Here is a 61,055-nt window from a genome sequence, read left to right as displayed (position 1 = left end):
TTAAATTGCCAACTTATACACAGAAAAGCCTCACAAACAGCAGCTGGATAAATTGCTTAGTGATATGACTTGAGAGATAAACCACCGTTCTCTTCCAGCAAAGGTCTGGTATGTACCAGCACCTGACAGCGTAGGTTAGGTGAGACCTTATTGTAACACCCTACACAAGCAAGGCAGCACCAGTAGCAGTGCCTCCGTCACTACTTGTTGCATGTGTGTGTCATCCTTTATTTTTGCTCTTTTGTCACGTGATGGCCTGACTCTGGCGAAACACTGAGTCAGAACTAAGTCTTTCCATTATAATTGCTGCTAATCATTACCAATTATGGGCTTACATTTAGCTTCCTGCCCACTTTCAACAATAGGGCAAAGCAATTTGAAAGGGTCTCCGTCAGTTTATGCCTTGGGAGGGATCCAGACTGAATTGTGATCTAGTAAAATTGATCACAATGTGTCCTTCTCCGGGAATCCTGAACATCACAAATACTATCGAAGCTCCCACATACAGCTGCTTGCTCAGAGAGTCACGGAGCTGTACAGTACAGAAACAGTCCATTCGGCCCACCATGTCCATGCCAACCTTTATGCCCTTCTACACTAATCCCACCTGCCTGCCTCATCAGGCATCCATGACCAATGGGGACCATATCCTTCTGTGCTTTGCCTGTCTAAATGCCTCTTAAACCAGTACCTGCACTTGTATCGGATTCCACCATCTCCATTGGCAGCGTGTTCCAGATATCAACCACTCTCTGAGTGAAAAAACTTATCCCCTCAGATCCTATGAAAATTTCCTTAAACCTATACTCTCAAGTTTTTGATTTCTTTACCATGGGGAAAAGATGTTGATATTTCCTCTATCTGTGCCTTACATAATCTCATATACTTCTATTAGGTCAATCTTCAAAGTTCTTCACAAGTCAGACCTATCTAATCTCTCCCCATAACTAAAGTCCTCAGATCCAGGCACCATCTCTTCTGCACTGTCTCCAGCACATCCTTCCTCTAGTGTGGTGACCAGAACTGTGCAAGGTGTTCCATGTGTACCCCAAACAGTAGCGACCGCAATATAGTTATTCCTCAATGTTACAGATTAATGGAAACCTATTATGCTGTCTGACCAAGCAAGTACCCGAGTGGAACCAGGGCTCGGGAGAACACAGTGGCTCAGTGGTAGAGTAGCTGCCTTCCAGCTGTAAAGGTACTGACTGAACCACTGTCAACAGCAAACCTTGTGCTTGCACTGTCGAAGGGTTGTAGGAGACAAAAGAAAACAACCTTATGGATAGGACAGGTTTGGAGGGTTACGGACCATACGCAGGCAGGTGGGACTAGTGTAGCTGGGACATGTTGGCTAGTGTGGGCAAGTTGGGCTGAAGGGCCTGTTTCCGCACTGTATCACTCTATGACTATAACACCGGAGGAACTCAATGGGACGGGCAGCATCTCACCTGCTGAGTTCCTCCAGCAGTTTGTTCTTTGCTCAAGATCTTACCGTCTCTTTGCAGTCCCTTGTGTCTACTGTAGGGGTCAGAAGTTGGAATTAGATCAAGGGTCTTTAGATCAAGCATTCTGCCCCTCCCCAAGGCGGAGATGTGTGCAAGGAAGGCTCGCTTTATGTAGAGAAAGACGAGCAGGAAACGGGCATGTGTTGTTAATGACCTCAGCGCGGAATGGAATTAGCTATTAAGTTGCCCGTCGATCCTAGGGCCCAGCAGCCTGTATGGGTCGGTGGGACATTGAAGTGATACATCCCACAGAGCTTCCCTGTCAGTGTGCAGTGTGCTCACACTCAATCACCACATGAAGCTCCATCATTGAATACTGGCGAGAAGGGGCTTTACGCCGGCTGACGGGAAGCCCCTAATCACAGCTCCCTTGCTCAGATCAGTCATACAGCTCTTATACATAACAACTTCCTGACAGCAAAAGCCCACTGGAAATTTCTGTCTCGATATGAGGAAATAAGAGCGCTGATAAATGGGTTTTGGAGGGCACAGTAAAGCCCACCTCACGTCAGTCAGTTTTGATGGCTGCCAGCGTTGTCATCTCTCCATCACTAGACCTGGTCCAACCACATCACGAGGAAGGCATGGTATCATCTCTATTTTCCTTGGATAGAGTGCATGTGGAGAGGATGTTTCCACTAGTTGGAGAGTCTAGGACATAGAAACATAGAAACATAGAAATTAGGTGCAGGAGTAGGCCATTCGGCCCTTCGAGCCTGCACCGCCATTCAAAATGATCATGGCTGATCATCCAACTCAGTATCCCGTACCTGCCTTCTCTCCATACCCTCTGATCCCCTTAGCCACAAGGGCCACATCTAACTCCCTCTTAAATATAGCCAATGAACTGGGCTCGACTACCCTCTGCGGCAGGGAGTTCCAGAGATTCACCACTCTCTGTGTGAAAAAAGTTCTTCTCATCTCGGTTTTAAAGGATTTCCCCCTTATCCTTAAGCTGTGACCCCTTGTCCTGGACTTCCCCAACATCGGGAGCAAGGACCAGGGGCCATAGCCTCAGAATAAAAAGATGTACATTTAGAAAGGAGATGGAAGGAATTTCTTTAGTCAGAGAGTGGTGAATCTATGGAATTCTTTGTCACACAAGGCTGTGGAGGACATCAGTGGATATTTTAAGGCTGAGAGGAGGAGGCAGGTGAATGGGGTTGAGAGGGAAATATATATCAGCCATGATTGAATGGGGGAGTAGACATGATGTGCCAAATGGCTTAATTCTACTCCTAGAACTAATGAATTTATGAACTTATTGTCGAAAATATCCTGACTGGTTGCGTCATGGCCCAAGATACTTTCTGCCATGCATCTCTTTGGTAAGTGTATGGTCACATCAAATCTCTTTAAGCTTCCAAGAAAATAGAGATGACGATGTGCCTTGTTCATGATTACAGGATGTCTCTGCCCCAGGACGTCAACCGAGATGTTAACACCCAAGAACTTGAAACTGTTCTATTTTGCAGATCCATCACTGGCACGTAGTCTCCCAACTTCTCCTTAGCCTCCATCCTACATCTCCTGGTGGATTGATTGTATCTCTGACTGCCCCAAGGACATTGCCCCAATCGAGCCAGCTCTCAGAGTCAGACAGCGAGCTTCGGAAGGGTTCTGACTTGAAATGTCACCTGACTATTCCCTCCACAGATGCTGCCTGATAATCAGTCATGGGTTCGTCTTGCTGCTGAATCCTTGGGATTCAGACTCTCCGCACAGGTTTCTACAGTTATTCCAGGATCCTCGTCATCAGAATCAATACCTAGTGAGTTTTAATTTGTTTTTGCCATCAGTGAGTAGACAGTCAGTATTCAAAGCCAATCCGTTTCTTCGATCTGGATCTCAACCTTTGTGCACCGCTTGTGTCGGTGGGGAAAATTATATTGATCTTGCATGGGTGGTGCAGTGGCACAGCCGGTAGAGACTCAGGTTCAATCCTGACCTCGGGTATTGTATTGTATTGTATTGTATATCTTTATTGTTATTTTCCTGAGTACTCACATACCCAGAGGAAACAAAAAAACGTTACTCACCAACCAGTGTCCATTCAGTGTGCAGTAAAAAATAAATAGAAATAAAAATACATATATCATGAACAAGTTTAACACTACTCTCAACTAAACATCAACAGGCGTTCCGATCGGCAGCGGCACGACAGTGGCTCTGTCCAGGTTGGTGGTTGGTGCGCGATACTTTGGCAGGGGGCAAAGTCCGTTTAACAGTCTTATAGCCTGCGGGAAGAAGCTGAGGAGCATCCTGCTGGTTTTGCAGCTAATGCTCCTGTACCTCTTCCCAGATGGCAGGATGGAGAATATGTGATGCGATGGGTGGTAGGGGTCTTTGATGATGGAGATGGCTCTGTTGATACATCTCTTCCTGTATATGTCCAGCAAGAAAGGGAGTGGAGCACCAATAATCCTGCTGGCGGTCTTCACAATCCTGTCAAGTTGGTGCCGTTCGTACGCCTTGCAGCTCCCGAACCAGGAAGTGATGCCGTTGGTTAATGTGCTCTCGATTGTCCCCCTATAAAAAGTTCGTAGATGTGTAGTGGGGAGACCTGCTTTACGTAGTCTACGGAGAGGGTGTAGTCGCTCTAAATTTAGTTTACTGGAACAGGGGGAGCGTAAAACTCCGTACAGGGTGCTGTCTGTACGGAGTTTTACGCTCCCATGTTCCAGTTTCTTCCTACTGTGTGTATTGGGAAACTAATTGCTGTAAATGTCAACTTAGCAAAATCAAAACGGGAGTTGTTGGCGAAGTGGGAAGAATGAAACATGAGATAGAATAAATGGGTTGTTGTCTGGAGTGGACTCAGTGGGACAAAGGCTATGGGCCCTAGGAGACTATTTAGTTTAGTTTAGTTTAGGTTAGTTTAATTTAGGGATACAACAAGAAAACAGGCCCTTTGGCCCACCGAGTCCGCACCGACCAGTGATCACCTATGCACCAGTTCTATCCTAGAACAAGGGACAATTAACAGAAGCCAATTAACCTACAAACCAGCACATCTTTGGGGTGTGGGAGGAAACCAGAGCACCCAGAGAAAACCCACATGGTCACAGGGAGAAAGTACAAACTCCCTACAGACGGAACAAACCCGGGTCTCTGGTGCTGTAAGGCAGCAACTCTACTGCTGCGCCACTGTGCCACCCACAATGAAGTAAGGGACAAACCTATATACTCTCATCCCACTTGAAACCCCTTAACCCTAAATCTAACTTTAATCCTATTTACCAGCTTTTCCTCTCCATCTCTTGATCACTTGGACACCCTGGCTGTGTCTACCATGTACAATGTGTAGGAGGGAACTGCAGATGCTGCTTTAAACCGAAGATAGACACAAAATGCTGGAGAAGGGTCTTGACCCAAAACGTCACCCATTCCTTCTATCCACAGATGCTGCCCGTCCCGCTGTGTCTATCTACCATCTACAAGATGCACTGCAGCAGCTCATCAAAACTTCTCCATCACCACCCCCTTAAAGCTGGTCACAGAGTCGTAGAGAAATACAACATGGTAACGGGTTCTCTCCCCAAGTCTGCATCCTCTGTCAACCATTCATTTACACTAATCCAACGTTTTTACACAGAGTATGGTTGGTGCCCAGAACACACTGCCACGTGAAATGGTAAATGCAGACACAATAGTGATATTTAAGAAGCATTTAGAAGACACATGAATATGAGGGAACTGAGGGACCTGGACATTGTGCAGCCAGATGTAATTAGTTTAGATTGGCATTGGGGCAGCACGGACATCGTGGGCCAAAGGGCCTGTTCCTGTGCTGCAATGTTCCATGTTCTATATTTCCATTTTTTACTCTCCCCAGATTCTTCCCCTCACTTACACATTAGGGACAATTAACCCACCGAGCCTCACGTCAGGAAGTGGAGAAAGTGGAGCACTTTAAGATGGGAACTTGCAGAATCACAGGGAGACCCTGCAAACTCCGCACAGACAGCACCGGAGGTCAGAGTTGAACACAGGTCTTTGGCACTATGAGGCAGATGTGTCAATGTGGTCTCCATTCTCTATCACTTAGATTAAGGACAGAGTGGCTGGGTATATAACTACATTTTCCCCACTGTGACTTGGAGAGATATTTGTCCTTGTGAAAATGATGGCAAACCCAGCAAAGTACTCTGGAGTATCTTCACCTCCGGGGGGGGGGGTCAAGAAGGTCTTTGCTATCTGCATATTACCGTTTCCACTACCTCAGTGCTTCCTTATGTTTTTGTTTCGAGATACAGCACGGAAACTGTCCCCTTCTCAGCGTCATGACCTCGACCGTCCTCCGGTACCCACTACGGGCCCGTTCCCATCGGACTATCGGCACTCACGCGGGCCTGCCCTCGTCCGATCTCCGCAACTCTCCACTGGCCCGTCCTCGACCACCGGCACCCTCCTCGACCACCAGGATCTTCCTGTGTAAAGACTGGCTGCTTTGTTTAGCAAGTGATAGTCATTTACTTACATAATGTATTAAATATTTTTGAGCGCCTCAATTCTGATACAAGGGAGGTGTCTGCCACTTGCTTCACAAAGAATCACAAGAGAATTCCTTAGAAACAGTAATTGTTTAAGCAATAATTGATGAGCTTTCTTAAGAAACCAATATTGTATCATAGAAAAATGGCCACGTTTTTCCTGTGGTAATTCATTCACGTCCAAAGCAAATTTCGTCAGATTACTTGTGGGGTTTGGCAGCTGCCTGATCAGCAGAGGATTAGGGATTCATACTTCCCTTTTTTTGCTTCATCCCGTATCTTAAAACAATTCAGATTCTGACGTATCACTTCTGTGATGCTCTCTCAGTTCCACACCATTCCTATTCCAGGCATTTCTGTGTTTGACCTGCAGCTTGAATCTGATTCAATTATACTTTATTGTTGCATGTACCGAGATGCAGTGAAATGCTTTGTTTTGTATGCAACCCGGCAAAATCATATAGCACACCTCACATAGACAGTACACAAGTGTCGCCATGTTTCAGCGCCAACAAAGTTGCAACTGTTCACCGAACAATCCCATCTACTGCCTGCCACTGCATGTTGTAAGATGCATTTAGAGTATTGTGTTCAGTTCTGTGCACCATGTTAAAGGAAGATGTTGTCAAGCTGGAAAGGGTACACAGAAGATTTACAAGGATGTCGCCAGGACTCGAGGGTCTGAGCTATAAGGCGAGGTTGACCAGGCTGGGACTCTATTCCTTGGAGCGCAGGAGGATGAGGGGTGATCTTATAGAAGTGTACAAAATCATGAGAAGAATAGATTGGGTAGATGCACAGAGTCTCTTGCCCAGAGTAGGGGAATCGAGAACCAGAGGAAGTAAGTTTAAGGTGAAGGGGGAAAGATTTAATAGGAAAAATGTTCACACATAGGGTGGTGGGTATACGGAACGAGCTGCTGGAGGAGGTAGTTGAGGCAGGTACTATCACAACGTTTAAGAAACATTGAGATAGGTACATGGATAGGACTGGTTTAGAGGGATATGGGCCAAATGCAGGCAAGTAGGACTAGTGTAGATGGGACAGATAGGTCGGTGTGGGCAAGCTGGGACGAAAGGCCTGTTTTCACACTGAATGACTCTATGACATATATGCAGGCAAATATGGCAGACACAGATAGTGGATCTACACCGACATTTTCCTAAATAAATTCACACACTTTCAGATGCGTTCACCGCACAGTCACATAGTCACAGTCACATAGTTACAATCAAAGATAAACTCAAATAAGCAGTTGCATGCACCATAAAGAACAGAGCCACATACAGCACATCAGTAGCATCTGGAAACAGCAGCATGCAGGTGCAAGTGAAGTTACTATTTGAAGCACTGTGCTCCAGGCATTATGAGAGGAAACGAGAAGTCTTTGGAGAAAATGATACTTCATTTTAAAAGTCGGGCAAAGCACAGAATATTTTTTTTGGGGGGGGTGTAGTTTGATTGTGCAGGGATAGATAGAGGAAATGCAAATATTTTTAAATGTTTCTGCTGCTACAGCTTTGGGTCATGATAATAAATACCGGAACCAAATGTACAAATGGCAGCGGCTGCAGGGAGCAAGGATATGGAACATTCTAAGGTGAGGTACAAGTCGTGTTGAAGATCAAGACAGAAAGGAGAAGTTCTGCACAGTCCTCATCCAGTGCACAGTCGGAATATAACAATAAAGACATCACAGAGACACAAATTAAAAACAGGATTCAATCCAAAAACAGAAAATCAAAAACACAGTGTGAAGAGGGAGCAGCGGCAGCCAAAGCGCGCCAGCGTCCACTCTCTCTTCACGGCAGCCATCTTGGACACAGACCTACAAGACTACAAATAGACAAAAAAATCATCCCCCCACAGTGGATAGCACTGTGGAGGAAGGCATAATGTCCAGTCCCCACCCCATGTTCACCCCAAGGTCAGGCCTATTGAGGCCACCGCAATTGCCTCTACGGAGGCCCGATGTCCCTGGCCGTTCTCACCGGGTGGTCTTGCCCCGGCGTCGGGAGAGTCCTTTCGGCGGCTGGGCCACTTGGAACGGCCGCTTCTTGGTTGGAGCCCGCGGCTGCCGAAGCCGACAAGGCCGCGCCGGTTTGGAGCTCCCAGGCTCCCGATGACAAAGTCGGCGCCGCCTCTCCGCTCCGCAGACCCGCAGCCCGGAGTTGTTGCTCTCGGCGGTCCAGCTCGCCAGAGCTCCAGCGCGTCGCTCCAGCGCGGCGACCCAGGCAAGGGATCGCCCGCTCCGCTCCAGCGCTCCAATGCTGTGCCGCCGCCGAGGCCGAGGTGCTGGGCGGTTCCCGCCAGGAAACGGCGCTCCAAGCCCGCAGGTAGGCCACGAGGACGGATCGACGGGCAGCCCGGAGAAGAAGCTGCCTCACCGACCAGGTAGGGACCTAGAAATTAAGTTTACACCTACCCCCCATATTAAAAAGACCATATCCCCTACAAACAAAAAACAGGACTCACTAAAAACTATAAAAAAAACGGATTTAAAACGGACGGCTGCTGGCTAGCAGCCGTTCACCAAGATGGCTCCTCCTCCTGAAGAACATGCATACTCCACACAGACAGCACTTGGAGGTCTAGATCAAATCCAGGTCTCTAGCACTGTGAGGCAGTGGCTCTACTGTCTGTGTCATGGTGTGCCATCCTATTGAAGTAATCGGAGAAGCTTGGATGATGTTACAGCAGAAGTATCACTGGGAGGTAGTTAAACATTTCGATACATCCAGAATTATGAAAGATATTGGTAAATAACATGAGGAAGAGTCAGTAGGCTGACAGTGATGGGAGATATTGTAGAAAACAGAAAGGAGAGACAAGGGAATGTTTAGTTTAGAGATGTAGCATGGAAAAGGTCTTTTGGCCCATCGGATTTTCACTGACCTTCCATCACCCGTTCACACTAGTTCTATGTTATCCCACTTTCTCATCCACTCTCTACGCACTCTTGCAATTTACGGAGGCCAATTAACTTACAAATCCGCATGACTTTGGGACGTGGGGGGAACCGGAACACCCGGAGGAAACCCAAACATTTACACTCCCACACGGCAAACTCCACACAGACAGCATCCGAGGTCAGGATTGAACCCGGGCCTCTGGTGCTGTGGGGAAGCAACTCTACCAACAGCACCATTGTGCTGCCCTAGTTTTATACATGGCCAGTTGTTATAATCTGAAAGCATGAAGTAACTAACTCACAAGAGAATTTAATTTAGATGAGAAAACATATAATCTGCAGGAGCACGAGAAAGGAGCGGGAATATGAGAAAAGCTGAATAGCCTTTTCCACAAGTGAAGAAGTCTATTAGACCCATTATGGGGGCTTCTATAAAGGAGAAATATTCTGGTACCGTCTTATAAGCATGAAATACCACAGCAGTAGCTTCTCATATACCCAAAATAACAAGTGTTTTTTTTTAATTTACGCAGTGCTATTTACGACTTCTCTGTAAATGAAACCTAACATAATGGAAACGGTTACTGTTTTAACCCAACATAGACACCTGTTGGCGATGTGTGAATGATGTGCGTGGTGAGGACTGTGCAGAACTTCTCCTTTCTGTCTTGATCTTCAACACGACTTGTACCTCACCTTAGAATGTTCCATATCCTTGCTCCCTGCAGCCGCTGCCGTTTGTACATTTGGTTCCGGTATTTATTATCATGACCCAAAGCTGTAGCAGCAGAAACGTTTAAAAATATTTGCATTTCCTCTATCTATCCCTGCACAATCAAACTACACCCCCCCAAAAAAAATATTCTGTGCTTTGCCCGACTTTTAAAATGAAGTATCATTTTCTCCAAAGACTTCTCGTTTCCTCTCATAATGCCTGGAGCACAGTGCTTCAAATAGTAACTTCACTTGCACCTGCATGCTGCTGTTTCCAGATGCTACTGATGTGCTGTATGTGGCTCTGTTCTTTATGGTGCATGCAACTGCTTATTTGAGTTTATCTTTGATTGTAACTATGTGACTGTGACTATGTGACTGTGCGGTGAACGCATCTGAAAGTGTGTGAATTTATGTAGGAAAATGTCGGTGTAGATCCACTATCTGTGTCTGCCATATTTGCCTGCATATATGTCATAGAGTCATTCAGTGTGAAAACAGGCCTTTCGTCCCAGCTTGCCCACACCGACCTATCTGTCCCATCTACACCAGTCCCACTTGCCTGCATTTGGCCCATATCCCTCTAAACCAGTCCTATCCATGTACCTATCTCAATGTTTCTTAAACGTTGTGATAGTACCTGCCTCAACTACCTCCTCCAGCAGCTCGTTCCGTATACCCACCACCCTATGTGTGAACATTTTTCCTATTAAATCTTTCCCCCTTCACCTTAAACTTACATCCTCTGGTTCTCGATTCCCCTACTCTGGGCAAGAGACTCTGTGCATCTATCAATCTATTCGTCTCATGATTTTGTACACTTCTATAAGATCACCCCTCATCCTCCTGCGCTCCAAGGATATACTATGTAAGGTGTCCTTGAGATGTTTGAAAGGCGCCCATTAAATAAAATTTATTATTATTATTATTCCTGTGACCGTATGGATTTCAGAACAGCATCGGTAGGTTAATTGGCCACTGTGAATTGCTTCTGGTGAATATGTGGGTGGTTGAATCTGGGGACGCAGTCAGTCCCGACTTGAAATATCGCTTACCCTTCAAAGATGCTGCCTGACCCACTGAGTTCCTCCTGCACTTTGTGTTTTGCTCATGATTCCAGCATTTGCAATTCCTTGTACCACCTTTATCATGTTTTGTCACCCATTCCTTCTCTCCAGAGATACTGCCTGTCGCTGAGTTACACCAGCATTTGGTGTCTATCTTCAGTGTAAGACAGCATCAGCAGTTCCTTCCTACACAAGATAAGCTTGCCTGTCTGACTGTTCATCGGCCGAAACACTCATTCCTTCTATCAGAGGCACACAGGGTTTGGGGTGTGTACCAACTACAAAATACATTGCAGTTACTCCACATACCAAGCCTGAAACATCCGTCACCAGCCTGGCATCAGGAGCGTGGAATCTGCAATATTGCATTTGGAGTATCACTTCTTGGTTTTGGTCATTTCTAGCACAGCAGCATTACTATTTATGAAACATACTGCCAAATCTAGGTCGTGAAAAGGGAACTTGGCAGTTTCTGTAATGTTTATGAATGGTTGCCTGATCTTCGGACCAGCGCTGGCTCATTGCACTTTGGCTAATTTAACAGTGGTCCTATTTCCAACTCCATGACTTCCCAACCACCCATTTCCCCACCTCCTCACCCTGGCTTTGACTTGGTCCATTCCCTGCTGATCTTGTTGTTCAATTAAAACTGCCACAAGTCATTTTTGCACTTCCTTTTCGGAAACTACTCTCTTAATGGGTCGAGTAGTAGTAATTCTGTTTAGAAGAGGAAACAGCAAGTGGCACAGATACTTTGCACCAATGTTTATTCAGTTTAGTTTAGACACACAGTGCAGAAACAGGCCCTTCGGCCCACCGAGTCCACGCCGACCAGCAATCACCCCGTACACTAGCACTATCTAACACACTCGGGACAATTTACAATTTTACCAAAGCCAATCTACCTACAAACTACAAATCAACATACGTCTTTGGAGTGTGGGAGGAAACCAGAGCACCTAGAGAAAATTCACACGATCACAGGGAAAACATCCAAACTTGTACAGACAGTACCCCTAGTCAGAATTGAACCCAGGTCTCTGGTGCTGTATAATGCCCCTGTCCCACTTAGGAAACCTGAACGGAAACCTCTGGAGACTTTGCGCCCCACCCAAGGTTTCCGTGCGGTTCCCGGAGGTTTTTGTCAGTCTCCCTACCTGCTTCCACTACCTGCAACCTCCGGCAACCACCTGCAACCTCCGGGAACCGCATGGAAACCTTGGGTGGGGTGCAAAGTCTCCAGAGGTTTCCGTTCAGGTTTCCTAAGTGGGACAGGTAAGGCAGCAACTCTACCGCTGTACCACCCTTGGGTTGTATTGGGTGATGTACCACATTGAACACCGGGAGAAGTCGCTAGTTATAGGAACACACTTAGTGAAATATTTTACTTGTTCCCCCTATATTACCTAACATTGCAATTCATTCTAAAGGAAATTTAACACACGAGAACCATTTGAAACTGCACTGTGTTTCCAAATTAACCTAATGATAATCTTAGATATTCTCAAAGTACCATTCTGACAATCAATCTAATGATCTAGGATCCCCAAGGCAGATAAGGGCAACAGGTACAATTGAACACTTCCACCGCCAATTTCTTCTCCAAGTTATACGACCTTCATCATTTAATGGTCTAACCCCTGAAACTCATTCCCCAACACTTTTGTAGGAGTGGCTGCACCAGAGAATCTATTGCAGGTTGATCTGATGGCTCGCCACCACCTTCACAATGACATTTGGCAATGAATGTTGGCCCTGCCGGTGATGTGCATAGACCTAGGTCTTCTTGTACAAGGACCATGGATAGTTATCATGCCAGTGTGGCACACAATTTAGAAGACAAGTGGAATGTTTCTTTCAGGACAGTTGACCAATAAGATGAAGAAAGTCTTGTTACAACTCCACAGGTCTGCGGTGGCTTGAATGTGGTCACACATGTAATCCTGCACATGGGTTTGATCTCCTTATTAAAGAACCCCATCTGACTTTGAGATGGTGCAGCAAAAGTTCCCAGATTGATTCTTGGAATGAAGTAGTTGGCTGATGAGGAATGGTGGGAATAGGTTGGGCTTATTGGAATCAGAAGAGTGAGCTCATGCTAAGATGTATAGGTTCTGAGTTTATGTGACAGTGTAGATACTCAGAGGGCGCTTGCTCTGATGGGGCAGTCCAGAACGTAAAGACATTGTCTTAGGACAGTGAAAAATCTCACCAGGAGCTGTGGATGCTAAGTCTTTCTGCACATTCAGGACAGAGATAGATTGCTGAGTTACTTGAGAATCTAGGATTCTGTTGATCAGGAGGGAACCAGGAGTTGAGCCTTAAAGGCAGAGAAGACCTAAGAAACCAAATTGTCTACTGCTTCCCTTTTTTTGTGTTGGCTTATTCAGCCCTTCCATCCTTTCCCATAAATCTTGTGACTCTCATTGTTGGCCAATCTAATCAGAGAAATGCTGATTTCAGTATGTCCAGGCCTCTCAACTGGTGACATCAAGAGTCTAATATCTATAATTAAGCCAATAGTGTGATATCTTTAGTGTGGCATCTTGTTCAGCTGGAGTAAGTTACTGGAATATTTTTGTTTCGTTTCGTTTTTAGTTTAGAGATATAACGCTGAAACAGGCCCTTTGGCCCACCGAGTCCACCCCCAACCAGCAATCCCCGCACATTAATACTATCCTACACATACGAGTGACAATTTAAAATTTAACCAATTAACCTACAAACCTGTCTCTGGTGCTGTAAGGCAGCAACTCCGACATCTGAATATTATCTGAAGTGCAGCATTTGGAGTGTTACATCTTTGTCTGGTCATTCTCAGTGCATAGAGCTTGTGACAAATTAGAAATAACCTTAAGGGAACTTGGTCATCCGTGGAATGGGTGCCTCATCTTCCATGCTGACTCTTCGTACATGGGCTAATTTCACAATAGTTTCACTCCTCTCCTGCTGACTCACTCCCTGCCCCAGATTCCTCAACCTGCCTTGGTCCATTCCTCACTGAGCTTGCAATTAAAACAACTGTACATGATCTTTCCTCTTCCGTTCCTGGAACATTTCGCATATTGAGTTAGAGATGGGTAATAATAGTGTTTACCTGTACAGACACAAGGCTTTAGAATTTGTATTGGGTGATGTACCACATCTAACAAATGGTCATCTGGGGAAGTGGCGACTTTTAGATATACAATTAAATACTATATTTTACTTGTCCCCATATTTCATACGGGGTTGGACAGGCAGGAAGATTATTCCCGATGTTGGGGAAGTCCAGAACAAGAGGTCACAGTTTAAGGATAAGAGGGAAGTCTTTTAGGACCGAGATGAGGAAATCATTTTTTACACTGAGAGTAGTGAATCTGTAGAATTCTCTGCCACAGAAGGTAGTTGAGGCCAGTCCATTGCTATATTTAAGAGGGAGTTAGATGTGGCCCTTGTGGCTAAAGGGATCAGGGGGTATGGAGAGAAGGCAGGTATGGGATACTGAGTTGGATGATCAGCCATGATCATATTGAATGGCGGTGCAGGCTCGAAGGGCCGAATGGCCTCTACTCCTGCACCAATTTTCTATGTTTCTATACATCTACCATGGTAATTAATACTAAAAACATTACTTTATGCTTCCTTTAGAAATATAGTGCGGAAACTCTTGAGTCCGAGCCGACCAATGATCACACCGTACTCTAACTTACAAACGCTGGAGGCAATTTTACAAATTAACAAAGCCAATTAACCAACAACTCTGTACGTCTTTGGAGTGCGGGGAGGAAACTGCAGCGCATGGAGAAAACACATGCGGTCACAGGGAGAACGTACAAAATATGTTAAGACAGCACCCATAGTCAGGAATGAATCTGGGTCCCTGGCGCTCTAAGGCAGCAACCCTACCATTGTGCCACCCCAAAGGAAAGTTAACACATGAAAGCCATTGAAACTCCTCAGAATAAGACAGAGAATGGTACAAATAGCCAGTTGGGCAGGTAGCAGCTGAGGTGAGGTACTTCTCTATCTATATTTCTGAGTTACAGTGATAATAGTGTTTCTCGTTTGGATTTCAAAGTCCCAGAAATCTCCATTGGCGTTGGAAAGGTCACTTAGTCCCCAGGTGGCCCAACAGAAAAACGTCAACATTTCTCCAGAAATGTGCACGTGGAAAACTTCCCATGGAAAATCCCAAATGTTTTCCGTCTGTATGTGTCACAGAGTGCAGGGAGTGAGTGTTGCTCCCTCACATAACAGCGAGTGCTGCTTCTACAGAGATCCACCAGACTGCGGTTGATCCTGACCTTGAGAGTTTAGTTTAGTTTAGAGACACATTAGTGGAAACAGGCCCTCTGGCCCACTAAGTCCACGCTGACCAGCAATCCCCACACACTAACACTATCCTACACACGCGAGGGGCAATTTACAATTTTACCAAGCCAATCAGCCTACAAACCTGTACGTCTTTGGAGTGTTGTTTGTGTGGAGTTTGCATCTGCTCCCCATGACCTTGTGAGTTTCCCACTGGTGCTTCCACATCCTAAAGACATGCTGGTTGGTCAATTGGCCACTGTAACCTACCGCTGGTGTAAGTGAGTGGGAGGAGAATCAGTATATGAGAATCAATGGGCATGCGAATAGATTATTAGGAAAATAAATTAGCAAATAGGACTGATGGGAATGCTCCGAGAGCCAGCATAGACTCAAAGGGATGAATTGCCTCCTTCTTTCTTGCAAAATAGTTTTGAGTGAAAAAACATGTTCAGTGAAATTGCACCAACATATTATACACAAAGACCAATGCAAACGGATTAAAACTGAGATAGCAATGCCAGAGATTTAATTCTTCCCTCACATTTCCTCCTAACTCAACAAGGAATGTTCTTCTTCTTTTCGTGTCTTTGAAGCTGGTTGACTATATGACAGTTTCCCATTCCTTTACACAGTCCTTTGCGTTTTTATTGAACACTGCAAGATCCTTTGAGCTGCACTGGTTGGGTAGTAGGGGGCAGACAAGGCAGTGCTGCATTGTATGGTCCTCTTCTCCACATTCACAGGTGGTTTGGCCAGTTTCATAGCCCCATCTGGCCATGGCAGCTTTTGATCGCCCTGTTCCTGTTCTCAGGCGGTTGAGCGTCTTCCACTGGACCCATGGTGCTTCTGAGCCCGGAGGGAGGGCTTCAGAAGGAGGGATACCCATGTCAGTAGGAGGGGGGTCGTCCTCAAGCCTTTTTGTCCATAGTTGGAGTCTGGTTTCTTCCCGTGATGTTATTAGGGGCTGGACATGGCTGAGAAAGCTTCTCCTGGACTTCAGCCGTTGGGCCGGGGGTACACGTCCATAGAGGAGGTGGCGTTCATCACTGGTGGCCTTGGTCATCTCTACTCGGCTGGCGACTTCCCGTCTCACATCAGCAGGGGCAATGCCAGCGAGGAGGTGCAGGTTGTTTATGTTGGTGGGCTTCAAGCAGCCAGTGATTGAGCGGCAGGTGTTATTCAACGCTGTGTCTAATTTCTTGGCATGGGATGATCTCTCCCAAACAGGACACGCATATTCCGCAGAGGAGTAGCACAGGGCCAGAGCAGTAGATCTTAATGTGTGTGCTGTGGCTCCCCATTTGAAGTTGGTCAGCTTCCGGAGGATGTTATTTCGGGAGTTAACTTTCAGTTTGGTGTTTTTGACGTGTTCCTTATAGGAGAGAGTGCGATCCAGTGTTACACCGAGGTAGACGGAGTTGGTGCAGTGCCCAAGAGGTGTTCCAGACCATGTGATGTTAAGGGGTCTGTTTGCTTCCCGGTTCCTGAGATGGAACGAGCAGGCTTGGGTCTTCGCAGGGTTTGCGTGTAGGTGGTTGCGCTCGTAGTAGAGGTGTAGCTCATCTAGGGCTGAGGTGAGATTCGCTTCTACAGCTTCAAACGTACTCTCTTGGGATGTTACACAGAGGTCGTCGGCGTAGATGAACCGCTCAGTGTTCTGGTCCATTGGCTGGTCATTGGTGTAGATGTTATATAGTAGTGGAGCCAGCACACTACCTTGAGGCAAGCCATTCCGTTGTCGTCGCCTGCGACTTTGCTTGTTGTTAAGGACAACATAGAAGCGCCTATCTTTCAGGAGGGCTCCGATGAGGTACGTGAGTGCCAGGTCTTTGGTATTCTCCAAGATCTTTTTTAGGAGGAGGCGGTGGTTCACAGTGTCATACGCGGCAGACAGATCAACAAAGACGGCTCCTGTCACCAGTCCTTTCTGGAACCCGTCTTCAATGTGCTGTGTGAGATTCAGAAGTTGACTTGTTGTGGATTTGCCAGGTCGGAATCCAGCTTGTTGAGGGATGATGGCTGGTTCAGCGACTGGGGCAAACCTGTTGAGGATCAGGCGCTCAAACAGCTTGTACGGGTGGCATAGCAGGGAGATTGGGCGGAAGCTCTTTGCATATGCTGGATCTTTGCCGGGTTTTAGAAGAGCGATGATTTTGGTTTTCCTCCAGATCTTTGGGATGTTTCTTGTCAGCATGCAGTTGTTCATCAGCTCAAGGACCCACTTCCGTGTCAGAGGTCCAAACTGCTTGATCTCCTCTGTGAAAATATTGTCCAGGCCGATGGCTTTGCCGAAGGAATGTTGTTTGTCGTATATAATAATTACTTTGATGAGAACATAGGTGACATCATTGAAAAGGCAGACTTCAGCAGAAGTCTGAAGAAGGATCCCGACCTGAAACGCCGTCTGTCCATTTCCCTCTCTGACTCTATGAGTTACTCCAGCACTTTGTTTTTTGGCACAATTAGTGAATTTGTAAATGATGCCAAATTGGTGGTTGTGGACAGTGGGAAAAGGTTGTCTAAGAATACAACAGGATCTAGATCAAGTGGGCAAAGGAATGGAAGATGGAATTTAACTCTGACAATTGATGTAATTTGGGACGCTAAGCCATGGTGTGACTTACGCAGTGAATTGCGGGTCCTGGGAGTGTTGTTGAACAAAGAGACCTTGAGGTGCCAACACAACACTCCCTGAAAGAGGCACACAGGTGGACGGGGTGGTGAAGAAGACCTATGGCATCCATTAGCCTTGGCATTGAGTCCAAGAATTGGGATTCTCATGTTGCAATTATAAACAAAATCTGTTAGGCCACACTTGGAGTTTCGCGCACAGTTCTAGTTGCTAAACTTAGCAAGAATGTGTTTAAGGTACAGACGATGCAGAAAAGATTCACAAGGATGTTGCGTTGGCTTGAATTATAGGGAGAGATGTTTAGGTTGGGACTATTTTCCCTGGAGTGAAGGAGGCTTAGGGGTGACATTAAAAAGGTATATAAAATCATAATGAATATAGATGTGGATGATACCAGTCTATTTGCTAGGGTTGGGTGTGTCTAAAACTGGAGGACAACAGTTTAATGAGAGAGGGGAGAGATTTAAAGTCGACTTAATGGGCAAGTTTTTCATAGAGGTGGTGGGTATTTGGAAAGTATTGTCAGAGGAAGCGGTATAAAGAGTACAATTACAATGTTTTAAAGACGTGTGGGCAGGTAAAATAGATAGGAAATGGAGGGACAAGGGCCAAACGCAGTCTCGGGTTGAGTGATGTCGGGAAGCTCCAAGCCGTACGTGGTTCGACTAGCCCCGACCCGGGGTCCGATGGCCCAGCGCGGGGGAGCTGAGATCCCCCCCCCCCCCCCCCCCCCCCCGATGTGGGAGCATGATCGCCCCGATGCGGAGGGCTCGACCGCCGGCTGCGGGAGCCAAGATCGCCCCAACAACGGAATGGTTGAGTGCCCCGAACACGGGAGAACAAAGAAGGCAAGAAGTTTGAACTTTTTAACCTTTCATTCACAGTGAGGAATGTAGGGGAATCGCTGTGGTGGATGTTATAGTTAAAAATATATTTGGGTGCCTTGTTGCTATTTATTGGTATGACTGTATGGCAAATCAAATTCCTCCTATGTTGCAAAACATACTTGGCTAATAAAGTACTATTATGATTATGAAATGGGATGAGCATAGATGGACGCCTTGGTCGGCATGGACTAGTTGGGCCGAAGGGCGTGTTTCCTTGTGAATGTGTGACCTAAAGGGTGACCTAAAGTGTAAACAGTGCTGCATTGTCAAAGTACAGCCCACTAACGGAGCGTGCTTCGTAACTTCCTCTCCCCGGCAAACGGCAAGGCAGGGAAACCGCATGAAACTTAAGAGGAAACTTAACGAGCCATCATTCTTCCCCCAGCTCCCAGCGGCTGAACGTCGGCGCTCCGAGCCTTTGAGACACCAGGCACCTTGAGTTTAGTTGGAGAGTTTCGAGGACAAAGACAAGGTAGGGCTGAGATAGCGGGAAACGTTAGCATTTGTCAATGGTGGAATTAGAGTCCGCCACATGACGGGTTCTTGGGATCAATAATATGTTCAATTGTTTTTGCTGAGGTCTCGAACGCTCAACGATGTCTAGTCACAGGTCTCTTGCCTTTGATAGGCACAAAGTGTTGGAGTAACTCAGCGGAGAGAGACACAAAGTGCTGGAGTATCTCAGCATCTCTGGAGAAAAAGCGATGGGTGACGTTTCTTCAGACTGAAGGGTCCCGACCCGAACCATCACCCATTAATTTTCTCCACATATGCTGCCTGACCCGCCGAGTTACTCCAGCACTTTGTGTCTATCTTAGGTATAAACCAGCACCTGCAATTCTTTGTTTCTATCTCCTGTCTTTTATTTGAAAGGTAGCGGGTTCAAATTGTCCAGCGCTGCCCCAGAGGGGAGTCTATTCCCACCCTCTACCCTTCCCTGTTGTACCATTGGAGTGTCGCGCTCCTGTATCTCCGATTACTCATTGGACCCAACGATTCCCTTGTGTGGATGTAAAATATGTCGATGCGTTTTTTGTTTCTAAGACAAACAAGCAAATTATCTGCTGTGAATGAAAAATATATATTCTCCCGAAGATTAGCTGACAATGATCTCCTTCAGGTGTCTGCAGAGCATTCACTGGCGCCGTGCGGCCGCTGCCTTTATCGCGATTGTGCCGCTGTTTCGGGACTTTTCTGTAGACTGGGGGTAACGTTCGGGTTTGTTCTGTTTTCAAGCGTGAAGCGTGCTACAGAAATACAAACTCTTCATTGCCACGGTGCTGGAAGCGCAAGGGTTAACTGAAGAAGTGTTGGAGGTATACAGGAAGTCATATAGTCAGCGGCTGGTGTCAAGATAGTGGGTGTAGAGGTGAGGCAGTTGGTGGCCTTGAAGAAGAGGTCAGGTCCGATCCAGGATCGATCCCGTCATCGGGAGTTAGCACGTTCTCCTCGTGACCGTCGGGGTTTTTCCGGGTGCTCCGGTTTCACTCCATATTTCAAAAACGTGTGGGTTTGTTGGTGTATACGGGTGATCCCTGGGCACAAATCGCTTGTGTCCATGCTGGATCTCTGGTCTAAACTAAGAGTGGAGAGAGTCAACCGTGTTTAATTGTCATATGCACAGACTAGAGAACAATGGAATTCTTTCGTGACAGACGTATAAATATTATACCCCTAGACAACATATAATTATGAATTAATAACCCAAGTGCTAGTGTAAAAATCCCCAAATCTTAGTGCAATCAGAGGCATTCCACGGTTCATAGTTTAATTAGTGCTGTGTGGCGTTCAAGTGCCTGGTGGTTGTTGGGAAGAAGTTATTCTTGAAGCTGGTGGGCACCGTTTTCGGCCTCCTGTACCGCCTTCTTCCTGATGGTAGGGGTTAAATGAGAGCATGGCCACGGTGTTGTGGGTCTTTCATGGTGCTGGCTGTCTTCATGAGGCAGCGCCATCTATAGATCGCTTCAATAAATACCCTTTATTCTTAAACTGTGGCCCCTGATTGTACTCCCCCAACATCGCAAACGTTTCCTGCATCTAGCCTGTCCTATCCCTAAATAAATGTTTTATGTTTCTATAAGATTGCCTCTCATCCTTCTAAATTCCAGCGAATACAAGCCCAGTCGCTTCATTCTTTCATCATGTGACAGTCCTGCCATCCCGGGGATTAACCTCATGAACCTATGCTGCAGTCCCTCAATAGCAAGAATGTCCTTCTTCAAATTAGGAAACCAAAACTGCACACAATACTCCACGTGTGGTCTAACCAGGGCCCTGTACAATTGCAGAAGGTCTTCTTTGCTCCTATACTCAACTCCTCTCATGAAGGCCAACACGCCATTAGCTTTCTTCACTGCCTGTTGTACCTGTATGCTTACTTTCAGTGACTGGTGTACAAGGGCACCCAGGTCTCGTTATATTTCCCCTTTTCCTCATCTGACAGCATTCAGATAATAATCTGCCTTCCCGCTCTTGCCACCAAAGTGGATAACCTCACATTTATCCACATTATACTGCATTTGCCACTCACCCAACCTGGCCAAATCACCCTGCGTCCTCATAGCATCCTCTTCACAGTTCACGGGTTATGGGGAGAAGGCAGAAAAATGGGATTAGGAGGCTGAGATCAGCCATGATTCAATGGTGGAGTAAACTCGATGGGCCGAATGGCCTAATGCTACTGTAACTTGTGTGAACCTTTGAGAGAATGTGACTGATGGGGTGTAGAGTTGGAGAGGTGGGTAGAGCCACACAAAGACGGGGTGGAATGCAGAGTCGTGGTGGGCATCAGTTCAGCCGCGATGCCGGAGTGGTCGATAGGGTCGAAATGGCCCATGCACACCGCTAAGTCATACATCAGTATCTTCTGCTTCTCCCACGAGTCCTGCATCCAAGTGGCATCGCTTGCCCGCACTGTGTCTCTTCTATCATTCCAGCATCATCGATCCCTGATTTGGCTGGTCGGACCCTCTGGTATTTTGAGCGACAGGATATTAGGGGTTGGATCTTAAGGGGTTGGACAGGCTAGATGCAGGAAGATTGTTCCCGATGTTGGGGAAGTCCAGAACAAGGGGTCACAGTTTAAGGATAAGGGGGAAGTCTTTTAGGACCGAGATGAGAATATTTTTTTTTCAAACTGAGAGTGGTGAATCTGTGCCACAGAAGGTAGTTGAAGTGGCCCTTGTGGCTAAAGGGATCAAGGGGTATGGAGAGAAGGCAGGTACAGGATACTGAGTTGGATGATCAGCCATGATCATATTAAATGGCGGTGCAGGCTCGAAGGGCTGAATGGCCTACTTCTGCACCTATTTTCTATGTTTCTATGATATCACAAACTTGCCCCGGGGTTACTGGGGGAAGAACGGCTTTGTCGATCCGGGCAGACTGTCGGTTGTGTAAGCTTGTGTTCGAAGTCATCTGGAGCAAGACCCTGCTGGGAAGTTGTCAGAGGAAATGGGTGTGTGGGACTGATTAGTACTGGGAATGGGGTGGGTGTGGTGGTCGCTACTGCAGTCGGATGGGTGTGAGGAAGATTCGTACTGGCGGGGGAATGGATGTGAGGATAATATTACTGGAGGTCAAATGGGTGTTTCTGGAGATTAGTGCTGGAAAGGAAGTGGGTGTGTGTACTGTGTAGCACTGGCGAATAGTGGAAGTGAGTGGAGTGTAATATTTACCTCTAGATTGTCTGGAATATTGGGAGAGATATCAGAAGCAGTACTTTATTTTGGATGAAATGTTAAATGACAGAAATATAGGTTAGTGTGGAAGTCAGACACAACCAAAGGCCCCTGTGGCTGGAGTTCCCATCCTTAGTTCATTCAGATTCAAGTTCGTAAAAGCCTAAAGCTGAGGTCAAATACAAGCAGCAGGCTGATGTTACACACCATTGATGAAATTCCCAGAGGATGGAGCTAATGCCCAGAAATTCTGACAACGGGAAGGGGCCTAAATGTGTGAACTATTTTCTTAGTGTTGAATTTTTAGTTTAGTTTAGTTTAATTTAGACAAAAAGTGTGGAGGCAGGCCCTTCGGCCCACCGAGTCCACGCTGACCAACGATCATCCATACACTAGTTCTATCCTACAAACTAGGGACAATTTACAGAAGGCGAATTAATCTACAAACCTGCATGTCTTTAGAATGTGGATGGAAACCGGAGTACCTGGAAGAAACCCTACGTAGTCACAGGTAGAACGTACAAACTCCGTACAGACAGCATCCACAGTCAGATTGAACCCAGCTCTCTGGCGCTGTAAGGCAGCCACCCTACCACTGTGCCACTGTGCTGAAATGGGTATAGAAGTTGGGACATTACCATCCATCCATAAGACATAGATGCAGAATTATGTTATGACATTACGTTTCAATTGTTCAAGATGTTGGTGAGGCTGCACGTGGAGCTTTGGTCACCCTGCAAGAGTAAAGATGCCGTTATCAGGCACCCCTCTCTTGAGGCAGCCAAAGTTGATGATGTGTGGTCTATGACTTCCTGCACCCCGGCTTGTTTACAAAGTGGCGAAACTAATGGTGAGGACGCTCCTGATAGTGGAGAGAAGGTGGAGCTGACTTGGTCAGGTCAATTGACCCTGCACGAATGAGGCAGTGATCAATAGATGGTGATATTTGACTCTTATCAGCACATGAGGCAGAGTGATCATGAGGCCAGAACGTTGAGTGGACTGAGGAAGCAGTTCAGGCACACGTGTGAGCTTCCCCTTGAGGTTACGTACAGCCACGGATGTGGCCGGTGATATCTGCTGGAGTGTAAGATGCGAAGACGTGCAAAGTCTGGGTGGATAAGGTTGTTAAAACATGCAACGTTACAGTACAAGAGCAGGCCCATTGACCAACAAGTCAGCTCAGACCGAACTAATCCCATCTCCCTGCACATGCTCCATATCCATCTACTCCCTGCCTGGTCACGTGTCTGTCTAAATAGGTTTTAAATTTCATATCTGCTCCTACCACCTCCCTCAGCAGCACGTTCCAAGCAATCACCAATCTCTATGGAAAAAAAAAAAACTTTGCACATCTCCTTTAAACGTTTCCCCTCTAGCTTTCAACCTACACCCTCCAGCACTGGATATTCCAGTCTAGAAAAAATATTCTGACTATCCAATCTTTCTGTGACTCATAACTTTATATACTTCTATCATCCCTGATGCTCCAGAGAAACCAATCCCAATTTCTCCAACATCTCCTTATGGCTAATACATTCCAATCCAGGCAACATCCTGGTGAATCTCTTTTGCATCCTCTCCAAAGCCTCCACATTATTCCTACAATCTAGTGACCAGAACTGCACGCAATTCTCCATATGGGACCTAGCCAATGTTTATTATAGTTTCAACATGACTTGCCAACTTTTATACTCAATGCCCTGGCAGATGAAGGCAAACCTTCTTTACAACCCTATCTACTTGTGTTTCAGGGAGCGATGGAATTGCTTGCACCCCCCTCTGTACAACAATATTCCAAAGATCCTGTCATTTATTGTTTAAGAAAGAACTGCAGATACTGGAAAAATCGAAGGTGGACAAAAATGCTGGCGAAACTCAGCGGGTGAGGCAGCATCTATGGAGCGAAGGAATAGGTGATGTTTCGGGTCGAGAACCTTCTTCATATGGGTCTCGACCCGAAACGTAATCTATTCCTTCACTCCATAGATGCTGCCTCCCCCGCTGAGTTTCTCCAGCATTTTTGTCTACCGCCATTTATTGTATACCTTGCTCTTGCATTTTACCATCCAAAATATGTCACCTCACATAATCTATGAAGCAGACAATGTGGTCTAGACAAAGAAGGAAGGGGTTTTTGATTGGGGCAAAGTGAAGATGCTGCAGGGCTCAGAGTTAAGTGTGAACAGAGTGCAGGGTGTGCGGTGAGTGTAGAGAGTAGTGTGCAACAAGTCCCTCTCAATGTCAGCCTTTAATAACGTTACTGAGTTGGGTTTACCTGCAAATAAATGGGAGGTGTTGTTCATTACACCAATGAATTTTGAGCATTGCACTGCCAATTACATAATTCCGACAAGTTTACTTTAGTTTAGTTTAGAGATACAACGTTGAAACAGGCCATTTGGCCCGTTGATCCACGCACAATAGCCTATCCTAAACACACTAGGGACAATTTTACCAAGCCAATTTGCCTACAAGCCTGTCCACCTTGGACAGTGTGGGAGGAAACCAGAGATCCCTGAGAAAACCCGCGCAGTTCACAGGGAGAACGTACAAACTCCGTAAGGACAATTACCCGTAGTCAGGATCGAACCTGGGTCTCTGGCACAGGAAGGCAGCAACTCTACCGCTGACCCACTGTACCTACCACAGGTTTGATGTAGTGGGTTTGTAGAATCATCCAGTACAGACAGTAACAGGCCCCTCAACCCATGAAGTTCATGCTGACCATCAACCACCCATTTACACCAATCCTACACTAATCCAATTTGATTCTGCTCGCATTCCCATCAACATTCTACTACATGCCACATTCAATTTACAGCAGCCAACCAAACCGCCAGCTCCCATGTCTTTGTGATGAGGAGAGAAACTGGATACCAGGAAGAAATCCTCATGATCATACAGTGAACCTGAAAACTCCATCGAGGCAGAACCGGAGGTCAGGATTGAACCAGGAATGATGCAGAAACAGTTCCATCAGCTGCACCACTGTGCCACCTACAATGTTCAATAACCATCGCTAGTGAGCGTGAATGTTTTTTGCCCCAAATTACAAATACTGTACAGTGTTAGTGACAGGCAATGGGATACTTCGAAAAGTATGCAAAAAATCACCATCTCATGTCAATGAAACATCGATAAATTGCAACAGTTGTTTTTGTAGTTGCGTGGATGGATTTTGTGTTCCAGGACACATCATTTTCTAATTTTGTCATGTAAAAATATAATGAAAGAAATAGATGTGAAAATAATAATTTGGAAATTTCCCCAAGATGTGGGAAGATCATTTTAACATAGAATAGTCAATGGGATAAGGGCAAGTTGTCACTCAGAGGACACCAATTACACTTTTATAATGTGCCATTTCAGTAAAAGACTCACCGTTTATGGAAAAACAGTGGGTGGCAGTTTCCACATTCTCTTTCTTTAATTCTTTCTTTAAGTGCTTGACCACTTCTTACCATTTATCTTGCAAATATCAATATAAAAGCGAGACATTCAAGATGTTGCTAAATACAAACTTTCCATGTTGGTGGCATAAGTTGAGGGGCAGGTTTGTGCATTGCACTTCCGCATTAGAATCAAAGTCCTATCTTATGCCATTGCTCAATCTCTCCCTGTGATCCTGCATTAATTCAAGACTTATCTCAGTTTCACTTGTGATCACATGAGTGCTTAGAAACTAACTGCCCCATGCTCTCCGTTGATGTGCTTTATTGGAAATAGCATTGATGTGGTTGCACCAAGATCAATTGTTAGTGATATTTACACCTTGAATATTGAGGCTATGGGTCATCTCCACTTCAGCACCGTTCCCTCTATCGTAGCCAATTTCAAACAGACTGGAGTTTCTGTCCAGTGAAAATGGATTTCTGTAGTCACCATCCACACTGTGGTTGCAGTATTTGACATGTAATCTCTTGAGGTGGTTTGTTTAGCTTACATTTTAGGCAGTAGGAATGAAGGCAAATTTGAAAGAGTAGTTCAGATTTTGCATGTATATTTCTGATACTAAGTACACTGAATGTTACCTTGGACAAAAGCTTTGCCTGACAACATTTAAGACGGGAATGGCGGCAGCATGGCGCAGTGGTAGAGCTCCTGCCTCACAGCGCCAGAGGCCCGAGTTTGATCCTGATTATGGGTGCTGCCTATACGGAGTTTGCACGTTCTCCCTGTGACTATGTGGGTTTTCTCCGGGTGCTCCGGTTTTCTCCGACACTCGAAAGACGTGCAGGTTTGTATGTTAATTGGCTTTGGTAAAATTATAAATTGTCCCTAGTGTGCAGGATAATGTTAGTGTATGGGGTGATCGCTGCTTGGCATGGACTCTGTGGGCCGAAGGGCCTTTTTCCAATCTGTATCTTGAAAAAAAGTCTAAAAGGAAGATGTAAGTCTGTTCAAATGAAGATTTGCAGCTTCCACTGCCCATGTTGCCATACCCCACTGCCACTGTTACCTTGGCTGAATCTTGCAGAGCAAAGTGTAACATTACACCAAAATAAAGAACTCAGGCCACCTAAAGGGATTATGTACAATTTACATAATAATTGGTGGCACAAGTCCTCTTTCCGCAGATGCTGCCTGACCTGCATACTATTTCCAGCATTGTCTGGGTTTATTTCAGATCTACAGTTTTATTTTGCACTTAGCTAATGTCTGTAAAGTCTGCAGGGTGCGGTCTTGCTCTTTTCCGCACCATTTCCTCTATATTTGAGATGCTGTCACTTCAAAAGCAGATAATGAATGACATCAGCCAACAACTGTATTCTTAAGATAAACACAAAATGGTGGAGTAACTCAACGGGTCAGGCAGCATCTCTGGAGACCAAGGATGTGTGACGTTTCAGGTCAGGTCCCTTCTTCAGACCCTGAAACGTCACCCATCCTTTTCCCCCTGAGATGCGGCCTGACCCGTTGAGTTACTCCAGCACTTTGTGTCTGTCTTCGGTATAAACTATCATCTGCAGTTCCTTTTTACATCATCTATCTTTAAGATAGACACAAAGTGCTGGAGTAACTCAGCAAGTCAGGCAGCATCTCTGGAGAAAAAGGATTCGGGTCGGGAAGCTTTTTCAGACTGAAAGTAGGAGGTTGGGGGGGGGGGGGGGGGGTGGGGGGGGTGAGGTGTGAAGAGCTGGAGGCGAGAAAGGACCAGGAACAATCAGAGACAGCCACAAATGATTTCAGGCAAGACGTTGCCTGGTAGGTCCAATGTTTGTTATCCAATAAAGAAAGAATTGGATAACAAACGAGGTCTTGATTACAGAATAACATGATTATCCACAAGGTCTAATTTAGTTGACAGTAGATCCAATTTTCTGTTACAATGATGGGTGCACTCTAAAACATAATCAATGAAGTTCCTGAAATTTTGGTGGCGTAACTGCTGCATTCCATAACCCTACTTTTAGGCTTTGGCTGCTGTCACCACATTGGCTCAAGTCACACTCCTATTTACTAGTTATGAGCCCTCACTGTTATTTCCCCTAATAATTCCCCTATTAATTAGTACAGTTTCAGCAGAGTTTAGATGCAGTCTGAAGTTTCCTCCACACATCATAGGAGAGATATGAGGTGCACCAGGTTGCTGCCTGGACTAGAGGGTATTTACTATAAACTTTCTCTGGAACTTGGGAGGTTAAAGGGAGAGCAGATGGGTATATAAAGGTATTGCTGGGGGCGCTGCAATGGCGGCAGCCCTGTCAGCAGCGCATTAGTTTTTTCAACTTTTTTTATTTTTTTAGTATGTTTTAAAGTATGTTTTTAATGTTTCTTTGTGTGTTTTGTGTGTGTTTTGTGTGGGGGGGGGGGGGGGGGGGGGGGGGGGGGGAAACCGTTTCGGCCGCCTCCTCCATGGAGAGGCGATTTTTTCCAGGTCGCCTCCCCCGTGGCCTAACAGCAAGGATCGGCACGGCCTTTCCCGGAGACGCGCCCGGGGCTTCAGCGGCGGGCGCAGTGTGGACTCTCGGCATGGAGAGGGCGAGCCCTCGCTTGGGCTCGCCGGATGTTTGCGCTCCGTTTCGCTGGCCTGGGGCAGCCGGCAGCCTGAAGCCGCGGTCTGCACAGCTCCAGCTGGCGCGGCGTCTACAGCGATAAGACAGAATTCCTCCTCATAGGCTCCAAAGCCACACTCAGCAAAATCAATAACCCCACTCTCACCATCGACGGCACCACTGTCTCCCCATCTCCCCAGGCCCACAACCTTGGCGTGATCTTTGATTCCACCCTCTCCCTTGAGCCTCACATCCGCCATGTCATTAAAACCTCCTTCTTTCATCTCCGCAACATCGCCAAACTCAGACCCTCTCTCACACCGCCCGCTGCTGAAAGACTCATCCATGCCTTCATCTCCACCCGACTGGACTATTGCAACTCACTTCTCCTTGGCATCAGCTCCACCTACATCAACCGACTCCAACTGGTCCAGAACGCAGCCGCCCGACTCATCACCCACACCAAATCCTGGCATCACATCACTCCAGTCCTCAAACAACTTCCCTGGCTTCCCATCTCCCACCGGATCACCTACAAAATCCTGATCCTCACCTACAAAGCCCTCCACCATCTGGCCCCCCCATATCTCATTGACCTCCTCTCCCCCTACCAACCCTCACGGTCCCTCAGATCCACATCAGCCAGTCTCTTCTCCATCCACAAGTCCAACCTCCGCAGTTTTGGGGACAGAGCCTTCTCCAGGGCAGCTCCCAGGCTCTGGAACTCCCTCCCCCAACTGATCCGCAATTCTGTGTCCCTCACCATCCTCCAGTCCCGCCTCAAGACCCATCTCTTCACCTCTGCCTATCCTTAGCCCCACATCCCCGTCCCTTTTCATCTGTGCATTAATTGCCTCATACTGTGTTTTGTATTGAATTCTGTCTTTACTTTGTGTACTAGTCATGTCTCTACTATTTATTTCATTCCCCTTACATGTTTTTCCTCTACATGCTCAATTTTTGTAAGGTGTCCTTGAGACTCTTGAAATGCGCCCATAAATAAAATTTATTATTATTATAATTATCCCTCGTGGGGGACCGGGGGAAGAAGAAGCCATCACTGCCGGCCTGCGGCCAACTTCTACCGCAGGCGCGGTGGCGACTTACCATCACCCGTGGAGGGGAGCTTCGACCGCCGGCCCTGTGATCTGCGGTGCTTCTGGCTGCGGCGCGGCGGGAACTTTAAACTTTAAATCTTCGACCGCCGGCCTGCGGCCTACACCAACTTAAAGCCGCGGTCTCCGGTGGGGAAGAGCCGATCCTGGACTTACCTGGACTTGTACCTTGTCCTTTTACCATCTGGACGCCCGCAGCGACGGCTGCGGAGGGTTGAGGTCCCGACCACGGGGGAAAATGGAGGAGGACTGGCCAAATTGTGTGCCTTCCACCACAGTGATGAATGCTGTGGTGGATGTTTATGTTAAATTTTTATTGTGTTTTTGTGTGTGTTCTTTATAATTGTACCGCTGCTGACATATTCATTTCACTTGCACTTTATGTGTAATGTGACAAATAAACCGTATTGTATTGTATTGTATAAAATCATGAGAGGCACAGATAGGGTAGACAGTCAGAACCTTTCTCACCATGTCAAATACCAGAGAGCGTAGCTTTAAGGTTGGAAAGTGGAAAGTTTAGAGGAGATTTGCAGGGCATATCTTTTACACAGAGGTGGAGGCAACTATGACAGTGGCTCTTCAGACATTTTTACAGGAAATGGAGAAATATCAATCACATGCAAGCAGAAGTGAGTAGTTTAATTTGCTATCATGTTCGACGCAGACATTGTGGCCTGATGGGTCTTTTCCTGTGCGATACTGTTCTGAGTTTTAAGATATTAAATCATGATTCCACAGAACTTCCGCTGCTCTTGTTCTATAAGCCTTCTTCTCTCTTCTGACATCATTACTTCCTCTTTTAGACATTTACAACCTTTAGTTGATTGAAATCTGACCAAAATGAAGCAAACAACATGAATCTATCAGTCATATCTATCGTGTTCATTTGCCTCAAATATTATCCGAGAAATGGGAGGGGCCACTCTAGTCATCCGACTAGTTCCATTGTACTCCTCCTTGTATCCCTTCATTATCACCTCTTCCCCAGCCAAAAGTGGGCCATTATCGGCTCTATCCTTCCTTGGTCATCTGTTGCCGGTCCTGCTTTGTTCTGATCTGTTCTTACCTCCAGTCCCCTCGAAGCCATTTATTCTATCCCATTTTTCATTCTTTCCATTTTTCCATCAATGGCCCCCGGATTTCACCATGATGACATTTCACAGCGACAATTACTTGGGCTTTACATGTCTTTGGTAAGTAGGAAAAAACTGGAGCAGGAGGAACACAAAACTCCACACAGACAAAACCCGAGATCAGGATTGAACCTGCGTCTCTGCCAACTAAACTAAACAAAACTACTCTGCCTTAGATGGGCAATCTCTTGTTACTAAACAGTGTCCACTGCTTCGAGATCTGAAGAAGGGTCTCGACCCGAAATGTCGCCAATTCCTTCTCTCCATAGATGCTGCCTCGCACGCTGAGTTACTCCACCATTTTGTGTCTACCTTCTAGATTTTCCCACATCCTCTGTATATGCTTTCTGTCAAGATCCCCAAGATTTTACGTTTTAATAAAGCCCTTTTCACTCTTCCAAGCTCCAATGGATTACACATCTAATTTGTCCAACCTTTCCTCCCAGGACAACCTGCCAATTCAAAGTATTAATCTGGTACTGCTTTCTCTAAACTGCATCCAATGTATCACTTCCTTCCTTAATGAAGGAAGCCATCACAGTGTGCAATAGTCAGGTCCAGTTAGTTTAAGTTTATTGTCATATGCATGCATACGGTGAGTACAATGAACATTTCATTTGCAACAGCATCACAGTTACAAAGACAACACACAATAACATACCTTATACATGAATTGCACATAAATCCTTCAAAACAATGGAAAGAAAGATTACAAAAACAAGACATTAGTGCAGAATACAATTAAAGAACAAGTCCATTGTAGTGCAAGCAGTGGTCCTTTGTGTTTCAGGACCTGATGGTTGTAACTAGGATGTGAAAACTTGGATGGGAATTCAACGATTAATAAACTATAACTCCAACGGAGTCATGACCTTCGAATCAAAAAACATGTTTCTCTCGGGAGGGATTTTACTCTAAGGTGGCATAATGGTGCAGCATCGCAGCTCCAATGATTTGGGTTCAATCCTGACCTCTGGTCTTATGTGGAATTTGCACTTTCTCTCTTTCTTCCCTCCCACATCCCAAAGACTTTAATTTGTTAATTGACTGGTAATTTGGCTACTGTGAAATGACCCTAGTGTGTAGGTGAGAGGCAGTATCTGGGAGGAACTGTTGTGAATGTGGGAGAGTAAATTAGGATTAGTGTGAATGATTTGCACAGACACAATGAGCCAAACCTCCAGATTCAGGGACAGTTTCTTCCCAACTGTGATCAGGCAACTGAACCATCTTATCAACAACTAGCTACCAACTACTGCATTGGAGACTCTCAGACTTTACTTTACTGGACTTTACCTTGCACTAAACGTGAATCCCTTAATCCTGTATCTGTACACTGTGATCGACTCGATTGTAATCCTGTATAGTCCTTCCGCTGACAGTATAGCAGGCAACAAAAAGCTTTTCAATGTACAATGTACACTGTACACGTGACAATAAACGATGCTAAGCTAAACTACGTGTCTCTATCACTCGATTTGTCAGCATGGTAGCGCAGCGGTAGAGTTGGTACCTTACAGCGCTCGAGACCCGGGTTTGATCCTGACTATGGGTGCTTGTCTGTACGGTGTTTGTACATTCACCCCGTGACCTGCGTGGGTTTTCTCCGGAATCTCTGGTCTCCTCCCACACTCCAAAGACGTTGGGGTTTGTATGCTAATTGGTTTGGTATGATTGTAAATTTTCCATAGTGTGTGTTGGACAGTGTAAGTGTGCGGGATCGCTGGTCGGTGCAGACTCAGTGGGCCGAAGGGCCTGTTTCCATGCTGTATCTCTAAAGTAAACTAAACTAAAATGACTAGTTTAACGGCCAGCAGATATGGAGCAAGGGGTGTGTGTGGTCACAAGGCAGTGAATGAACACATCACGGCAAGTAAGCATGTAGGTCATTTCTGAAGCTTTTGCATGGGGCCTCTTGCTTTTGTGTATGTTGAGGTGAATGAAGTCTTCCAACAGGAAGTGTAAGCAGGATGTGGGCTCACATTGAGAATGGAGCAGACAGCTTGCATTAGAGCAAGGTTCCGCTAATGGCTGGGTGTTATAATGAGGCAGCAACATTGGCTAAATGTTGCACCATCACTTGCTTGATCTACGATCACTGACACTTTCCTTTCACCTTTCTTGGGAAATTTGCTTTTCTGCATAACACTGTATTTCGAGAGCAATTCCATCGTTGCAAGGTGCACTTGACACCAAATGATTTGCATTTTTTGGATGGTCGGCATCATTGGAAACCCAGTAGCTCACAACGAGTTTGATCCTGACCTTTCTATGCAGAGTTTGCATGTTCTCCCTGTGACCACATGGGTTTCCTGCAGGTGCTCCGGTTTCCATCCCTATCCCAAAGACAAGCGGGTTTGTAGGATAAATGGCTTCTGTAAATTGCTCCTAGTGTGTAGGGAGTGGTGAGAAAGTGGGATAACATAGAACTAATGTGAATGGGTAGACAAAATTGCTGGAGAAACTCAGCGGGTGCGGCAGCATCCATGGAGCGAAGGAAATAGGCAACGTTTTGGGCCGAAACCCTTCTTCAGACTGATCATGTGAATGGGTGATCGATGACTGTTGTGGACTAATTGGTCAGAGGGCCTGTTTCCTTGCTGTATCTCTAAACTAAACTATATAAAATAAACTCCCCTGACATCAGTCTGAAGAAGGTCTCGTCCCGATACATCACCCATTCCTTCTCTCCAGAGTTGTTGCCTGACCCGCTGAGTTATTGCAGCATTTTGTGTCTACCTTCAATTTATACCAGCATCTGCAGTTCTTTCCTACACATAAACTAAACTATAGCTGGATGTTGTTTTCACGTGGTCCTGGTTCAAGGCCTAAAGACTTGGACAATTCCATGACCTTCCTGAAAGTGTTTTATTGCTGTCGCTTACCTGAGAGTGGAGACTGAGACTCAGTTTAACATGTGTGGAGTTTGCACATTCTCTCTGTGACGGCATGGGTTTCCCAAAGACATCAACATTGCTGTGGAATGTCAGCCACCAATATTGATCCAGTCTCTTGAGTGGGACTGGAAGCCACAATATGCAGGCCCGGAGAAGAGAATAGTAGCACTTCAGCCTTTTCTATGTCCATGAGTTTTCACCCAGGCCCAAGTTTAAGTGACCATGTTTCATATTCAGCACCAAGGAGTCTCCACAGAAAATGAAATCTAACTGTGTTTGTTGTTCCAGGGAAGGGTCTTCAATCTAAAACATTAATTATGTTTCTTTATCTACAAATGCTGCTGAGTGTTTCCAGTATTTTTTGCTTTTATTTCACATTAATACCTGATCAGGTTACCCAATCATTTCCTTGAGTTCGTGCAATGTCCATCCTCTTGTGTCTCCTGTTACATTTTCTTCAATAACATCCAGTGTTAAATGTTTGTTTAAAGGTCTCTCGGTTCGCAATAGCATGTTGAGTATTGAAGCTTGGTCCGTTCTATATGCAATACTTTGGCTGCTTGGCTCTTTTAATATATGTTTATTTTAAGCTAAATGTGTTATTGCTGGTGGCCTGGCTATAGTAGGAAGAGACCACATGACAGTCAGCCTAATATCAGTCTAACACCAGTCTAACACCGGGCAGCACGATGGCACAGCGATAGAGTTGCTGCCTTAAAGTGCCAGTTCTGTGACCGCATGGGTTGAGTGCAGGTTAGAGCAAGCCTGGGAATTGTTGACCATTAAAACCAGACCCTGGTACACCTACCTCTACCAAATACACAGTTTCCTATCTGTTACTACAGAAGGCTTCCGCTGACTGGAGTATAGTATTCGTATAATATTGAATGTTTGTTTCTGGTAATCCTCTGCTCCTTCCAACATTCAAAGTTTTAGATAAGGAATCGGCCGTGTGCCCCAGCACCACAGACTGAAGTGCCATTTTGTTCTTTGTTGCTACAGGAACTATTCAGCTGTCTGAGCTGTTCAGCAACTCAATTAAACAAAGTGTAAGCCTACATTCATAGGGCCAAACTAGGCTTGATGAACTGGGCAATGTCCATGGAACTGCGCAACAGCTGGGTCTTATTTACTGAGATGAGCTGAGCTTCAAGGACTAAACTTACCAACCACCTCTTGCATTCCCATGGACTTGTTTTTCATTTTATTTTGCACTAATATCTTGTTTTTCTTCACCAATGTCTTTTTTGTGCAGCCGATTTCTTTTCATTGTTTTGCAGAATTTATGTTATTGTGTGTTGTCTGAGTCGTAGTGCATGTGATACTGCTGCAAGGTTTTCATTGTAGCTGTACCTCACCTTATTTGTGCATCTGACTATGCACTTGGCTTAACTTGACTTGTATGCATTGAGCACTGTGTTGTTATTTTGCAGAATATAAATAACAGTAGTCCTTTCGATTGCAGGTGTGGAAGTCTCAAAATGGCTGCCGGGTGTGTAAAGACTCTGAAATATATGCTGTTCGTATTCAACTTATTATTTTGGGTAAGCATTGGAATAACTTTTATAGAAAAAAACTCTCTAGGTGAAAGTAGTAATTTATCCTGTACAGCAAGTCATTTACAGAATATATCTTCAGGTTCAAGTTCAAATGAGTTTATTGCTTATGGTATGTTGCAGATGTGCCCTAGAAGGCAAGACGCCAGTGTTTATTAGCACTGTATGTAACCATTGCCCCGCATCTAGAGTGAGCCAGTGTGAACTGTTCCACTGTATAATACCAGTGTTCCACACTGCATACTTAAACAGAATAACACTGCCTTTCCTCCCACTGTATGTCCCATGCATATAATCAGCCATCACCAATCTGTTTATTAAAGGTAGACAAACGTGCTGGAGAAACTCAGCGGGGGCAGCAGCATCTATGGAGCGAAGGAAATAGGCAACGTTTCGGCAAAAAACGTTGCCTATTTCCTTCGCTCCATAGATGCTGCTGCACCCGCTGAGTTTCTCCAGCACTTTTGTCTACCTTCGATTTTCCAGCATCTGCAGTTCCTTGTTGACCACTCTGTTTATTAATTGTGAACCATGACTAATATCCCCATCATTGTGGATCACCGATCCCTAATCTGGAACCACTGTATATTAATACAATGAATCAATGATACTTTATTATTACATTTACCTCGCCATTGTGAAATGTTTTGTTTTGCATACAACCCAGTAAAATCCTACAGGAGACCTCACCTGGGCAGTACACAAGAGTCGCCACATTTCTGGCACCAACAAAGTCCTGTAGAACAGTGCATTATACTGGGCTAACGGAATCAAGGGATATGGGGGGAAAGCAGGAATGGGGTACTGATTTTGGATGATCAGCCATGATCATATTGAATGGCGGTGCTGGCTCGATGGGCTAAATGGTTTTCTCCTGCACCTACTTTCTACGTAGCTACATGCGGTGAGTGGAGAATAATACAACTCTTGCTGAAGCTACCACTCTGCCATCAGAGAGTGATGCCCCTGTCCCACTTAGGAAACCTGAACGGAAACCTCTGGAGACTTTGCGCCCCACCCAAGGTTTCCGTGCGGTTCCCGGAGATTGCAGGTGGTTGCCGGAGGTTGCAGGTAGTGGAAGCAGGTCGGGAGACTGACAAAAACCTCCGGGAACCGCACGGAAACCTTGTGCTTTCCGTTCAGGTTTCCTAAGTGGGACAGGGGCATAAGGGAAGTCACCAGGGGTCACATTGGGTAACACACCATACAGTGAACTAGCGAACCTTACTGTGCACCATAGATTATAGATTATAATCTTTGCTGTGCACTTCCCCTTTTTGTTCCTTGGAAACTGGAAGTAGGTAACAGTGAACTAGCATGTCATACTGTGCATTTCCCCACTTTGTTACTTGGTTACTTCACGTCTACAGTGAGCCATTATCACATCATACAATGAAATAGGGTACAATACTACCATATTCCCACTACCTGCTTGGGTACCTCACTCTACAGTGAGCCAGTGACACACACTCTATGGTTTAAACCAGTGATTCCCAACCTGGGGCCATGGCAAATTTCAGGGGGCGGCCAAAGAAAATTTTGGGGATTTATGGGGCCACAGGTTCAATGAAGGGGGCCACAGAGCTATCACCCTGTTGCCTCCTAAATTTCAGTTCTAATAAATTTAAATCTATGTAGTTGAAATATTTTTGATGTTTGTGGAATAGAATAAAAGAGAATATATGTGCAATTACTAGACACTGATATTTTTATGGAAGGTATTATAACATTGAAGTACTTTTTTTTCCGCTAATAATGTCAGGGGGGGCCGTGAGCTAAAAAAAGGTTGGGAACCACTGGTTTAAATGATGTCACATGAAATGAGGATTGTCATCAAAGCTTCTGGATCTGACAAATTCCTATTCTGACTTTAATATGGTAGTTATGGTAGTTTTCCATTTGACTGCTAGATGCTGTGTCTGATGTCTTGCATCACTTGCTACACCTCATAGTATCTTGATTAAGTCGCCACTTGTGTGAAGCCCAATCCACATTAGAAATCCAGCTGATAAGCACAAAGTGTTGGAGTAATACAGTGGTAGACAAAAATGCTGGAGAAACTCAGAGGGTGAGGCAGCATCTATGGAGCGAAGGAATAGGCGACGTTTCGGGTCGAGACCCTTCTTCAGACTGATGTGAGGGTGGGGCGGGGGTGCGGGAAGAAGAAAGGAAGAGGCGGAGACAGTGGGCTGAGGGAGAGCTGAGAAGGGGAGGAGAAAGCAGGGACTACCTGAAGTTAGAGAAGTCAATGATCATACCGCTGGGGTGTAAACTGCCCAAGCAAAATATGAGGTGCTGCTCCTCCACTTTACGGTGGTCCTCACTCTGGCCATGGAGGAGGCCCAGGACAGAAAGGTCAGATTCGAAATGGGAGGGGGAGTTGAAATACGGAGCCACCGGGAGATCGGGTTTGTTAATGCGGACCGAGCGGAGGTGTTGGGCGAAGCGATCGCCAAGCCTACGCTTGGTCTCACCGATATAGAGCAGCTGACACCTAGAGCAGCGGATGCAATAGATGAGGTTGGAGGGGGTGCGGGTGAGCCTCTGCCGCACCTGGAAAGACTGCTTGGGTCCTTGAATGGAGTCAAGGGGGCAGGTAAAGCGACAAGTGTAGCACTTCCTGCGGATGCAAGGGAAAGTGCCAGACGAGGGGGTGGTTTAGGTGGGAAGGGATGAATTGACCAGGGAGTTACGGAGGGAGCGGTCTCTGCAGAAAGCAGACAGGGGAGTAGATGGGAAGATGTGGCCGGTGGTGGGATCCCGTTGGAGGTGGCAAGAATGTCGGAAGCCATTATTATGTGATGGCTGGAAGGTGAGGACAAGGGGGACTCTGTCCTTGTTATGAGTGGGGGGGATGGGGAGTGAGAGCAGAGTTACGGGGTATAGAAGAGACCCTGGTGAGAGCCTCATCTATAGTAGAAGAGGGGAACCGGCAATCACTGAAGAATGAGGACACCTCCGATGCTCTGGTGTGGAACACCTCATCCTGGGTGCAGATGCGGTGTAGACTGAGGAATTGGGAGTAGGGGATGGAGTCCTTACAGGAAGCAGGGTGGGAAGAAGTATAGTCGAGATAGCCATGGGAGTCAGTGGGTTTATAGTGGATGTCGGTCAGTAGTCTATCACCTGCGATAGAGATAGTGAGGTCTAGAAATGGTAGGGAAATGTCGAAAATGGTCCAGGTGTATTTGAGTGCCGGATGGAATTAGTGATGAAATGGATGAAGTCAGTGAGTTGTGTGCGGGTGCAGGAGGTAGCACCAATGCAGTCGTCAATGTAGCGGAAGTAGAGTTTTGGGATAGGGCCCTGGTACACCTCGAACAAAGATTGTTCGACGTACCCTACAAAGAGGCAGGCATAGCTAGGGCCCATGCGCGTGCCCATAGCTACGCCTTGTATTTGGAGGAAATAGGAGGAGTCAAACAAAAAGTTGTTACGGGTAAGGACCAGCTGTAAGGAGTAATACAGTGGGTCAGGCAACATCTCTGGTGAAAAAAGATGGATGACATTTCGGGTCGGAACGCTTCTTCAGACACAACCTGAAACATTACCCATCCTTTTTCTCCAGAGAAGCTGCCTGAGTTACTCCAGCACTTTGTACCTATTCAGTAAAAACCAGCATCTGCAGTTCCTTTCTACACATTTAGAAATGCAGCTGTTTATTTGGTTCGGATCCCAGCTCAAGAAACTAGGGATATACTTTAGACCTATCGGACAAATTAATTAAAAAATAATCTTAGATCCTTTGCTGAATCTCTAGATGCCCTCATTTCCCCATGCTTAGTTTTTACAATCTCCCCCCTGCCTCATGGTTGGCACCCTGAGATGTCTATGAAATGTGGGCATGAGCATGTAAATTGCCCCTTCGGTGGGTGATGGTACCTGAGGGGGAGTTGATGGGAATGTGGGGAGAAGGAAATGGGATTTATGTAGGATTATTGTAAATGGGTAGCTGACCATTGGCATGAACTTGGTTGACCAAAGGGGCCTGTTTCCACACTGTATCTCTCTCTATGACGATGTGATTCTATCCCTTGTGATTGATCACCACCTTTTTCAGATATGTGGATGCATCATCATGGGGTTGGGGATCTACATGCTGAGCATGAAGAGTGTTGGAGTCTTGCTCTCCAGCCTGCCTTCCCTCTCAGTGGCCAACATACTCATCATCGTGGGATCCATCACCATGGTGGTGGCTTTTGTGGGCTGCACAGGAGCCATCAAGGAAAACAAATGCTTGCTTCTGTCGGTAAGTACTACCAGATGACACTAGTTGTAGAAAATAGGAGCAGGAGCAGGCCATTCGGCCCTTCCAGCTGGCCTATCAACCAGCACCATTATTGACAAGCATTCCTATTCCTTATATTCCTCCCCCTCCCCATATCCCTTGATCCCATTGGCATTAGAAATATATCAGCAATAAAGCTCAGATACTGCAGTACACTTGGGACTCTGCTGCCTGACATATTTTTCAGTCTATTAAATATCAACATGTTGACATGCTTTTAATTCACTATTTTCAAATGCTATATGTAAGAGTAATGCATTTTCCAGGGAACCCGGTTAATTTAAATGGAGACTGGGAACCGGGGTTCTGATGTGTGAAAGGGAGAATGGGAACTGGAGCTCCAGTGTGTGGAAGGGAAAATGGGAATTGGGACTTCAGTGTGGTGAAAGGGTGCATAGGAACCAAGGCTCCATTGTGTGAAAGTCATCCCACTGTGTTAGAGGGAGTCTGGTAAGCCAAACGCCGAAACATCTGGATTTCCAAATAATCGGTTGGCAGATTATCAGAAATGTTACTCTACTTCCCTCTTAAATATAATCAATGACCAGACCTCCTCTGCAATGCACTGGGTAAAGAATTGCACAGTTTCACCATTCTCTAGATGGAGATGTTTCTCCAGACCTGCAAGGTGTTTCCAGCAAGTTAGTGTAGTTTTTATGAGTGTGTGCTTGTACATGTGCAGAAAGTGTGTGCCAGTGAATGAGAGGGGGAGGGCGATATATGTGGGAGGAGGAGGAGGAGGGTATCTGGTGTGAAACGGATGAAATTGTCACTCATGGACTGATTTTCTCTTTTGTCCAGTTCTTCATCTTGCTCCTCCTGATCCTTCTGACTGAGGTCATAGTTGCTGTCATCCTATTCTTCCATGAGAGCCAGGTACGTTTTGAGGTCTGAGCGCAAGCAGGTGATTTGGGACAGAACACAATGCTTTTGGTCCCCAAACTCCATGTGGAGATGTTGCCAATACAATCACTGTTCCCGGTAGAAATCTACAGGAACAAAGCAGTGGGCAATTGGACTCCAACCAACTACCTGGAGGCATGAATGCTGCAAATCATTAACTGACTCTTTTTTTCAGTTCATTTGAACTAATACTACACTTGAGGTTGATAGATTGTCATATTGTCTTCCTCTGGGATTCCATTCCTTGGAACTGTCCAGTGGGCCAAATGTCCTCTTCATTTCCTCAGCAGCATCTCCATCCCTTCTCATCTTTCTCCATTCCTTTATCTTACATCCCATCATTTCCATCCCATCATCTTCCATCCCACAACTTCTATCCCAACATTTTCTGTCCCATCATTTTCAATCTTACATTCTCCATCCCACCATTTCAGCACAAACATGTAGGCTGAAGAGGCCATTCCAGTGCTGTACAGTTCAATGTTCTATCCTGCATCCCATCAGCTTCCATCCCATCATGTTCCATCCTATCATTCTCCATCCCATCTCTCTCCCGAGCACCATTCTCCATCTCACCCCCATCATCTTCTGTACACCCTCTGTTCCCTTTGCTCTGAGACATATGATTCCACTTCTACCCCTGCCTGGGCACTTGGCGCCTCTGTAACTAGCCATTCGTTTCTCTGTTGAACCACCTGGAAAACTATGGCCAGGTGAATATTCCTGGTCTCAGGCGGATTGGAATGCAAGAAAAAGGATGAAAACCCCAGGCTTCCTGTAACATTGCTGTCTTTGTTCTGCAGATAAACAAATACATTGAAGAAGAGACAACAAAGCATTTGGAGGAGCTGCAAAACACCAATAGCACTGAAATGAGGGAAGTTTGGGATACAATCCAGGAGCAGGTGAGCTAAAGCTGGCACACACCTAGGACATGGATGGAAGGACAAGGGTGAGAGGAGATGTGTTCTGTCACTGAAGAAGGGCATTTGAGCAGAGATCTAGACTTCTACTAGTAGAACAGTGCAGGGCCTGTGTTTGCTCACCAGGCAAGACATGTTCAAACTATTCTCCCACTGCAAGGCAGGGGTATCCCTGCTGTTTAAAAACCATCTTAGACCATCTCTGCAATGCAGGGTATTTACATGGGCAACCCTTGCCTTCACAGACCCCCTCCTCGACTGAAGAAGGGTCTCGACCCGAAACGTCGCCCATTCCTTCTCTCCAGAGATACTGCCTCCCCACTGAGTTACTCCAGCATTTTGTGTTTCCCCTCCTTGGCATCTTCTGCCAGGAGAGCCCTTTGTATGATGAGGCTACCTAAAGTGTGCCCCCTCAATTCCCACCAGCCCCCTCCCCACTGGAGGGTCCATCACCTCGACTCTGCCCACATCCACCCAGTGCTTGTTACACTCCCCAGCAGTGTTTACATTGTGGTGTGACTCTTCACAAGCTGCTTCCTGTGGGCAGAGTGATGAATAACAGGAAATTCAGCCCCTAATCACCTGCGATTACTGAAATAGATTAGAGTTACCGAGAGCGATGATTGTTTGGGTAAGACACACTCATTAATTTTACGATATATTGGGAGCTTTTTGAGACACTGGTAGGAAAATAGTTAAAATCGAGTTAACAGGGAGATCGATATAGGTCCATTTGTAAATCTTTACCTTAGTATGAAGGAACCAACATTTGGACAAACTATTCTGGATTTCACCATGTCAGACCATTAGAACTTAGAACTTAGAACTGAGGGCGGCATGGTGGCACAGCGGTAGAGATGCTGTCTTACAGCACCAGAGACCCTGGTTCGATCCAGACTATGGGTGCTTATCTGTACGGAATGTGTATGTTCTCCCTGTGACCTGCGTGGGTTTTTTTCCAGGAGCTCCAGCTTCCTCCCACACTGCCCAAATGTACACGTTTGTAGACTAATTGCCTTGGTATAATTGTAAATTGTTCCTAGTGTGTGTAGGATAGTGTTAGTGTGCGGGGATCGCTGGTCGGCGCTCCCTATTTTTTCCTCTCAATCCCATTCTCCTGCCTTTTTTCCAAAACCCTTGACGCCGTTACTAATCAAGAGTCTGTCAATCTCCATTGTAAAAATACCCAATGACTTGGCCTCCTCGGCCGTCTGTGGCAATGGATTCCACAGATTCACTATCCTCTGGATAAAGAAATTCCTCCTCATTCCATTCTAAAGGTACATCCTTTTATTCTGAGGCTGTGCCTTCTGGCCCTAAACTCTGCCACTACTGAGAACATCCTCTCACATCCACTCTATCTGGGCCTTTCATTAATCGGTATGTTTGCATTGAACATAATGCAAATTAAACTAACCCCTTCTGTCTACACATACCCCATATCCCCTGATTCTATGCTTATTCATGTGCCAATCTAAAAGCCTCTTAAAGGCCACCATCATATCTGTTTTCCCTGTCATCACGTTCCAGGAACTTAGCACACTCTGTGTAAGACAACTTGCCTTGTAATTTTAATTTTAACCTTTCCTCCTCCCACCATAAAACTATGCCCTCTAGTATTTGACATTTCCACTTGGGGTAAAAGGTTTTGACTGTAAGTTAAGACTGTAGGAATGAAATTTCATTCCAACCAAGCTGTTTGAATGACAATAAAAGGCATTCTATTCTAGCCTATCTATGCCACTCATAATTTTATAAACTCCGATCAGATCTCTCCTCGGCTTCTGACGCTCCAAAGAAAACAATCCATTTTTGTCGAATCTCTCCTTATAGCTGAACCAGGCAGCATCCTGGTGAACTTCTTCTGCACCCTCTCTAAAGCCACCACATCCTTCCTTTAATGGGCTGCACAGAACTGCACAAAATCTACAATTAACAATCCTATTCTCTTCAACGTTTTCATAGATTCTACATTTTGTTAATATTTGACTGTGACTCAGCCTTTAATGTACACTGTTGGTGTAATTTCCCCAGGGGGTTTCCCCCAAACTTCCAGCATGAAAGCAGAAGAAACCGCAGGGAAAATCCCGGCAGTATTGAAATGACATCATGCCCCAAATCAGTGATGATGCAGAAGAAAGATCAATTTTGTTACTCTCGGCTGCAAAGTTACCCGCAGGCGGCCATGAAACTATCCAATTGTCAGAAATATTCCAATGATCAATTGTTGTCCTTTACGGTGTGAACACTTATCCTTTCTGACATATAAATGATACTGGGTCCCTGTATCTGACTCTGAACTGCCAACTCTAAGTTGCCTAACAAAGTCTCTCAGCCTCGTCCAACTTCTACAAAGGTCCAGCAAACCTCCTCAAACCAGTGATTCTGCTCGTAGTCCTATGAGCTCCCATTGTCTGTGGAAGGCAAGGTCTCATGAAGGTGATCAGGAAGGGTGATAAACCATTAGGGTGGGGCAATTGGCATGATTTAATAAAACTTCCAGAAGCACGTCTAACTATCTATGGTGTTATACAGCACGGAAACTGGCCCTTTGGTCCAACTGCACAATGCCCCCTACCTAAGCAAATCCTATTTGCCTGTGTTTGACTCAATTCCTTATAAACCTTTCCTATTCATGTACCTGTCCAAATGTCTTTTGAACATAGTTGTACCCACCTTGATCACTCCCTGCAGCAGCTCATTCCATTTATCCACCATCCTCTGTGTGAAAAACGTGGCCCTCAAGTCTCCTTTAAATCTTTCCCCTCTCACCTTCAACCTAGTTTTACACTCCCCTGGGAAAAAGACTGTGACCATCTGTGAAGTGTATTTAAGAGAATGTTATATATCGATAACTGTGCAGTTCATAGTGTGAAGATTTTTTTTAATTTTTTTTATTTAACCTTTATTTAACCAGGAGAAGTCTCATTGAGATTAAAAATCTCTTTTACAAGAGAGTCCTGGCCAAGACAGGCAGCAGCACAGTTCCACAGTTACAGACAATAATTTAAAAAAAACAACGGAGAACATATAAATAGAGTCACAGTCAGAACATCATCAAACAAAGCATGTACAGACAGAAGAGCCCGCTTCAACATCATTAAGAAGGGATTTAAATCTGTTTATAGAAACCAGCTCCTTAAGTTTTAGTTTATTCTGCAGCTGGTTCCATGCGAAGGGAGCAGCATAACTAAATGCCCTTTTCCCCAATTCAGTACGGACTTTAGGTACAGTTAGTAAGAACAAGTCCTCAGAGCGAAGCTGATAAGTTCCTGTGCTTTTTCGAATGACATACTTCTGCAGGTATGAAGGAAGAACACCGAGGATAGTCTTATAAATAAGGATATGCCAATGATGGAGTCTGCGGGTGGACAGGGCAAACCATCCAACTTGAGCATACAACGTGCAGTGGTGCGTGAGGGTTTTAAAATTAGTAACAAATTAGTTACAAGATAACTTTGTTCTTTTCTTGTCTCCTCTCAGTTGCATTGTTGTGGCGTTATGAACTATACTGACTGGAAAGGTGACGTCCCCCAATCTTGTTGTCGATCCAATAAACCCTGCACTGCCCCAAACTATTGGGAGAAGGTGAGATGTACGGATGAACTGTTCTGGACACGGAGCAGTCAGAGTAATTTCCTCTGGGGGAAACGTAATGTTGGCAAAGGGACGCGTACATATAATGTAGCACATGGAAATGTCCAGTACAGCCACAGACCCTTTGGCCCACAATGTCCGTGCCCAACATGATGTCAAGTTAAAGAAATATCCTCTGCCTGCACGTGATCCATATCCCTTCATTCCCTGCTTATCCATATGCCTTTCTAAAAGCGTAAACACCACTATTTAATCTGCCTACACCACTAACCCTAGCAGTGCATTCCAGGCACCTAATATCCTCTGTGCAAAAAAACTTGCCCCACACATCCCCTTTAAACTTTTCCCTTCTCACCTTAAAGCCATGCCCTGTAGTCTTTGACATGTCCACCCTGGGAAAATGGTTCTGTCTGTCTGTCCTCTCTATGCCTCTCATAATGTTATGTATTTATATCAGCTCTCCCCTCAACCTACAGCGACCTAGAGTAAATAATCCAAGATTGTCCAACCTCTCATCGTAGCTAATACCCCCTCATTCAGGTAAACCTACACCTTCCAACTCTCTGCTGAAACATTTTTCAATCCTTCAGAGATTTGTAGGTGTTGGGATCTTTATACGATTAGATTGGAGATATATGATGGGTTGAAAATGGATTTCACCATGAAGTGAAATGTTGGTGCCTTAATAAAAGTCAGTATTGTGTTTTCCCCCCAATTTTGGTTTGTTAAAATGTGACTTTGCAGCGGTGTTGCCAGTTTGCCAGTGATGTCAGGGAGCATGTCAGAGTGTCTCCAGTGGTAACTTTCACGGAGATTAGAGAAAGAACACAGGAGGGACTGGGCAAAGGTAATGACAAATCTCTCTCACTCCCATCTCACAATGACATCAATTCCCCTTGCTATAAGTGATCCCAGCCATAATGAGGTGTGGGCTCAGAGTTCAGGCAGTGATCATTACACTGGCGTATGCACTGAAAACTTGCATTAAGTTCCTGCGGTGTACAGCAGTGCAATGAATGGTCTGGCTGGCTGGATCTAAGGGTAAAGCATCGAAGGTACAGTGAGCTGGCCATATTTTGTCTTTGGTTCCGAACAGGGCAGTTCCCTCTTTGTTTTAGTGTTTGTAAAAAATGTTGGTTGCAGGCTGCACATTATCCATTAATACCGATAAATGAATGTGGAACTATTGTGGGTGAAGAGCTCCAGTGTGTTTTAGGCTGTGCAGTTGATCTCAGTGGGCTGCTGCCATGTTTGCCTGAATGAGGGCAACTCACACTTGTTTCGCTTTGCTGAGAAACAGCTTCTGAAATCCTTCTCCTTCCGATTCCCAGGGTTGCTATGGCCTGATCCGCGACTGGTTTGAGAAAAACTTTATGACCGTTGGAATCATCATCATCTGCACATCAGTAATCCAGGTAAACACGTTGTGCCGAGCAGCTGCGGGTAACTGGATGTACTGGCTCGAAGGGCCGAATGGCCTCCTCCTGCACCTATTTTCTATGTTTATTTTCTATGTTTACTGGTTACAGCATTACATGTTTAGACAACACAGCTGGTAGAGCTGCTGCCCCACAGTGCCAGAGACCTGGGTTCGATCCTGGCCTCGGGTCCTCTCCATGTGGAGTTTGCATGTTCTCCCTGTGACCAAGTGGATTTTGTCCCGGTGCTCTGGTTTCTTCCCACATCCCAAAGACACGCGAGTTTGTAGATTAATTGGCCTCTGTAAAGTGCGGAATCAAGAGAAGGGGGGGGGGGGGGAAACAGGAACGGGGTACTGATTTTGGATGATCAGCCATGATCATATTGAATGGCGGTGCTCGCTCGAAGGGCCGAATGGCCTACGCCTGCACCTATTTTTATATTTCTATGTTTCTAAGTGCCCCTCGTGTGTAGGAAGTGGATGAGAAAGTGGGATAACTTAGAACTAATGTGAATGCATAAATAGTGATCAGCATGGACTCAGTGGGCCTATTTCCACACTATATCTCTAAACGAAACAAGCATCATATTGGTAGTTTAGTTCACAGGATTCCCTGCTGCCCCCAGCACTGATGTCAGGCTTGGAAGAATGCAAGACCTTATATCTCATAGTTTAAGAAATCCTTCCTAAACTCTCTATGCCCCCATATTTTAGGTGAAAATGGCCCACTGAACAAAATACTACTTTGTTTTGCTCTTTGTGGTGATGGGCATGAAATTTGTGCTCCCTATTGAAGGAATTAGAAGGTATTAGAGGGGGGATTAGGAAAATCTCTGAGGCTCAATTCAAGTTTATTGTCACGCGCACAAGTACAGTAAGGCACAGAGACGTTAAACATTCTGGCTTGCAGCAGCAGCAGCAGCAGCATCTCAAACAGAGACTCAGTAGACACATCTGTCCATTTCCCTCCACAGATGCTCCAACAGTCTGTCCTTTGTGTGAAGTATGCTAATGATTTTTCTTCTTTCCCTTCAGGTACTGGGTATGTCATTTGCCATGACACTGTACTGTCACATATGTAACAACTATAAGTCATATGGCGACTGAGTCCGATGTCGTCCCTCCCCAAGAGGGATCCCCAGACCTTGGGAGTGTAACTGTGTGTGCCGTTGTAGACTCTGCTCTTCTGAAGACTTGCACTTTGCCTGTTTCCTGCCACCGTCAATGAATGTGCGATGTAATCTCGACTGTGTGAAGTTGGAACATCGATGGATCACTGCATTGGTGCCACCAGCCTAGTGCATGCACGTTGCCTCCCACTCTCTCTCTAGCGCCTCTGCATGGAACCATACTCAACCATACATCACAAACTACCTGGTCTCTTGCTCCTTTGTATTTTTTGAGAGAGCTATAGCACCAAGGGCTTTGCATTTCTACATCTCAGCCTGGAAGAACAATGGGCGGGTCCCTGTATCTTCTCAGGAAAGACTTAACATTACATGGAATGGCATGGATTGTGCAGCGCAGAAACAGGCCATATCTGAATGTATTCACCACATCCATCTTTACCAATCCTTCTAGATCTCTACAATACCACCCCCTTTCTCCCTCAGGTTTCTTAAACTGCCCCTTAAATGCATCTGCAAATGGACATTTAAATGCAAATAGGCCTTTATGGACTCCACCCTTCCTGAGGTCATCTGTTGCCGGCCCAGTTTTGTTCTGGCCTTCTCTATCTTTCAGTCCGAAGAAGGGTTCTGACCCGAAACGTCACCTATTCCTTTTCTCCAGAGATGCTGCCTGACCCGCTGAGTTACTCCGGCATTTTGTGCCTATCTTCGGTATAAACCAGATCTGAAGTTCCTTCTTACACTTGAAATGCATCTGTTCACCTCTGCTGATGTCACGCATTCTTCATGGTATATCCCTTATTTCCATCTAGATTCAAATTCCATGACATTTGAAATCATCTTCCATAACCCTGTTAAATCTCTCCTTTCAGTCCAATCTCGGTCATAGAACAAAAGATCCTCAGATCAGGCCTTCAGGAAGGTTCCAATCAATTAATTCACCCGTATAAATCTATTATTCACCTTCTCCGATATATCCTTCATTTATAATATTAACTCTTCTAGGTGTGGTTTAACCAACATTTTATCTTTTGATGTAACATAATGTGTTGCTTTTTGTTTTAATCGGTCTCTTCATTAACTTGCATCTCTACATTTAATAATCAGTAGATTTATGTCACAGATCACTTTGCCCTCAGTTCACCATTTCCACCCTTATTTTCCAAAGAGTATTTCTCATTTTATATTATTCCTAATCATAGCACCACCTTTGTTGTAGCAAATTCTTATTTACATGGCCGTTCCAAAAATGTATCTCCAAGCCGCAGCAAAAGAAACCACAGGCCTAGCCATTCGAGGGTTAATAACCATCTTTGAGAAAGGGCTAACCTTCCATGTGCTTTTGCGACTACGTTTGCATTTAGATTTGGTTCTTTCAAACTCCTTTTGTTTCCTTTGGGGAACAGAGTACTTTGATGATTCCAATGCAGAATGGTTATGTTTCATTCACATTAACCATAAAGAACTTTGAAATAACTGTTGCAAATTGCTTTATTTTATGTATATAATGCGCCTGAATCATTTGGAAATGTTGATTTGATTGTAAAACCTTACCCTGATTGTTTGGTGACAACAGAATCAGAAAGATGCCTCCCTACTTGAAATGTTTACTTTAGCTATTCTCCAGCATTTTTGTCTACCTTCTGATGCAGAGTAGTTATGTTTCATTCAACTGCAGGATAAGTTGAATGTTTTCATTGTATAATTCTACTCGTACAAATGCAGTGAAAAGTATTTTAGTTTTAGTGTAGTTTATCATTGGCAAATGCACTAAGGTACAGTGAAAAGCTTTTTTGTTGCGTGCTCTCCAGTCAGTGAAAAGACTATACATTATTACAATCAGACCGTCCACAGTGTAGCATTTCACATGTTTATTTGGAATGTACAGCATTTACAACTCAATAATTGAAAATAAATGTAATACTTTTCCATGAAAACCTTAATGTTCACAAGTCATTTATATATCATTATCATTATCATTATCATCCTTTATTGTCATCTTGCAATGCAATAATGCAAGAGATGCTGCTGTTGAGATACAGATTTAAAAGAGTGGAGCGATTGTGATGAATGATACCAGATCCACTCTGAGACCAGCACACAGATACTCGCCTGGTTTCAGAGCCATCTTTGTTTTGCATTGGTGGTTTTGGTAACATAATGCAAGGTAACAAGAGGAAAAAGTTCCACACACGCAGCTGGAGTGCCCTGGAAATATGGAGTGTACCTCTCTGATGCTGATTCACACTGTAGCTCTGGGACTGATTCACACTGTGACTGATTCACACTGTAGCTGCGTGACTGATTCACACTGTGACTGATTCACACTGTAGCTGTGTGTGTTGAGGTCCACTGAGTGGAAAGCCCCATGTAACAGCCGCAAACAGCATCAGGCTGCTGATGCGTGACTCTCAAAATGTAATTAGATGTCAAGATAAGAGAATTTTAGAACAATTAACCCTGACATACCAAATGCCCCTTTTCTCAACCTTGACACAATTTGCACTGTCGCTATAGCCAGTCTATTTAAATGATTTTGAAGGCTCCCAGATATAACTCGGGACGATGACTGAACTGAGATCACAGGAGTAGATTAGGATTTAACTGAGTTCTGTTTTCTTAATCTGCCATCTTTACTCATTGTCAACCTGCCTTACTGCCGCAACTGGTAGAGCTGCTGCCTGCCTCACAGAGCCAGAGACACGGGTTCAATCCTCACCTTGGCTGCTGAATGTGTTTAGTTTGCATGTTCTCCCAGTGATTGCTTGTGTTCCTCCAACATCCCAAAGACACGCTGGTTTGTAAGATAATTGTCCCTAGTCTGCTGGGAGTGGATTGGAAAGTGGGATCACAGAACTAGTGTGAGCGTGTGATTGATGGTCAGCGTGGACTCGGTGGGCTGATCGGTCTGTTTCCACCCATTCCTTCTCTACAGAGATGGAGCAGAGATGCTGTGTTACTCCAGCATTTTGTGTCTACTGTTTGCACCAGCATCTGCAGTTCCTTCTTACACACCACAGTTGGTAAATCTGTTACAAGTCTTTGGTGGTTGTAACCAGCAGAGTGGATAAGAGGGGAATATTAAGTGTGATGTAACTGGATTTTCTAAAGGACTTTGATAACGAAGATAATGAAAGGAAATGAGAGCACGGTATTGAGGGTAATCTTCCAGAATGGACTGAGAATGAATAAATGGGTCTTTGTCAGGTTAGAAGGATGAGGTGTGGTGAGCAGTTGCAGGCCTAGCTGCTTACAATCTACAGCAGTGATTTGAACATAGAACAGTTCAGCACAGGAACAGGCCTTTCGGCCCACAATGTCTGTGCTGATTTGGGTGAGGGTATCAAGTGCAATATATCCAAGGCTGGACAGTGTGAGTTGTGAGGAGAATGATGAAAAGGATTTTTTGGATGCGGAGTTGGGTTAGAATTTAGAAAGGCTAAGTGAATGACCAACGAGAGGGTAGATGGAATGTAATGTGGAAAAATGTGGAGTCATCTGCTTTTGTAGTAAAAAATAAAACCATAGTCTTTTTTAAATGTCTTTATTAAAAGCCTTTATTGAAAGTTAATTTAAAAGTTGATTTTAAAAAGATAATTTAAGTCTTTTAAATGTATTTTAAAAGTAAATTTGAAAGCCTTTTTTCTCAAATTGCACTAGACTGAATAATTGTTGGTGTTCTAAGAGGCAAATTATATACGGGACTAGTCCTCGTTCCCCCAACGCAATATTCCACCACTCACCCATAGCCCCCAACTATGCAGGCGCTGCTGACGTGGCAATAAGTTGTAAAAAATTAAGATCAGTGTGAACACATCTCACTCGCCCTCTTTAGTCCCCCCTCCTCCATTATCCTCCCTCTACCCACCCTCCACCAACCCTCCTCTGCTTCCTCCCCTCACCCCCTCCCTCCCCTCCTCCCTCTTCCCCCTCCCCACTCCATTACCTCACCATCCCTCTTCCTACCGCTATCCTCCTCCATTTCCCCTCATCCCCCAGCATTCCCTCCCTCTCCTGTTCACCCTACCTCTTATTTCCCCTCTCTTCCTCCCCTCCCCTACTTTCTCCCTCCCTTACCCTCAGTCATTCCCTCCCTCCCTCCATAACCCCTCACCTCTCCCTAACCCCTCCTCTCTCTCTATCCCCCACTCCCCCCTCCTCCCTCTATCTCTCCCCCCCCCCCCCCCCCCCGATTTAAAGTCCGAGAGAAAGATGCAGCACTCAAACAGGTCCTTTGGCCACCAAGTCTGCACCAACCATCCAGCATCTTTTTACATTAATCCCACTATAATCCCATTTTATTCTCCCCACTTTCCCAGCAACTCCCCCCAGATCCAACCTCTCACCCACACACTGGAGACCATTCACAGCGACCAATTCATGTACCAACCTGCATGGCTTTTGGCTGTGGGAGGAGGCATGGATCACCTGAGGGAAACACACATGGCCACAGGGAGAATGTGCAAACTCCACACAGGCAGCAGCTGAGGTCAGGATCGAACCTCTGGCGCTATGAGGCACCGGCTCTACCATCTGCACCACTGTGCTGCTTCATCGCCACATTTTGTCCAATGCTGCCTTGATATCAATCAGCAATCACCCTGTACATTAGCACCAACGGGCAATTTATAACTTTACCGAAGCCAATTAACCTACGACCTTGTACGTCTTTGCTGTGTGGGAGGAAACCGGAGTAAACCCACATGGTCACGGAGAGAATCTACAGACTCTGCACAGACAGCACTGTAGTCAAGATCGAACCCAGGACACTGGCGCTGTAACGCAGCAACTCTACCGCTACGCCACTGTGCTCCCATTGTCGCATTCAATACTCTCAGCCATTTCTTGATGTCTCACACAGTGAAGGAAGGACTGAAGGCTTTTCCCATAGGTGGTGAGGACCTTTACAGGCATCATCCACAGAGATATTTGCACATGCTTCATCTCAGGTGGTGGTCATTCATGACCCCCCCTTCCTCTTATTAACTGTGTTGTGGTCCACTGTCATTCACGACTGTGGGTGGGTGGTGGGATTCCAAATCTGATCCATTGATCACAAAATCATTTAGCTCTGATTGAAAATGAAAATCAAAATGTTGCAGAGGCTGTAAATATGAAACAGGAGCAAATCCTCTTGAAATACCCAGCATCGGTGGAAAGGGAAACTAGGTTAACATTCCCTGCCTTCTTGAATTACAGAAGTCCTTGAGGAGTGGGTATAGTGTACTCACAATGCTATTAAAGAGGGAATTCCAGGACTTTAACCCTTGATGGTTAAAGAACAACGATTCCAAGTCTCTGGAGTTCTCTGCCACAGAAGACAGTGGAGGCCAATTCACTGGATGTTTTCAGAGTTAGATTTAGCTCTTTGGGCTAACGGAATCAAGGGATATGGGGGGGAAAGCAGGAATGGGGTACTGATTTTGGATGATCAGCCATGATCATATTGAATGGCAGTGCTGGCTCGATGGGCTAAATGGTTTTCTCCCACACCTACTGTCTATGTAGCTACATGCGGTGAGTGGAGAATGATACAACTCTTGCTGAAGCTACCACTCTGCCATCAGAGAGTGATGCCCCTGTCCCACTTAGGAAACCTGAACGGAAACCTCTGGAGACTTTGCGCCCCCCACCCAAGGTTTCCGTGCGGTTCCCGGAGGTTGCTGGAGGTTGCAGGTGGTGGAAGCAGGTAGGGAGACTGACAAAAACATCCGGGGACCTCCGGGAACCGCACGGAAACCTTCGGTGGGGCGCAAAGTCTCCAGAGGTTTCCGTTCAGGTTTCCTAAGTGGGACGGGCATAACACAACTCCCAATGTGCCAAGCCCATAGTTTCCTGCAGCCGATTAAATTATTAAGCTGTCTTCTCAGTCGCTTGAAGTGAACAGGCGCTTGGTTCAGTTCTTATCCTATAACGCAGCTATAGAGCACTGTTGTGCAATACATTATTTAGATATTTAGCTGAGGTGTGACCTTAAACCTATAACTTTATTTTCCAATGTAAATATTTCAGAATACAACTTTAAAATAGGCAAACCCTAGAGACTGCTAAACCATTCAACAAGATCATAGCTGAACTTCCTCAAGACTATTTTCTAGCCCTGTCGTTATATCTTTCGATTTAATGTCCAGAAACCTATCAATCTCTGCTATGAAGAAACACAGCGAATGAGCCTTCATTGGCCTCTGGGGCAGTTAGCACGGACTCCGGCACAGCTAGCACCTGAGGTTTGGATCAAACCCAAATCTCTTGCGCTGTGAGGCAGCAGCTCTAGCGCTGCGCTGCATATCCATTAACCAACTTTCAGTCCAACTAGTATCTGACCCCCAATTCCATGTATTTCAACCTTGTTCACCTACATTTTATCAAAAGGCTTCCAAAAATCTAAATATTGCCCTCCCACCCCCTCATCTACCTAAGGTACACAAAATTGCTGGAGGAACTCAGCGGGTGCAGCAGCATCTATGGAGCGAAGGAAATAGGCGACGTTTCGGGCCGAAACCCTTCTTCAGACTGAAGAAGGGTTTCGGCCCGAAACGTCGCCTATTTCCTTCGCTCCATAGATGCTGCTGCACCCGCTGAGTTCCTCCAGCAATTTTGTGTACCTTCGATATTCCAGCATCTGCAGTTCCCTTTTGAACCCCTCATTTACCTAACTAGTTACATTCTCAGAGAACTCCAGCAGAGTAGACAAACATTATTTCCCTTTCATAAGTTTATATGAACTCTCCTCAGCCATGTCATTATTATGTAGGCGCCTGGCATTACATCTTGTGTTAAATTTTCAGGACATTCCCAACAACTAATGGCAGGTTAACTATTCGGTGGCTCCCTGGTTATTTTCTCTCCTCCGTTTGTTCTTTGGATCAGCTGTCAATATACAGAATAAGTTCCCGTTTAGTACATTTTACCCCACCACTAAAAAGGACTTGAAAAGGAAGGTGATGGATTAAAAATTTAAATAATCGAGGAGAAAACATTCTAACAGAGGTTGTCTGGTGGAGGATCTCAGGGCTGACAGTGGAAATGGCCAAGACATGGCACAAAGATAAAGGGTGTCAGGCCAGTGATTGTACACTCCACCTGTGTCTGCCATAGCCCATTCCACGGGAATGTTCCTTCATCCCCAGGCACCACTGGGCCACACACAACTCCCACAAAGCACTGCAAGGCATTCACACCAGCCTCTGACCTCATAATGCCACACATGTGTGAAGTGAATCACAATGAGCCCACAGCAACACCCCACAGATCATTGTGTCAGCTCCTTGAAAGCTACTCATCGACGGTCTTGGAGCAGCATTTACCCAACAGCTCATGATACTTCCAGCCTGACACCCTTCTCAATCAGGCAAGAGTGTTTACGTTCCTTACTCTTTAACATGGCTGCTTCCTTCCACGTCCGCGTCCCCGTAAAGTGAAAGAGTCAGTGGCGGGGAGGGGAGAGCTTGAAGCGTAGGAGAGCATAGACGGGGACTGCAGGGGTTAGTGAGCGAGGCTGCCTTCACAAACCCTCCCCGGACAAGTCCAACACAGGTTCAATCTCTGTATTATCCAATCTCACAATCCCAGCGTCAAAGTCTAATCGATTTTTAGCACTCTTAGGAGGGGACCCCAATTGTACCCAATCTCTTTCCAGAGAATCAAACCCACATTGTCAATGAGTCAACCTTATACTCTATCTTCCCTGTACCAACTCAAGAGTCAAGAGTGTTTTATTGTCATATGTCCCAGATAGGACAATGAAATTCTTGCTTGCCCTATTCTCTAAGAATTGTATGGAGAATAGAACTGCAACCAGTGATCCAGATTTCATCAAGCCCAGTACAACATCAGCACTCTTCCCTTACTTCTGCATTCCAGTCCCCTGTACTGAAGACCTATCTTATTGCTTACTGTGTGCTATCTGTTCACCAACTTTCTTCTGTAAACCAACATGTTTTTCACCATTCAATAAAGTTTCTGCATAACCTTATATTCCCCCCCCCCCCCCCCTCATTATCACCTTGTCATAAGATCATAAGTGATAGGAGTAGAATTAGGCCATTCGGCCCATCAGGTCTACTCTGCCATTCAATCATGGCTGATCAATCTCTCTCTCCTAACCCCATTCACCTGCCTTCTACTCATAACCCCTGACACCTGTACTAATCAAGAATCTATCTATCTCTGCCTTAAAAATATCCACTGACTTGGTATCCACAGCCTTCTGTGGCAGGTTTTGTGAGATTATTGAAATGTGCAGTAGAAATGCGCTGGGATTTGATCGCTTCCTCCATCTCTGCAGACTCTGGGTCCTTCTCAAAGCGACAAACTGAAGCACCTCACACTCAGTCTTCTTGGCCAAATTATTAACAGAAATTGCAAACTGCTAAGTGTTCTTGCAACACCATTCTGCTAGGGGTTCTGCTTACCTGCAACCTCAAATATTCCCATTGTATCCTGCCCTTTAACTGATCCACTTCATACCAAGTTGTGACCCACACGAGGCCTTATTTTATGCAACATCCTTTTGAGTGATACTTAATCATAACCCTTTTATAATCCAGATATTCATAAACCTTTTATAATCTAGATACATGACATCTGTTAGTTCCCCCTTATCCACATTGCCAATTACATCAACAAAAGTTCTTTACATTTATTGACCACATTTTGTTTCAGAAAACCATGTTGACCCTGTCTAACAATATTGCCATTTCCAAGTGCCTTGTTGCTATGTCTTTTATGATGGTAGCATTCTGTAGCGTTTTCCTGATAGCAGATGTTAAGCTAATTTCTCTGTGGTACCTGATTATTTTGTATAAATTACATTTGCTTCTTTAAAATTTGCTCTAACTGATGCAAAATATGAAGACGCTGGAAAATAATTGTTCCAGTGTCTTTAGTATTTTTAAAGTTTTTAGTTTGTCCTACATTCAAATTCATTTGTCATTGTTTTATCCTATCTGTTAGTCTCTTGGTATCCCATTGCAATCTAATACATCCACCTTTACTGATTATACTGTCGCCTGCTAGAATTAGAAATGCAGGTGTTGTATCCTTTCATCTGGACCACTTCTAAATATTAAATATTATGGGAGCACAATGGGGTAGTCAGTAAAATCGCTACCTACCAGTTTCACCGACCTAGCTTCACTCCCGGCATGAATAGTCTGCAAATTCTGGTGGGATGGTGGAATAAGCTGCCAGAGGAGATGGCTGAGGAAGGTACAATCACAGTGTTTAAAAAGCTAGTACATGGATAGGAAAGGAAAAGATGGATGTGGGCCAAACGTAGGAAAATGGAATTAGCGTAGATAGGCATCTTGGTTGGCATGGACAAGTCAGGCCGTGCCTATTTCCATGCTGTATGATACTATGGCTCTATTCCCCCTGTGATCATGCAGCTTCCCATTGGGTACCGGATTCCTCTCAGATCCCAAAGGCAGACAATTTGGTAGAATAATTAGCAGCTTTTAAGTTGCTCCTGATGTACAGGTAGAACAAGAGAGCAGGAACAAGGAACTGCAAATGCTGAATCTTGAGTGGGTGAAGTAGCACCTCTGGAGTACATAAATAGGCAACGTTTCCGGTAGCGACCTTTCATCAGACTCAGATAGGCGACGTTTCAGGACGGGATCCTTCAGACTAAGGTTCTGACCCAACATGTTGTGTATCTGAGTCCAGTTCAGTTCTGTTCAGTTTAGTTTATTGTCACGTGTACCGAGGTACAGTGAAAACAGAGTATAGATTTAAGGATGTGGAGTAGTGGGCTCCCCTCGGTCATGACTGACTGTGGGTGATGCATCCTAGTTGTTGGCTGCTTGCTCCAAGGATGTGGAGCGATTGTAATATAACTTTGTAGATCTGCTTCTGTGGCTAACACACTAATAGTCGCCTGTGTTGGGTAGCGATGGTTCAGAGTCGCGCCCTGAACCATGCGTGTCCTCCAGAGATGCAGCCAGACCCATTGAATTACTCCAGCCTTTTGTGTTTATAATAAGCAGGTATTTGATCAGAATGTAGAGAGAATAAAATGGAGTTAGAGTAGCATTACTATAAATAGCCAGTGTATAAATGGTCTGTTGGTCATCCATATAAAATACATTTCCCCATCCACTACATTAATTACTACTACTTTAGTTAACCAAAAGAGCAAGAATGCAGAGAACTACAGGATTGATCTCAGTAGCAGGATAATTGCCATAATCTGCCATTATGAATGCGATAATTGTAAAACAATGAGGATAGACACAAAATGCTTATCTGATACCAAGAGACTAACAGATAGGATAAAACAATGACAAATGAATTTGAATGTAGGACAAACTAAAAACTTTAAAAATACTAAAGACACTGGAACAATTATTTTCCAGCGTCTTCATATTTTGCATCAGTTAGAGCAAATTTTAAAGAAGCAAATGTAATTTATACAAAATAATCAGGTACCACAGAGCAATGATCAGGTTGAGCAGAGCCAACGTGGATTTTAAAACTGTGGATGTGATGCTTTTGGACTTTCAGAGGCTCCAATTGAGGTATCATAAAGATGTTATTAAACAAAATGAGAGCAAATGGGATTCAGGATAATATAATGTTGAGTTGAGGATTGGGTAAGGGAAAGGAAACAGAGATGAAGAATATATTGGTTATTCTCAGAAAGGAAGAAGATTAGTGGGATGCTACAGGGATCAATACTTGGGGGTCCCAGCCATTCACAATCTCCATCAATGACTTGGATGAAGGAACCTAAGGTAAAATATCTGAAGCTGCTGATGGTTCTTGTTGTAAATTGTAAAGATGAGAATGCTGAGCCTTTAGGGGGGGGTATAGATAGAAGAGGTGAATGGGCAAAGGTTTGGGATATAACGTGGAAAAATGCAAGGGTATTCACTTAAGTAGAAAAAGTAGAAACACAGGATATTTTTTACACAGAGATAGAAGAATATTTGGTGTTCAAAGGGACCTGGGTGTCCTTGTACATGAAGCAATGATGTGCACAGCAAGCAACTGGGAAGGCAAAACACAATGTGCTGGAGGAACTCAGTGGGTCAGGCAGCATTGTGGGAGGAACGGACAGGCGATGTTTCAAGTCGCGTCACTCATTCAGACCGATTCAACTAGGAAGGCATTTTTTATTCCATGCAGTTGAGTACAATAGAAAAAAAATAAAATAGTTTGGACCTCATCTGGAATAACGCGAGCAGATCTGCTCTTCTTACCTAAGACAGGATAGACTTTTCATGGAGAGATGTTCACCAGATTGATTTATGGGACAAGATTAAAGTCAACTGCCCAAATACTGTCCAGATATTGTTCTAAGGTCTAAAAAGGAAAGAGAGACCTTCTCTTTGGAACTTAAAATTCTGACAGGACTGGACAGTGTGAATGCAGGGATGATGTTTCCCAGACTGGGGCATCTAGAATTGTGTCAAGGTAAGGGGTTGACTGAGATGAGAAGAAATCTCTTTGGATAGAGTGCAGTGAACCTTCGCTATTCTCTGTCCATGTGAGCTGTGTAGGTTCAGTCACTGAATCCATTCAGCACAGAGAGAGACTCATTTTAGAATATTAAGTGAATCAAGATATGTGAGGTTAGGAGAAGGATGTTGTGCTGAGGTAAAAGTTTGTAAACAATGTTATTGAAAAGTTGACGGGGCATGAAAATCTGAATGGCAAACGGCTCTTTCTGTTTGGTGTGTTCTCATGTTCAAAACTTTGATCAGACTTGCCAGCATGACCTATGCTTTAGAAAGCAGTAAAAGACACAAAGTGTTGGAGTAACTCTGCGAGTCTGGTAGCAACTCTGGAGGACAGCGATAGGTGACTTAGGACCCTCCTTCAAACCACAGAAAGCAGTACAGGTTCTTTCTAATCGTTAAGTATAGTTTATTATTGTTGCATGGACGGAGACACACTGAAAAGCTTGTATTGTATGCTGTCCAGTCAAAGTATACAATGGGAATGCTACATGAGTACAATAGATCCTCTTCTGGAACAGCATGCTGAGGGCCGTCATGTTCTAATGCATATTCCAACCTCCACGTCTCTGTAAAAGTCCATCTTGGCCCACGAAGACATGCAATTTCTTATTTTCTCACATGGGACCCGGTGTCGTTGCGGACCTGGATCAGTGATGTAGGGGTCAGCCTGGCCCAGCTTGATCCCACAGCACATTCCACTGCCGCTCTATGCTGCGCTCAATCCACTCGCTCACCCGGCTACTGTAGGGCCTCCCACAACCACCTCTACAACCAGTGACCACCGCAAATGTACTGTCCATTGTCTCCAGCAGCTGCCTCTCTGTTTCCGTGCGCTAAGGTTGGTGCAGCCCCACTTCCTGAGCCGATCACGAGTTCGAAGGTCTCCAATGAGGCAGGTGCGTGGTCACGACCTCTCTCTAATTGTTGGGGGACGGTTCAGTTGCCTGATAACAGCTGAGAAGAAACTGTCCCTGAATCTGGAGGTGTGCGTTTTCAAATTTCTGTACCTCTTGCCTGATGGGAGAGGGGAGAAGAGGAAGTGGTCCAAAGAACAGCTCTAGAGAGTGACTAAACCGGGGTGAGACTGGTCCTTGATTGTGTAGGAGGCCTTGCCGAGGCAGGCTGAAGTGTAGATGGAGTCAATGGAAGGGAGGGTGGTTTGCGTGATGGTCTGCACTATGTCCACAACTCTCTGCAATTTCTTGTGGTCTTAGATGGAGTAACATGTATACCGCCCCCAGTTAGTCCTCTGGATAGAAATCTGTACCAGGACGCTTAGTTCATAAGATTATAAGTGATAGTAGCAGAATTAGGCCATTCGGCCCATCAGGTCTACTCTGCCATTTAATCATTGCTGATCTATCTCTCTCTCCTAACCCCATTCTCCTGTCTTCTCCCCATAACCTCTGGTTAATTGGCTTTGGTAAAATGATAAACTGTCCCTGTTGAGCAGGAAAGTGCTAGTGTACGGGATGATCGCTGGTCAGAGCAGACTCGGTGGGCCGAAGTGCCTATCTCCACACTTTAAAGTCTAAAGAGTCCACTCCGCCATTCAATCATGAATTATCTATATTTCCCTCTCAGCCCCATTCACCTGCCTCTCCCCATAACTTTGATGCCCTGACCAATCAATATCCCACCAATCTCCGCTTTAAAAATACTCGGTGTCTTGGCTTCCACAGCTGAATCTGAGAATGAATTTTTACCTAACAACGGTGAAGGGTCAGTGATATATTTCCAAGCCAGGATGGTGTACAATTTGGTGGAGGACTTCCAGTAATTGCTGGCCATTGCATTGGGATCACCATTGGTCACCAATGGCAGTGAGTGACACACACAAATTCATTCTTGGTTAACTCAGACAAATAGCCCCGGAGCTATACATTTTCTCACACTATTTTGTGCTCCTATCTTGGGCAGATTTCCGGGTCTATTGTGACAGCCTGCTGCTTAAAATTGTAAACCACATCCGGAAAATGTGCCATTATCACCGCATCCTGCCCAGGCAAAACAGTTAATCTTTCACAAGACCTCACTCCCTGGTTCCGACAGATACCCTTAAAGTTAAAGCATGTAGCCCAGCAACATCCTCACTGCCAATTACTGTCAAATTCTGATAATCCCGCATCCAATTATCTGGAAATCCTGACAGTCCCGCATCTGACTCCACAAGACCATAAGACATAGGAGCAGAATTAGGCCATTCAGCCATCGAGTCTGGGAAGGGGGTAGTTTGGAGAGGTAGGGATGAGTGAACCAAGGGAGTCTGAGGAAGGCGTATAGGGGTGGGGTGGGAAGATTCACCAAACACTTGCGCTTGGTCTGCCAAAGGCTACTGGGTCTCTGTATTCCATTCCCATACTGATCTTTCTGTCCTGGGCCTCTTCTGTTGCCAGAGAGAGGCCACACACAAATTGGAGGAAGAACATCTCATATAC

At 45.3% G+C, this 61,055-nt stretch overlaps 1 protein-coding gene across 1 annotated transcript; it reads left to right on the top strand.

Annotated features, from left to right (window-relative positions):
• Positions 1-18,814: 18,814 nt before the first annotated feature.
• On the top strand, positions 18,815-49,084 carry cd53 (CD53 molecule). Its single transcript, XM_033042696.1, has 8 exons — positions 18,815-18,980; positions 34,801-34,879; positions 38,952-39,140; positions 39,981-40,055; positions 40,886-40,987; positions 44,489-44,593; positions 45,934-46,017; positions 47,058-49,084. The coding sequence occupies exons 2-8, from the start codon at positions 34,817-34,819 to the stop codon at positions 47,127-47,129; spliced, it is 690 nt and encodes a 229-aa protein (XP_032898587.1). The 5' UTR covers positions 18,815-18,980; positions 34,801-34,816; the 3' UTR covers positions 47,130-49,084.
• Positions 49,085-61,055: the final 11,971 nt, after the last annotated feature.

Source organism: Amblyraja radiata, chromosome 24 (genome assembly GCF_010909765.2).
Source record: "Amblyraja radiata isolate CabotCenter1 chromosome 24, sAmbRad1.1.pri, whole genome shotgun sequence".
NCBI lineage: Eukaryota > Metazoa > Chordata > Chondrichthyes > Rajiformes > Rajidae > Amblyraja > Amblyraja radiata.
Note: the sequence above shows the minus strand (reverse complement) of the source record. Positions and strands in the feature narration are given on the sequence as shown.

What these genes read in the sequence shown, in the direction of transcription:
- cd53 (XM_033042696.1), top strand. Translation starts at nt 34,817, where the DNA reads ATGGCTGCCGGGTGTGTAAAGACTCTGAAATATATGCTGTTCGTATTC. An exon ending in TATTCAACTTATTATTTTGG is followed by an intron (nt 34,880 to 38,951) that starts GTAAGCATTGGA and finishes CACCTTTTTCAG; the next exon opens with ATATGTGGATGCATCATCAT. An exon ending in TCTGCACATCAGTAATCCAG is followed by an intron (nt 46,018 to 47,057) that starts GTAAACACGTTG and finishes CTTTCCCTTCAG; the next exon opens with GTACTGGGTATGTCATTTGC.